This window comes from Eucalyptus grandis, chromosome 11 (assembly GCF_016545825.1).
Source record: "Eucalyptus grandis isolate ANBG69807.140 chromosome 11, ASM1654582v1, whole genome shotgun sequence".
Lineage (NCBI taxonomy): Eukaryota > Viridiplantae > Streptophyta > Magnoliopsida > Myrtales > Myrtaceae > Eucalyptus > Eucalyptus grandis.
The window spans coordinates 32,897,463-32,969,551 of NC_052622.1; the positions used below are offsets into that span (position 1 = coordinate 32,897,463).

The window sequence follows — 72,089 nt, forward strand, 5'->3', positions numbered from 1 at the left end:
ATGAAGTTAAAGGAGATAAGAAAGACAAATAATGGGAGAGAATGAATCTAAAAACGGTTGAGTTTATCCAGCAATAGATTGATGATGGTGTGTTTTATCATGTTGCTAAAAAAACAAAGGTGGACACTTTGTGAAAGAAATTACAAGATCTCTATGAGAGGGGAACTCCACAAAATAAAGCTCTTTTAGTTAAATAACTTGTGAATTTGAGATACAAGGGAGGAATAACATGTTGGAACACTTAAATTTTTTTCAAGATATTGTAAATCAATTGACAAATATTGAGATTCACCTTGATGATGAATTGCAATAATGTTTATTGCTCGGTATTCTTCCCAATAGTCCAGACACCTTGGTTGTGGCATTAAACAAATAAGTGGGTGTATAAGTTGAAGATGGAAGAGAGTAGTTTGTAATTACGATATAAGGCTCAGCTTGTTGTGAAGAGCTTTCATCAAAAGAAGGGGATTGACTTTGAAGATATTTTTTTTTTACTAATTGTGAAGATGTCTTCTATTCGAGTTGTTTTTGGGTTCGCCGCTAGTTTGAATTTAGAAATTGAATAATTTGATGTAAAGACAGCTTTTATTCATGGAGACCTAAAATAAGAAATATATATGGAGTAATTGGAGGGTTTTGAAGTTGAAGACAAGGATCACCTTGTACGTAGATTAAGGAAAAACTTATACGGTCTCAAGCAAGCGCCAAGGTAATGGTACATGAAGTTTGAATCATTCATGGAAGGACATGGATTTGGTAACTAATTCCGATTCTTGTGTCTTTATGAAAAGATTTTCGGATAATGATTTTTTTATTCTCCTATTTATATGAATATGTCAATTGTTGGGTATGGTGCTAAGAAAATCAAGAGCTTGAAAAATGAGTTCAGTAAAACTTTTGCAATGAAAGACCTAGGTCCGGCTAAGCAAATTCTAGGGATGAGAATTACTCATGATAGGAAGAAGAAGAAACTTCGGCTATCTCAAGAGAGGTACATTGAAAAGATGCTTGAAAGATTCAACATGAATACATATAAATCGATAAGTACTTAACTTGTAGGCAATTCAAAGTTGAGTAGTAATGAGTGTCCTTTAAGTGAGAAAGAGAAGGAAGAGATGATGGATACCTTATACATCGGTCGTGGATAGTTTGATGTATGCCATGGTTTATATAAGACCTAATATTAGTCATGCAATTGGTGTTGTGAGTAGGTTTCTCTCAAATCTAGATAAGAAGTATTGGACCGCTTATGTTATAGGCACTTCTACACTTTGCTTATGTTATGGAAATGCGAAGTCTGAGTTGAGTGGCTATTTGGATGCGGACTATGCCGAAATCGGGTTATATGATGAGCTTTGCAGGGGGAGTTGTTTCATGGTAATCGAGATGGCAAAAATATATTGCTTTGTCTATAACTGAAGTGGAGTACACTACCATTACCGAAGGAGGTAAAGAATGCATTGTTGGGCTTGAAGTAAGAGAAGTTTGTTCTATATTGTGATAACATGAGTGCTATCTATCTTAGTAAAAATCTGGTGTTGCAGTTAAGATCAAAGCATGAAGTATCATTAAATCTGAAAGAAGTTAGAAGAGTAGCTCTTCCTACTTGAGAAAGTCCACACAACCAAGGTGTTACCCATGATAAAACTCGATTCTTGTAGAAGGAAAACGAGCATGATGGATCTTCCCACAAGAGGTGGAGGGGGAGATTTGTTAGCTGGGCCCACCTATTGTGGGGCCTAGACGACATTAAACAAAAGAACAAAAATGAAGAAAAGTAAAAGAAAAAGGTAGGCTTCGTGCGAGATGTGTGCCCAAGAGAGGAGTAAAAAATTGAGTCCCTCTCACCCGAGAGTATTAAAGAAATAAGGGAGAAAGAAGAAGCGGGCTGCAATTTTGTGGTCCTCATTCAAAGTCCAAACATTGACGGAATCGGCTCAAATTTAAGTATATTGTTAATGAGACCAAGGGCTGTGAATTAATGATTTTCTCTTGTTGAGAACTGCCTCCGAATTCTCTGATTGTGGTTAGGGGTTTTCTAGCATCATTTATGTTTATCCACCTTTATGGTCAGAAAATGAGTTTGTATTATTGATATTGAGCCTCTAGTGTGTGACTAGAGAAGACTACTTTGTGTATTCTATTATTCTTAGTGATTAGTAGAAGTTTTTGGGTGGTCCATGCTTTTTCCCGCATTGGGTTTCCGCATTAAATTCTTGGTGTTATTGTTGGCTTTATTTCCACATCAATTTTGCGTTATATTGCTTATTCCGAGGTTATATTAGCTAGTTGTTGTTGGGTTTAAGTTGATCTAGGTCGGTTTAGTTTTGGAGAAGAAATTGATCCTAGATTGGATTTGACTTGTGGTGAATTGTTGTCTCAGATTGCCTCAATAGAATGTATGATGGAATGTTCAGGTGAAAGGGGAAGAGAAAGTCTGTAATGCGTAAGTCTGACGGAAAATATTTATAAATATAGATATCATCTGACTAGGTATTATCTTTCGGAGGCGCAGGTTGTTTGTGCTACCCCACCCAACCAATTATTTTGGTGATTATAATACTCTACATCATGGCCCAAGACGGTGTGGTCTTTCTCCTCTCTCTCTATATATCGCACGGCCAGCGTGACTAGAGTTCACACAGTACAGTTCATCACTGAGGGGTCGAGACATAACTAGGGCATCTTGTGTTGAGCCGTGAAATTCTCAAATATTTCCTTCAGTTGAGCTGCCACCCTTGATTTCCTGAGAAGTAGAGAGAGGGCAATGGCCATTTTCTCGACCGATAATCCCTGGGCTTTTGCTTTTGGCCTCCTAGGTATATAGTTTTAGCTAGACATGATCTAACTTGTAATCTCACTTAGTATCTTCATCAAACTAGAGTCAACATGCGCATTATAAGTTGTGCCACCACTAATCCCCATCTCATCAAGATATTGATTCCCTCGTAAGGCCATGGACTGATTCATTTGTCGTTTTTTTTTTTTTTTTTTAATTCTTTGTTCCAGGTAATCTCATATCTTTCATGGTCTTTTTGGCCCCAGTGTAAGTTCATCCTCTTGATCGTTCATCCTCTTGATCGACTTTTTGTTTAGCTTAACAGAAGGGCCTGGAAGTATGAACATGAACGAATGATTAATAGGTTCTTGCAATCTTTTTTTTTTTTTTTTTTTTTTTTTTTGTTTATGTTGGCAGACCAACATTTTATGGGGTATGCAAGAGGAAGTCTACCGAAGGGTTTCAATCAGTTCCGTACGTGGTTTCTTTGCTCAGCGCCATGCTCTGGCTATACTACGCCTCCATCAACTCTGAATCCAATGATTTCCTTCTCGTCACTGTCAACTCAGTGGGATGTGTCATAGAGACCATCTACGTTGCTCTCTACCTTGCTTATGCTCCTAAAAAAGCTAAGGTACATAGTTACCTATCCGATCACGTACATATGATACCGTCACAATTCATACCCGATCGATATGTAACAGGGTACGCTGTTAAAGAGGGTTTTTTTTTTTTTTTTAATGATAAATGCTTGCATGACTGCATGCAGATTTTTACAGCGAAGCTGATGGTGATGGGCTTTGGAGGGTTTTGTTCCTTTATTCTCTTGTCCCGCTTCTTAACAGAGGGATCAACCAGGGTCCAACTTCTTGGGTGGCTTTGTGTTGGATTCTCCGTCATCGTTTTTGCAGCTCCTTTAAGTGTTATGGTGAATGATTGGAGTAACTCTTGATTTCTTAATTTATACTTTTCCCTAGTTATACTTTTCATCATGCACAATTCCACCGAGTTATGTGAGACAAGTTTTGCATGATGCTTATTTTCGACGAATATTGTGCAGAGAATGGTGATACGAACCAAAAGCGTAGAGTTCATGCCCTTCTCTCTCTCATTTTTCCTCACTCTTAGTGCTGTAACTTGGCTCCTCTACGGTATATTCCTCAAGGACATCCACATTGCGGTATGCACCGACTTTCAGCAAATACTAAAATTTATGCTAAAAAGAGTTTTCTATTGTCCAAAGAAAAAAGTTTGTTGCGGAGACTATGGTTTAGGTATCACTTTATTTTCTGATACACATTCAATAACGTAAGTGTGATCATTTATGTAGGTTCCAAACGTATTGGGGTTTATCCTTGGCGTGCTTCAGATGGGACTGTATTTGATATACAGGAAGAGGAATATAATGGTTTTGGAAAAACCCGATTATTTAGGTGGTGCAAAGCCGATTGCCAATACTCAAAGTTGCAGTATCGCCTCTAACGACAACGTCATCCATGTTGATGAGGTCAAAGAGAGGAAAGAGGATGTACACGAGGGTGAGAAAAGCTCTGAAGCTTCTGACAATGAACAAGTGGCGAATAGTTCATGTGAAGTTTGACACGGGTTAAGTCGCCACAAATGCCTCCACTGTCCTCTTTTGAGTAGCTAGTTAAGCTAATTTAGTTCTTTCTTGTTCATTGTAAATGCACGCGTCGTAACTTTATACGCAATTGGTGATTAAGAGCGCGTGCATAAGTGCTCCGGATTTGCAATGTTTCGTCTAGCAATAAAAATCATTCTGGTCTCGTTCCTCTCGTGAATGAACTCATTCTACTATCTCTTTGATCCATATTTTGGAAAACGAAATATATCTAGGTCGCTCTGTCGATGGTAAGTTTGCCTTGATCCACCTATGAGATCATGATTCGCAACTTGAATCAAAACCAGCTATCAAAGATGCGGGAAATGATTGCATGACGGTCTTTAATTTCTGTTACTTTAAGGAAAAGTACCAAAAAAGTTATAAGCCTATATTGCATTGACACCAATTTAATCCTAAACTTTTTAATTGAACTAATTCAGTCATAAACCTTTTCATATTGGTATCAATTTAGTTTATCCATATGACTGACCGACACTAATGTGGATACCAGCCAGTAGCCAGATACTAACCTGATATTTTTAAAATAAATCTTTTGATTTTTTATTAATTTTTCTCTTTCCTTTTTCTTTTCTTTTTTCTTCTTCTTCCTCCTTGGACTTTCCTTGTAGTGGCTGGCGAGCCTTCGACAAGGCTTGCAAGGCTCGCCAACCATTGGGCGAGAATCGCGAAGTCTTCATTGGCCAATGGCAAGGGTCGAGACTATCATCGAATGCTTGTCGGCCACTGCAAGGAAAGTCCAAGGAGGAAGAAGAGAGAAAAGAAAAGGAAAAAGAAAAAAATTAATAAAAAATTTGAAAAAAAAAGATTAAAAAATTGCCATGTTTGTGTCCAGCCACTAGTTGGAGTTCATGATAGCGTTGGCCGGTCAAAATTGATTGGATTGATTGAATTTGTACTAATGCGAAAATATTTAAGATTAAATTGGTCAAATTGAAATGTTTGGGACCAAATTGGTCCAAATGTAATAGATTTATGACTTTTTTGGTACTTTTCTCATAATAATAACAATATATTCTAGACAAAAAATTAAATAATAAATAATTATAAATTATTATGGGGCTCAATTTTTAAAAAATTTGTGACTCATAATAAATTATTATTATCACAAGGGTTAATACCCTAAAAAACCCCAAAGCTGGTATACCCGTGATAAATTTACCTTAAATTATTTTTTGATCACCAAAAACCCCAAACTGGTACATATGTGATAGATCTACCCTCTATTAGCTTCCGTTTGATTTTTCCGTTAATTTTGCTGATGTGGTTGCTGACGTGACAAGCCATGTGGAAATTCATAAGTTTAATACCATTAAAAACCCCAAACTGGTATATTTATGACAAATTTACCCCAAACTAGTATATTTATGACAAATTTACCCCAAGCTGATATATTTACGACAAATTTACTCTAAATTAATTTTTTCGATCATAAAAAACCTAAATTGGTACACTTGCGGCACATTTACTATCTTTCAATTTTCCCAAATTTGACTGAGTTGTAATGTCCAATCAATTTTATTTTCCGGATTACTCTAACATTGCCTCCATATTATTAATACTTGATTTTTTTTATTGGAATCATTAATAGAAAACTATTCAAAGGCTACCAAATGTGCACTTCATTCTTGTGCCGGGAAGATGCCCATTAACTAAAAGAACAGATCGCTTGTGCACATATACAAAAGAATCACACTCAAAGCATACCTGAAATTAGTGACAAACATAAGTGATTTTGGTTCCGGCATTTCAACGAGCATGTGATGTACGAGTCACTCATACCATTCACATGCAAGTTCCATGTTAAAATTTTGACACACTTACGATTCAAGGTAGGAAAGACTACATAACGCTAATAAGGACATGGACTAACACGAATGACCAGCAAAGCAAGAGTAATATGTAAGTGTACAAACAGATTGCGGACAAGTAGTAAACCATGTGGGGCTGAGACATATAAATATAAAGCCAAGTTTGTCACAAACCAAAAACGAGTGAAGCAACCACAATATGTGCACTTCTTTTGTATATGTGTGCAAGCGATCTGTCCATCTTTTAGTTAATGGCCATCCTCTCGGCACAAGAATAAAGTGCACATTTGGTATTCTTTGAATATTTTCTAATAATAATTCCAATAAAAAGAAAAAAATAAGTAGTAATGATATGGAGGCAATGTTAGAGTAATCTGGAAAATAAAATTGATTGGACATCATAACTCAGTCAAATTTGAGAAAATTGAAAGATGGTAAATGTGCCGCACGTGTACCAATTTAGGTTTTTTATGATCGAAAAAATTAATTTAGAGTAAATTTGTCGTAAATATATCAGCCTGGGGTAAATTTGTTATAAATATACTAGTTTGGGGTAAATTTGTCATAAATATACTAGTTTGGGGTTTTTAATGATATTAAACTTATGAATTTTCACATGGCTTGCCACGTCAGTAAAATTAACGGAAAAATCGAACGGAAGTTAACGGAGGGTAGATCTGTCACATATGTACCGGTTTGAGGTTTTTGGTGGTCAAAAAAATAGTTTGGAGTAAATTTGTTATAGGTGTACAAATTTGGGGTTTTTTTAGGTTATTATACTAGCAATAGTCCAAAGATTATTATACTAGCAAAATCTTAAAGATGCCCGTCGTGATCTACCTCCCTTAAAAGCAGAGAAGCCCACTCTTTGGAAGGCTAATAATCAATCATATCATCGTTGGTGTCATTTAGTGAGCAACGTTTCAATAAAAGCGATCTAACGAATTAATTGATGGCATTATTAACTGCCAAGATGGCCTTAAATAACATATCTAGCACCATTTAGTGCACATGAGCCGCCAAAAGTATTTTACGACACCACTTGTGACGATATCTGACTGAAATGGGCGGCATTTCTAAATGATGGGAAAAGATCTTGGAAATGTGTAATTTACTGAAGGAAGTGCTCGACTTGAGCTCGATCGGGTAATAGAGTTTTACCAAGCTCCACTTGAGCTTAAAGAAACTCGATCTTTTAGAGCTTCATAAAGCTTGTCTTCCTTGGATTTTCATATTGTGGATATACTACGTGACCGTGAGCATCTCTATATTTGATTTTATCACAATCATAACTGCAAGCTTGAGCTTGACTCAATAGGAGATTTGAGTAGCTCGAGCTCGATTCTAGATCAAATAAGTTGATTTGATCGAGTAATGTATCATCAAACCAAGGCCGAGCTAAGTACTCATAAGTAACTTGACTCGGTTTATAGTGACGAACACAAGAGGCTTGGGGATGATTGCTTTCTTGCCTGGGCGATAGTTTCTTCCACCCTCAGCAGAGAAAACTTTCTGCAATCAAATTTCTTTTCGGTGGTTTAAGAAGATGGACATTTTGACGAAGTTCGTACGTAGGAAAACCCAGTTTGTATTGAAGTCTTTTCTCATAGAACTAATGCGGAGATTTGCTTCGGAAATGATCCAATTAGCGCACAACAAGAAAGCAACGCATTATCGGCAACTAAAAGGAAAAGGAAAAGACCCAAAACTAAGCAACGCATTATGTTCACGAGGCGAGCAGCAATGAATTTCATTATAAATCAAACAATACAACTGATATTACAACTATACTCGGGTCACTTGAACACTTTTAGTATTTTCCAGGCCCCAAATTACACCCAATGTCTCACACAGCACTTAGTCTCATAATTTCTTGCGAAATAATTTTTTAATCAGACAAAGGAATTAAACATAAATACTTTAATATAATTCAGGAATAAGTTTCGTTGCACGAATGATAAGAAGGCCCACTGCCAAGCACCCTGCACTTATGGACGTTCCTTACTGTTAGACCAACCGTGACATTTAGAAAAAGTAGTGCTTCAAGGACTTTCACATCAACAACGGTGCTTCTTTAAAATTGCCACTACCATATGTTTCTGAAATATGTTTGCAAAGAGATGATGGCCAGTGGCAGAATTCAAAAACAAAAGAAATTTATATGAGATAAAGTCAACTCACGTCTAATACAGACTTTCCACTTCAAATCTTTTTGGGAAAAAGCCACCAAAAACCCCAAACTTTCCCTCGAGTGACAGATTTACCCCGAACTTTATTTTGTGACGCGAAAAATCCCGAAGTTTACTAACTGTGACACATTTACCCCATTAAGGGTATTTTTGTCTTATTCTTTCTGTTTTTTCTTTTTATTTTTTATTTTTTTATCTTTTTCTTCTTCTCTCTTCCCTCCGCCGGCCGGCCATGGCGGAGCGGGCGGAGGAAGTCGGCGTCCGGCAAGGGCTGCCCTCGCTAGCGTCGGGAGAGGGTCGCCCTCGCCGGCGTCGGGCGAGGGTCGCCCTCGCCGGCGTCGGGCGAGGAGGCCCTTGATTGGGTTGGCGAGGGCCTCCCTCGCCCGACGTCGGCAAGGGTGCCCTCGCCGGATCCGGCGAGGGTGTGCTCGGCCGGCGTCGGGCGAGGGTGCCCTCGCCGGATCGGGCGAGGGAGGCCCTCGTCGACGTCAACGAGGGTGCCCTCACTGGACCTCGCCGAGACGCCGACAAGGGCCGCCCTCGCCGGCATCGAGCGAGGGTGCCCTCGCCCGATGTTGACGAGGGCTGCCCTTGCCTGCGTTGAGCGAGGGGTGCCCTCGCCGGTGTCGGGCTCGCACGACGTTGACGAGGGCCGCCCTCGCTTGCGTTGAGCGAGGGTGCCCTCGCCAGATCCGGGAGGGAGGCCCTCGCCCGACGCCGACGAGGTGCCCTCGCCGGCGTCGGGGGCGGGTGCCCTCGCCGGCGTCGGGGAGGGGTGCCTTTGCCGGCGTCGGGCGAGGGGTGCCCTTGCCAGATCGGGCGAGGGAGGCCCTCGCCGGACGCCGGCTTAAGAAGAAGAAGAAAAAAAAAAAAAAAAAAGTTTTTAAAAGTAAAAATACCAAAATGCCCTTATGATTTAGGGTAAATATGTAACACAAATGAAAGTTTAGGATTTTTTGTATCACAAATAAAAGTTTAGGGTAAATGTGTCACGGTTAGCAAACTTCGGAGTTTTTCACGTCACAAAATAAAGTTCGGGATAAATCTGTCACTCGAGGGAAAGTTTGGGGTTTTTGGTGGCTTTTTCCCAATCTTTTTGATTGACTTAAGCTTCGGGAATCTGACGTCAGCAAGAACTAATTTGTTGACCGAGTCCAACCTGAAGAAGGAATATTCCAACCTGAAGAAGGAATAAAATATGCTATTCATCTCCACGCCAATATGGACACAATTTCCGTATTTTGTGTTGCTCGATTTCGGACATTTTTAACATGATAATTCATCTCGGGCCTGCTTGATTCGCGGGCTCAAACTCGAAACATATATATTAATATAAGTAAATAAGGATATGAAAAAATTTGAACTCAAACTTTCTTATTTTGATACTATTTGAAATTTTGTGAGATCATTACTAACTATTCTTAAAACTCAAATTGTAAGACAAATAATGCGATTTAGTATTTAAATATTTTAACATATGGAAATTGATATTAGGTTACTTGATTGATCAAAACTTGGTTTGAGAAAAGTGATCCAACATCCGCTTGATTTTGTGCATCTGATTCAAGATTATCTCGAATTGTTGCAACTCGGCCTTACCACCAAGACCAATGACCCACGAATTAAGCTCATGTGATCATACAAATTCCAAGATCGATCGGGGCACCCATTCAACATTAATCACCTATCCATATATTATCAATTCTCCAAATAATTAGAACGCAATCGCAAAGGTCAGACGATAATGGTGGCCCATTTACGCACTCCATTTCACGGCGTCCCAGCACTTATTTTCGGACCGCACGTCTCTTTTGCTCAAGGAGATGTTTGATATTATATGGGACTTATGCTCTATACTCTCATACCGTTTTCCTATTCAATCGAATATGAATCCCAAGACTCATTAGTTTCCCTCTCTTATCATTTTTCCTTCATTTCTAAGAAGCGCTTTGTTAAAGGCCTATCGCTTTTGACACGGGAGAGTGCATGATTCCAAAGTACAAATGGATGGTCCTTCCCCGAACTTTATTTCATGTCGAATTGCAATGTTTGACCAGCGTTAACTGATAGATAACATCAAGATGTTGTTGTTCTGGAAAAGATGTCCTAGTAATGGATTTGTGGCAAGTGTATTACTCCAATCATTGATGCACCTCGCACCCACGGTTGTTAAAAAATTAAAACACTTTTCCGCAATCGACGACTCCTCCACTAATTTGGACAATGATACAACTCCTAATCAGAACATTCACTCAAGCACCTGCAACCAGGGGAAAATTTTGAGAATAAATTTGGAATAGAATTAAGGAGTGTAAAAAATTTACCTCTTTATTCTTGGGAATGATTTTTGAAGTAAACCAACTCAAATTTCTTTCTTTTCATTTCTCTTCTTGTTTTCTTCTTATTCTTCTTCTTTCATTGTTGCCACCGTTAGCCACCATTGCTGCCATTTGTCACCGCCAGTTGCTGGTGATCGATTAGGTGAGATCTGACGAGCTCACTGGAGGCTTGCCTAGCCATGGGCAAGGCTGAGCTTGGCTAGTGGCCAATTGAGCATCGCCTGGGCCTCCCTTGGCCACCTTGAGCCTCACCTAGCTATTGGTGAGGCTTAGCCCAGAAGGCGTGGCCTCGTCGAGGGCCGGTAACCCTCTAGCAAGGTCATTAGCCCTTGTCTGGCTGGTCGCCAATCATCCCAAGGCGGGCAATTGGCTAAAGGTTGAAGAAGAAGAGAAAAAAGAAGAAGGAAAAACGTAATAAAATTATTAACATATTAAAAGAATATGGTTTGAATTAGAAATTTTGAAAATAGTGCCAAATGCAATTTTATTCCGGAAAGAGAAATTTTGGATAGTTATGAAACGCCTTCAAATACTTAGAAATTATCCATTGGAATAGAATAAAAAATGATCATTCTACTTAGAAATTGTTTCCGAGAATAGAACGGTTACTAAACACATCCTAAAAGATCCTAAATCTATTACACTTTGGTTAGTTCAATTTTAAACATTTAACTTTTACAAATTAAATTCTAAACTTTTTGACAATTTTCTAATCGAGTCTATTTGGCAATTTCAACTAGAAATTGCTAACGTTAATGTCTATCATTTTATATGGTATTGCTAAAACTGATGTGAATTATTTTTATAATTTAAAAATGAATCATTATTTTATTTTCCTTTTTTCTTTGCCTTTTTGTCTTGGTTGGAGAGGTTTACTAGCAACCCTTATCGGTTGTGAAGGCTCTCACGAGATTTGGGTAAGGATCGCCTTGCCTATAGCTTATAGGCTATGAAAGCCCTTGCCCATATATATTGAGGGCCACTTGTAGTCTGCCTAGCTGTAATGGCCTTACCTAGGGCCTTCACAATGCCACCAACAATGGCCCTTGCCTAGTATGGGCAAGGCCTTTGTGGCGACCCTATAGAAAAAGAAGAAGAAAAAAGACAAGACAAAGAGGAAAATAAAAGATATAGTAAAATTCAAAAATTACAAAAGTTGACGTTAATTATTTTTATAATTAAAAAAATGAATTTTATTTTTATTTTCCTTTTTTTTTTGTCTTTTTATCTTTGTTGGAGGGTTTAGTAGCAACCCTTGTCGATTGCGCGCTCTCACCGAATTTGGGCAAGGATTGCCTTGCCTGCGGCCAGTAGTATTGTGAAGGCCCTCACCCACGTTTGGTGAGGGCCACCCTAGTTAGCCTTGTTGCAATGGCCTTACTTAGGGCCTTCACAATGCCACTAGCAAGCCTTTGTGGCGACCCTGTAGGAAAAAAAGAAAAGAAAAAGAAGACAGAGGAAAGGAAAAATATCTAAAAGTAAAATTCAAAATTCATATGCAAGGGCTACAGAACATGATTAACAAAAGTTGTCCACGTCAATATGGCAATGCCAAGTAGGACAACCAAGGTCCATATCAGCGAATTCCAGCCAAAATTGGTCGAATAGATTCAATTGGTAAATTATAAAAAGTTTTAGATTGAATAGACTAGAACATTGGAGAATTACCAAAAAAATCATAAATTTATTGTGATAATGCCAATTCAATCATAAATATATTTTCTTGACTAATTGAGTTCAAACATTTTGTAACTGTACCAACTCAGTCCATTTGACCAAAATTTGATCGGACAGTGCTGAGGTGGACATCAACCAATGCCGACATGGATACCTTTTTAACAATATTTTATTTTTAAAATTTTTTATTAATTTTTTTTTCTCTCTCTCTCTTTTTCCCCTCCATCCTCCTTCCTAAGGCTGAATGTTGACTAGTGGCAAGGCTCACCTCATTGTCGCTAGGCAAGGGTGAACTTCCCCAGCCACTAGCAATGTAAAGTTTTTGCACTAAACCACCTTCAATCTGAAGATACTAAATATTAGTTGAAACTTAAATTGGAGGTCAAGTATCATGTGTACTTGCCTCATCACGAATACGACTTATTAATAGTATATAATAGGACATTCTAGATAATTTTTACTCAAGGGAATGAACTCAGCAGCAGAAATAGTACTCGATGGCACTACTGGTAGCAGAAGAAATAGTCACCAGACACGGATTAGAACTCTAAAGACTTAAGATATATCCAAAGGAAATGCACATCACAGAAAGAAACTATATGACCTCTTTAAGTCACTCCATAAAAAGATGTACATGATACGGTGTGACAATATTACAAATGATGAACAAAATGTCGCAACACAGCAGCATGCTTAGAGAAGTACCACCGCCCTTGCTGTAAATGTAAGAGAGCCCCTCTTCCATTTAGGCAATTGACCCCCCAAACAGCATTGCAGCTAATAGGAACTTACATTAGTAAAGGTTCCAAAAGCACACTATTCAATATGACACTCAGCTGCTGCCTGAAAAGATCTGCTTTTGATGCGTTTCTGGCAAATATAAGGAGTCCGGAGACAAGGTGATCTAGTTGGTGAACAGCATGCATTTTGATATCAAGGAGGACGTAAGAAATCCATAATGTGGATGTGACACCAGATATAGGTCAAAGGAGAGAAAAAAGGGTTAATGATGGGCGTCAAGAATCACAAGGGAACAGAATATGCCCACTCCGATTTCGATAGAGCCAAGAATGCATTATGCATGTGAGCTAGGGGTGCCAGCCCATGCTCTGCCTGAAGGATGCCGACCACAGTGTTTTTACGATAATTACCACGCGGATGCACCTATAAACAAGTTGAAATTTCTATAAACATAGATCCTATAAGGCTAAAAGAGCTAGCCAGGCCAAGCAAGGCTGTAAAAATGTTATTGTCTGAATCTCATCAGTGATTTTAGAGCACTCACGCAAAATCCACACGAAATCGTTCTTTTGTTACACGTTTAAAATGAGGAAAAACATAATTGAATTGTTCCTTGCTAGAATAGATGCCGGCTTACAAACAGTCGCCACATCCGGTTCTTTCTGTAGGATGGAGACACCATGGTTCATCTCAGGAGGCTCATGCCTACAACCTTATCAAGATTAACTAAAATTCAAAGATAAAACTTCTGGAAAAAAACTGAAGAAAGAACAAGAAGCCTGAAGAAACAAGAAGGTAAAGAAAGGGAATCTAGGCAAAAGAAACTGATGCAGCCAAAGGGATATATCATCGATAGATTAGACTCATGAAAAGAAACATTTCATAAAGCTCAAACCAACCTGTGTACAAAGTGGCTTATTTTTTCAGACGGTTTTACAATGTAAGAGACAGGAACTACCCTCCCCTCGACTTGTATCCGTCCACATTCAACAGCACTGATCTACAGGTTATGACTGGGCATGGTTAAAAGTCATGGTCACACGCAGAACTAAACATTCGTTATGCAATGAAGAAAATGCTTACATAATACTCATAAGGTCTGCCTTAGAACTCGTGGGCAAATAAATCCACAATGGTTTTGCCAGCCCAGCGGCTCTTGACCTATAATACATCATAACTGATAACAAGAAAACTAGCCAAATTGAGAGCTCAAGATTGAAGCGAAAAAGGGCCTAACGAAGGTCTTGATCAGATAAAAGTTTGATCACAAGCAAAGTATGCAAACCACTCCACAAGAAAGACGAGATAGTGGCGACTCACATGAGAGATGTGGATGTTCCTTTTTATCGCTTTGAGGTAAGCGGGAGCTACAGTAGCAGGAACAATGCGACATCGTTCCAGCGTTCTGTCCCGTCTGTCCGTCCGACCCTATTCTAATCTGATTTTTGGTCTCCATTTCATGTCGTTTGGTGACTCGCCAACAAACAGAGACCTATCTTCCGAACCAAAAGCAGTCGCATTTCGGTCGTTAGCTTCACCAACTTGCCAAGGTATGACATGTTTCTTTGAGCTACTCCTGCCATTCAATACGTTTAAACTCAACACTATCTTCACTTTCTTTCGCATGCCATATCTTTGATCTCCGTTTCCACGGGTTCATCAAGTCCCGGTTTTACATCTTCCTGCTTGCTTGCTCTCACCATCGGCTCGACTTCCTTTCGCTGATTCAGATGGAATAATCCACTAAGGTTCCTTGTTGAACTGAGGCAAAGCAGGGAGACGGGCACACGGGAGTGATCAAGAAGAAGAAGAAGACGGAAATGCGGGAAGAGGAATTGGTGGAGGTAAATTTCAGATTGTTGGATGGACGGACATAGAGTACTCAACGGTGTCCACCATCGATATGTTGAAGCAGAGAGTTGTCTCCGATTGGCCCGAAGGTGTCCTCCGCCTACTTCCTATGTTCGTTTTAGTATGTGATTTGTGCTGGATAACCTTATAATCCGATATCTTCATCTTGTTCAGATATGGTCTATAAGATTGGTGATATAGTTCAAAACAGCTTAGCAGGGTCATACGTGTTGGCTGTCAAAGTGGCTTCCCAGGATAGGCGTAGCTAGAAAATTGAACATGTAGGAGGAGAATACGAAGATTTGTGTACCTTATTAGGAATCCATCGTTCTTTATGTGGAATGATGATGATCCAACAGTAATCCGAGCCTTTAACGCTGAAGATCTTCTCCTCTATTACCCTCGGTTTCTGGCTCGATGAGACCACCACTCACGATTTGCCTTATGTGAGGTGAGAGAGACTTCATGGAAGAATGAGGGCTAGAGGAGGGACCTTAGCGCTATTTATAGAGTTTTGGATGGGCCCTCTCATCACGGGCTGGGCCCAACTTGGCCCATACAATGCCAGGCCCATATTTGACCATTAAGAAAACCTTATGCCTTACCTTATTAGACCAACGCCGTAAAACGGTAATTACAATCTCAATTAATGTAGCCCATATAAAAAAAAAAAAAACTCTTATATTCTCCCACTTAGGCTATATTAATTGAAACTGTACTATATGTGTGCACCTTTATGTTGGTTTAGTGGCAATTCTTAATAGTTAATCCTATCCCATAAATTTTCCAATACCGAATCATGGTGGTAACTACATGTATTTATACAGAGCCTTTCATGGTCACAAATGCTTTCAACTTTATTGATATGGATTCAATATGGTTGTGTGGCAAACGGATAACACTTCATAAGGAGTAATACCTTATGCGTTATCCCCCTTAAACGGATAACACTTCATAAGGAGTAATACCTTATGCGTTATCCCCCTTGTCGATCACCATTCTCTTACCTTAAGTGTCACAGAAAACCGGATGTGGCACTAAAGAATATCCTTATGGTTCTAATGAACTCGCATATGTCTTATCTTTATGGTTAACATTTCTTTATATGTAATCAAGACATATGTTCAAGGCTAATCACCAGATGCCCCCAGCCTTCACTTAAGGTTTACACAATACCTTGATATTTTCATTACATATAATCAATTCAATACGGTGATCACACATTCATGAACACTTTATTGAATGTGCAACATATATAAGCTTTATTAGAGCAGAATAAAAAACAGCTCCCACTAAATAACAGCATCCAATGATGCTCCTTACCCCATGTTTGCGACATGTTGTTCAAGTACACAAGGGCGAAAATCTTTAATTAATGGGTCTACAACCACATCATTTGTGGAATTATGCTCTACCGTAGTGTCACCATTATGTATTGTTTCTTTATGGTCATAAACCTAACCGTCATAAATCTAGACCCCTCGAGACCCTTATGGTTGTTGACAAACAACACTGAAGAGTTATTGTCTTGATACAGCCGTATGGATCTATTCATAATATCAAATATAATCAACTCCTTAATGAGGTTCCGAAGTCAAATATCTTGAGTAGCAGCTAAAATGTATGTTATAAACTCCATTTATATGGTAGAGAATAACATAAATTTCTGTTTAACACATTTTCATAATACCGCACCTTCTGCTAATACAAAGATATATTACATTATCAACTTCTTGTTATCCTTATAGCTAGTTAAATCTACATTCGAATATCCTACTAGCTTTGGATCCTGAACATATTTGTCAGTATATAGTTTTCTCGTTCTTTTCAGAATCTCAAAACCTCATAGGCAGCATTCCAGTGATCATGTCCTAGACTTGATCGATATCTGCCAAAAAATCTTATCACAAAAGCAATATGTAGTCTAGTGCAGACTTAAGCACGTATGACATTTCTAAGTGCACTAGCATAAAGTGTATCATTCATTTGGATTTTCCCAAAATTTAAACAAGGACAATGCTAGATATTCAATCTATCAGCCCTAACAACAGCAGCAACTCTAGGTTTATTGAATATTTTCAAAATACAATCAACATATGCAATCTAATATAAATCTAATCTGCGCCAAAAATGATCTCTATAGATCTCAATGCCAAGGTCAAAAGGTACTTGACCAGGGTCTTTTAAGTCAAAACTCCTCGATAATATTTATTTTATCTTATGCAGTAATCCATTATTGCTATCGCAAGTAAGTTATCACTTACATGAAATTTGAGAAAACTAAAATTTCTCCCATTGACCTTGTAGTATATACACTGATCTACTTTATTCTCAGCAAAACTGAATGAAGTGATAACACTATGAAACTTCAAGCATCGTCTGATCTATAGACTCTCTTAAGGCCATAAGGATTTTTCAGTTTACACACAAGCTTACCTGAATCATCCGTTGCAAAACCTTTGGGTTATTCCACATAGACTTCTTTATCAAGGTATTCTTTGAGAAACACAACGACAATCATATATCTAATGTAACTCCATATACAAATGAGCCAGCAATACCATTTTCACTCTGAAATGGTCTTTAGAAAAGACTAAACTTCTCTTTGAGTGAAACCTTTTATTAGTAATTTGAGTTGAAACTTCTTAATATTTCCCTCGAAATTTCTCTTAGTCTCATACACCCATTTGCAGCAGATGAGCTTGTGACCCTCAACCAATTCAATAGGCTCCCAAACACTATTACATTTTATAAATTGCATCCCGTCTTTTCATTATGTCTAACCACAGATCAGATTGAGGATAAGAAACAACAGTTGCACATACAAGTCACTAGTTCAACCACGTAATAGATATCCTAATCATGCTCTTACAGATAGACTATATAGTACGGTGATATAACTGAACATCTTTCTGTAACAGATCTTTTGAGTGGAGCTACTATAATTTTATTTAACACTTGAGAGGCTTGAAAAACTTCATCAGGAATCGTATCAATAAAACCTCACAAGCTTAATATATAGTGTAAAAGACTCCACAATTATATATATAGGGAAAGACACAACTAAAGACACAATGGTCCCCACCATACTATTATCTTTAATAATCTAAGAGCAACTATCATCTACATTTTCGTCGAACTCTAGATACTTTACTGTTTGTGATTCCACAATTCTTATACCTCTATTGGGATAATAAAACCCGATATCCATTCAAATGATTTAGAGTGGTTCTAGATTCCAACTTATTTAATGTTGGATTATATAACCAAACTTCTGCAGGATGCTCCAAACCTTAAAATGATTCGAATCAAGTTTACGTCCGATCCAAAACTCAAAAGGGAGCGAATGGAACACCTTTGGTAGTAACACGGTTTAATACATATCGGGTTGTTTTGCCCCATGGAAAAACTGATAAATTAGTCCTAATAATCATACTCATTGTCATGTTCATCATGGTGGAATTACGCATTTCGGCCACACCAATTTATTCCAAGATTTTCAGATATGGTAAACTAAGTCACCATCCCAAAATCTTTCTAAGTATTTGACAAATGGCCCTTTAAGCTATCCAGCATTGCCATAGTCAAAACACTCACCACCACGGTCATATCTGACAATCTTTAACACTCATCCCAACTGTTCCTTAACCTTAATACAAAAGAATTTGAATAAATCCAAAGATTCAGACTTTCTTTAATTAAAAGGAAATAGTCATCAATATTTCTATACAACTTTACCATATGTAGTCACCAATATCAATGTCAATGACCTCTAACAAGTTAGGACTTCAAACTGCAGTTTTCTTTTTCTATCTTAATCATCTTGCTTCTACAATAGTATACTCAAGTCTTTAGGCAATATTTAAGAGTAGACAAAATATCAACATTATCAGTCTTTCTACTATTTCTCTAGACATATAATAAAGACATTCATTCTACAATGCATAAGACTATTCTTCAGGTAAATCTCTATTGGAAACAACATTTTCAATTGTAAAACGACATACATATCATTGGGAGATGAGTGCAATTGATATAATTCATTTGACCCATTACAACATCCAACTTCATTTGATTTGGAAAACATTGAAATAACATTGTTCTTTATCTCAAAAGAATAGTTGTACACTTCTAGACATGATACGAAAATTAGGTTCCGTTTATAGGAAGGTACAAAAAAATGTTTTTCAACGTAAAATGCTAACCAATATCCTTAGTCAAAACAACATCTCCCACTAAAACGACGTTAAAAGTTGTTTTCCGTGATGAGTTGATTCATTATAATTTTGCTTCCTTAGATTTATGAATTCCTTTATGGTAAACAACATTATTTGTTGCACCGCTATTTAGCCACCAAGAACGGGATGAGGCTTTTAATAGGAATTGAATTCATAAATGAATACCAATGAATCATTAACTAGACTCATGCTTGGACAAGCAAGCTTTATAATATCTTTATGTGTCATATTTTCCCACAAAAATAGTGAATGACACAATTTCTCTTAAGGGTGATATTCTAAGATTAGATTGCCAGAATGACCGATGGTTTCATGAATTCCTTCATGAGTATGATTTTGGATTTGAAATCTACCATCTTTAGGACGTAATCCTTAACTTCATAAGAACCATCACACCTTATGTTGAAGAGTCCTTGCATTTATACCAATCTCGGCAATTGACAAGACACAATTTCAAGTCACCAAGGCTTTCATCATCCTTCTAATAATGCAGTCAGTCGGTAAATCATTTTCAAGTGCTCCTAAATGGAACGCCTTATGGATGATGGACAAATTCAATTGCCATTTCCTAAGTAGCGTAGAATACTTTTCTAATTCCATATAACTAATAGAAAATCCTCTTCACTACTTAAAATTTGACCAATAGGAATCTCAATAACAATGGAGTTGTTATTATAAATAATGTAATTTAATAACAAGCAGCATATATAATTAGTACCATGTGAGTATTGTGTAACTTAAAAACCTTATAAATACACATCCCAAGAGTTACACGCATCATCATATAAAACGGTAATTACAAGTGCTTACCTTATTAGACCCATATTCGACCATTAAGAAAACCTTATGCCTTATCTTATTAGACCAACGCCGTAAAACGGTAATTACAATCTCAATTAATGTAGCCCATATATATATATATATATATATAAACTCTTACAATACGTGCATCATAGACTACTTGAACTTTTTCTTGTTTTAAGCCGACTCCAAGTGCTTCTTTCTTGTGGAATGTATTAACTGTCTACTAGCTGAGATCATGTCTAATAATGGGTCTTCTGTTAGTGATGACCCTGCTTTAAACTTATCTGAAATTGCATTATTGCGATTGCAAGTGACCATAAGTTTATGACTATTGGCGCTATCATGAAGAGTTGTGATCGTCTGTTTGCATGCAGGAGCAACTTCCAAGCCCAAGCTCTTTGCCATTAAAAATCATTCGTAAATTCATACAGTGGGTTGGTACTGATAATGCCTGAAAATTTTTCAATCATATATTCTTCACTGTTCATTGCAAATGGCATTCTTCATAAGAGCTCCTGTACATATTCTATGACATCCAGAAATTTCATCCAGCTAATCATTGGCATAGTAGTTTAATCCAGTAGATGAATTTAGGAATCAAGATAATTAAATTATGCTTTGTATGATTAAAATAAATACTTAAGTCTTAGTATAGTACATAATTTGATTCTTAAGACCGGTTGCCTATGTCACCTTTAGGAGACTCTAAATTACATTTTTAGTCCAAAGCTTCTAGAACTCTAAATTACACTTAAGTCGGCAGCCTCTCCCCTTTTCTTCTTCATTTCTTCATTTCTTTCTCATTTTCTCTCATCTCTCTCACCGAACCCTCTCTTCCTCTGACTTTCTCTCTCGGTTTCGCTTTTGCCCGCGAGCTCTCTCCTCTCCTCTCTCGCTTTCATCTCCGGGCTCAAGCACACCAGCAAGCTGGTAGCTTCCTCAAGCTCACAGTGAGCTTAGGAGAAGGAAGCCCAAGCAACAAAACCTCAAGGCATGGAGAAATGATAATTTCCTACTCCCCTTGATCTTCTTAGGACTTGATTTTTGTAGAATAGGGAGTCTTTTGGTTGCTCTTGCTATTTTGGTTGTTGTTATGGTCTTGCATGTTGCTATGATGTTCGGATCATGAAGAAGTGGTATTGTGATAGTGTGTTTTTGGGAGGAGGATGGGTTGCGTGTCAGGTTTAGGAGGTTCGGTGGGCTTGTATATGGTCTTTTATGCTTGTATTAGCTTGTAGAAACTTCACCAGTGACCTATATTCTATGTAGCATGGACACTCTCCAGAAGCCTTCGTGTCGTGTCCGACACTCCGACACGCTCCAACACATCCCGACACGCTTCGACACGCAGTCAACAAGTGTCGAAAAATCCGACACGTGGTCAACTCTTTCCGACACGCGAGTCCAGAATTCCAACACACGATTCCGACATGCACGGGGTCAATTTTAAAAATTTCTAATACTTGAGGGGTCAAAATATAAATATACACGTACGGGGTCAATTTTTTTTTTCAGTTTTATTTTTTTAGAATTTTTTTATTTTTTTAAAGTCTTTTTTACTATGAAATAAGTAATAAAAAATGCTATATATGATAAATAAATAAATTTAAAAATATCATTTCAACATTTTTCTTTAAACAATATTTTTTCCTCTAAGTTTTGTGTATTATTGTAACAAATTAAAATAATGAATGATATTATTTAATATTTTTCATGTAAATTAATTCTAGGCTATTACTATTATTATTATTAGTATTATTTATTTATGTATTTATATATAAAAATATATTTAATATATAACGTGTCGGAACGTGTCAGAATTCTCTATTTTTAATAAATGACATGTCGGCGTGTCGTGTTGCGTGTCGCGTGTCCGTGTCGATGTTACATAGCCTATACTTGACTATATGTCTTGCATGTGTTCTGTGAGGCTGGAATGGGCATGCATGTGAATTTCGGACATGGAAAATGCATGGATTGCAAGTGTTTTGAATTTGCTTATTGTTTTTCCGAAACTGAGATTTCCCGAGCTCTCTGGTTTGTCGATTTTGTGAGGCTCGTTAGGTTGAGATCTGGGTAAAGTTCTCTCCATGAAAGTTGTTCAAGAGATCTAAACTATGACATATAATTTCGGTGGATCTGAAGTAAAATTGCTGGGGTATGGACGTGAGTCTCTACTGGGTCCGTACTGCCCAGAACGACCCGTGTGTGACTCTGCAGTGTTGTAAAATTTCTACCGAGATTTCTAGTACGAATTTGGTCTTGACATTTTCATGGAAGTTGTGACAAATTGTTTGAACTATGACACATATTTTGTTAGATTTTTCTGGATCAATATAGTTGGCACAAATATATTTTAGTGTGCGGTGCTTTTTCTGCAGGAGTGTGAAAATAGAGAACCTGAGTGTGTTATTGAATTCTTAGAAAATTTTTGGAGAAGAATCGGATCATACTTTCTTCTGTGAAATTGTAATATACCTTTGTACATGCAATATATACAAATTTGAGTTTATTTTGTTAAGTTTAGAAGGTCAAAATGTGTTTCTTTTTGTGATTGTGAGTTCTGGTCGACGGTAGAAATCTGGGGTTGACTTGTGTGATTTACTGCTCTCTATACAGGGCTAATAAGGCTTAGTTCCTTCATGAAAAATGTTTGTTTAGGTCTTATTTATAACATACTAAAAATTTAGAATTTTTCGAGTTCATTGTTTTTCAAATTTATCCCTAAAACTATACACTCTTGATTTTGGTTGCCTTTATTCCGAATTTGCTGAAATTTATGTTGAAGGTGAAGGAATCTTGGTTTATGACTTTCTAACGATGGTTTTGGCATTCGGTAAATCATTTGTTTGAATAATTTAACGTGATACTTGTGATGGTCTATACAGTATCTTGTGATGGTCTATACAGTATCGTGTGCCCATCTCATTGTTGTGCATGCCAAGTATGTTACAAAATGCAACGAATGATCGTTGTGGCATTGCATGAGTGTGAAATATATATGATGCACGAGATGGTTTATGATGTCGAAGGCATGTGGTCCTTGGATGCCCGACGATGGCTCTGAGTGGAACGCCGGGGAAGATCCCCGGCTAGTGAACTAGGATGCCCTAGGTTTGAGTGGGGAAGCCTAGGAGGGGACGAACTTGGGGAGTGTCAAACTCGACGATGACCCGGAAGGATGTTGGAGGTGAATTGTCTCGGTAACAAATGCTTTGGTGGCGATTACCCCGGAGTTTGGGATGCTTACGGCTTGGGGCTGTGGATGCCCGACGTAGTAGCCAGGAGTCACTATTTGTGCTACTAGGGATGGGAATAGTTGAAACGGGGTTGAAGCCTGGTGACGTTGTGTTTGTGCTATGTGACGATTAAACGCATGCTGAAATTATTCATGATGTTGGATGAAAGTATCGTTGCAACCAATGCATGCTGTCATCACACGTGGGACTACATGTTATTAAAGGTATGTCATGTGCCCATATTTGTGTGTCGTGTGCTCTGAGTTCACGTCGTAGGAATTGAGAGCTAAGTGCTAACTAGATCGGGCGGTTTATGAGTTTATTGTTTCTCTTGTTGAGTATTAGGGCCCTGTTTGTTTGTGTTTATTTTTTTTGTTCCCTGAAACACAATTTATGTTCTTTTGTTCCGGGAACAAAAGAAGAACAAAAACGTGTTTGTTTACGCTTTTGTTCCCGGAAACAAATTTAGAACAGAAACAAGAAACAAATTATTTCTTGTTAAGAAATAAAAGAACAAAAATGCAAAACTTATTTTTTTCTCCCTTTTCTTATTTTTTTTCTTTTTTCTTTGGCCGGCAACCTCGCTGGAGCGTCACTGGCCCCCAGCGAGATTGGCCTCGCCTAGCCTAGGCGAGGCTTGGCCTCCCCAACTGGCATGAGGCCGGGCCTCGCTGGTGGCTGGCGGTGGTGGTCGACGACTAGCCAAAGAGAAAAAGAAAAAGGAAAAATAAAATAAAAATATTAAAAAATTAAAAGAAATAAAAAAAAAATTATACAAATTTACCAAATGTGTTTCTGTTTTTTTTTTTTTCTATTTCATGAACAAAAATTTTGTGCATTTACCAAATGCGTTTTTATGTTAAAAAATTGTTCTCCGGAACAGAAATAGTTTTTTATAATTCTGTTCCATGGAACAATTTTTGAACAAAAACATTACCAAACGCACCCTAGTTCACCCCTATTTTTTTTTTTTTCATATCAATAATTATGTTGATCCTTCTCGCGACCCCTACCACCTACTATGGAGTGCCCATCTATGTAGCACGGACATTCTTCGGAAGCCTTCGTGTCGTGTCCGACACTCCAACACATGTCCGACACGCTCTGACACGTCTCGACACGCTCCGACACGCTGTCAACAAGTGTTGAAAAATCCGACACGTGGTCAACTCTCTTCGACACGCTCCGACACGCGAGTCCAGAATTCCGACACGCAATTCTGACACACACGGGGTCGATTTTAAAAATTTTTAATACTTGAGGGGTCAAAATATAAATATACACAAAAGAAGTAATAAAAGAAATAATAAAATTGCTATAAATATACACGCATGGGGTCAATTTTTTTTTTTTTTCAGTTTTGTTTTTTTGAATTGTTTTATTTTTTTAAAGTCTTTTACTATGAAAGAAGTAATAAAAAATTATATATACGATAAATAAATAAATTTAAAAATATCATTTCAGCATTTTTCTTTAAACAATGTTTTTTTCCTCTAAGTTTTGTGCATTATTGTAACAAATTAAAATAATAAATGATATTATTTAATATTTTTCGTGTAAATTAATTCTAGGTTGTTTTTATTATTATTTATTTATGTATTTATATACAAAAATATATTTAATTTATAACGTGTCGGAACGTGTCGAAATTCTCTATTTTTAAGAAATGATATGTCAGCATGTCGTGTCGTGTCGCGTGTCACGTGTCCGTGTCGATGCTACGTAAGTGCCCATAGTACTAGAAAGCGATCATCAAGAGTTCTGTGACTCGAATTTTTTCGGGCACTGCCTTTGTTCATTTCATAACTGTGTTGCAAGTGGACATAGGACAGCCCGACATGATCACCTATCATTTTATCGCTATTTTTGTGAAAGTGGATGACTGCATGATGGGACCCATTCTGTACCCGATGGCCCTTGGTCTAGGCGGCGGCGGAGGAAATCGTGAGGAGAACTAGGCGTGGATATAGGACAAACTCGGAGGGATCATGCTAACTTCGACACGGTGGGAACTTTTTGGGCGAGGTGCCGTGTAGACTGGTAGGTTGGAAGGAGGACATAGGCATGGACAAGCTCATATTGGTCCTCCCCTTTTGTTGTATAGTCCACTTCTTGCTGTAAATATAGTTATGGTAATGATAATAGCATGATCGCCTTTTTCATTGTGTTGAGACATGCATTATAATTCATATGATACATGCTAACCTATAGAAAACACTTCCGTTTGTGTGATAACTCAAAGTAATTAAGAGACGGGATTAGTGAATGGTGGATTGGGACGCCACATATTCCCCTAACCAAATGTTGTTGTTGAAAGAAAAATTTGTTACCTCATAGAAGTTACTCCCTTAAATGTTAGGCTTCTATTTCATAAATTTTCTAGGAGAACTGTGTGGTTATGGTAGTATACTTAATCAATCGAATCCATCTCAAGTCCACCCCACCCCATTTGAATTACTTTTTGGGAAAAGTCCAAACATTCTATTCCATAAATGTTCTAGGAGAACTGTGTGGTCATGGTAGTATACTTAGTCAATCGAATCTGTCTCAAGTCCACCCCATTTGAATTGCTTTTTGGGAAAGGTCCAAACATTCGCCATCTTTGTGTCTTTGATTGTTTATGCTATATGTCTACTGTGGGCCCTTAGAACAAATCGTATCTTTGTGCTGTTAAATGCATATTCATGGGATATCCTACTCTTTGGAAGAGATATTTGGTTAGTGACTCACTCATTGAGCATTTCTTTGCCAGTAGAGATTATCTTTATGAAGATGATTTCCCTTTTCAAGACCATTTATCTATATGGCTCCTAGTATTCTAGAGGAAGTCACATCAGAGTTCCCTACAACTTCCCAATCACCTACTTCTTCGGGTGAATCTCTTTTGGATCACATGGGATTATTCCATCCATTGCACAAGCTCCTCCTTGATGTTCCGGTCGTACTATGTGACCACCCACATGGACAATATATCATATTTATCCTACCTTGGAGTCATCTAGTACACAATATCCCGTCTCATCATATGTTAATTTTGCTTGTCTTTCACCTTACACATGTGTTGCATTAGTAGAATATTTGAAGGACTGGAACAATCTTCATATGAAGCTACAAAAGACCATCATTGGTAGCAAGTGATGATGGATGAGTTGCAAGCCCTAATAGAAAATAAAGATTGGGATATCTTTCCTATACCTCCTCATTAGAAAATCTAGTGGGTATACAAAATCAAATACAAGGCAAATGGTTTCATTGGACCCTATAAGGCAAGACTATTGGCCAGAGGGTTCATATAGCAAGAAGATTTTGATTATACTGAAATAGTCTCTCTAATATTGAAGGAAATCACCATTCATTCCTTCTTTTTCATTGTTGCTTTTCTTGAATGGCTCATTCATCAAATGGATGTTCGTAATACATTCTTCATGGGGATCTTAAAGATGAAATCTACATGGATCTTCCGCCGGGTTTACGCAAACAAGGGGAGAATAGAGTATGTCCTCTTCATAAATGACTATATGGACTTAAACAAGTTTCTCATTAATGATATGTTGAATTTGCCATTGCATTTATAGCTGCCAAGTTCTGGCAATCTAGACATGATTATGCCTTATTCACATTGAGTCAAGGAACATCATCAATTTACTTGCTTATATATATATTGATGATATACTCATCATAGGAAATAATGAAAATGTCGTGAAGAGATTCAAAGAGTATCCACTTTCCAAGTTTCATATTAAGGATTTTTGCCTCAATCAATGCAAATTTGTCCTGGAAATCATATAAGAAGCAAGACCATCAGGATCCAAATCAACTATTATTCCAACTGAACAGAATGTTCAGTTAACAACTATTGAGTATGACAAAGGATTATCACACCTGCATGATAACCCTTTGCTTGGAGACCCTTCCTCTTATCAGAGACTTGTCGGGAAACTCATATATCTAAACATGACTAGACCCAATATATATTATGTCGTTCAGATTCTTAGCTAGTTCATGCATAATTAGAAGCAGTCCCACGTGAATGATGCACTAAAGGTTGTGAAGTACTTAAAGGGATTTTCAGGTATGGAATACCACTCTCTCGGGAAAGCAACAAGGAGATGATAGCGTATAGTGATACATATTATGCTATTTTCTCTATAAGTAGGAAATCTATTACCAGATTTTCATTGAATTTGGCAATTAATTACTCTTCGAAAACAAAGAAACAATCGACCATTTCTTTATCGTCCGTCAAAATGAAATATCAGGCAATGGGCAAGACTAGCTTTGAGATAGTTTGGATTAGAGGATTACTTTAAGATCTCGGCGTATGGGTAAAAAAACCACCCATCCTATCCTGTGATAATGATGCTACCTTTAAACTTGTAGTAAATATGGTTTTCCATGAAATGATAAAATATATAGAAGTTGATTGTCATTTCATCAGAGACAAAATTCAAGATAGAATAGTCAAAACAAGAGAGATAAGAATGACGAAACAACCCACAGACATTTTCAGTAAACCCCCATGTTAGAGGCAACATGTGTATCTACTAAGCAAGTTAGGCATCCTTGATTTGTATAGACCGCTAGCCTGAAGGGGAATGTTGAAGATACTATTGCCTAGACTAATTGATCTCAATCTCGATATTGATTATAATTGATGATGATTAGTTCATTGATGGGAGACTAGAATATTGTGTATTAGGATATCGATTTTTTCCTTTGTTCTACATATCTTTTTTTTCCCTAATTAGCGTGATCCTATGTACTATAAATAGGACTTTCATTGTACAATATTGATGTGAGAAAGCAATATATAATATTGATGTGAGAAAGCAATATACAACTTTCCAATTCCTGATCCCTTTTTATCAGCCAATTTTTTGACAATTTTTTTGAACGAAATAATTAGGCGTCATTGTTAATTATCTATTTGTACTTTTAAGTCCATCAATACATCTGGAGATGATGAAAAATGTTAATATCTAAATTAAGTAATTCTATGACACTAGTGTGAATTCGGGTCTCTTTGGTTCAACTAGGACCCTAGTTCTCGAAACCAGAGCTAGCTTGTTCTCCCCGAAATGCGTTGAGGTGCAGCAGTTGACTTGACATCTAGGGGTAAAGCACTATTTTGGTGTAGGCCACGAGAGCGGTACCAAATCGAGGCAAACACTGAATACTAGATATGACCTCCAAATAATAGGGGTCAAGGTTGGCTAGTGAGACAATGGGGGATAAGCTTCATCGTCGAGAGGGAAACAGCCCATCGGTCCACAGTAGAAGATTCAGTAGCTACCATAGCCCCTGCTTCTTCAGGAGGAACTCTAGGTTGAGGAGTTACTCGGAATGCCTCTTGGATGGGGAACTACTCCTTTGATGGGTGTCGCAATGGCTCTATTTGCAGTATTCCTATCTATTATTTTAGAAATTTATAATTCTTCTATTTTACTGGACGTAACTGAATTGATCCTAGTTACTCTTCGGGACGGAGTGGAAGAAGGGAGGAGATTCTCGAACGAGGAAAATGACCCAATGACTTCTAAAGAATTGAACGAGGAGTTGTATCAAATTGATGGTAATGGAAAAAACAGGGGCATACAATGATTCTTTTGCCGTCTAGGGAGTTAATTTACCTACTAAAACATTGCCCGCCTCTACCCAAGATCCCAGCATCACAATTCCATTTTTGTCTAAATTGCGGAGTAAATGGGCTTCTAGATGCGGTATTTTGTTAGTGATCCTTTCCTTTTGATGACCTATGTTGTGTTGAAGGGATATCTATATGATCCGATCGATTGCGTAAAGCCCGCGGTAGCAAAGGATTGGATCAAATAGATATCCCTTCAACACAACATAGGTCATCGAAAAGATCTTGGAGACCCACCAAAGCATGAAAGCTAGGATCTTTCAAAAAATGGATTCCTATTCGAAGAGTGCATAACCGCATGGATAAGCTCACACTAACCCATCAATTTGGAATCCAATTTATCTTATTGAGAAACTCATGTTTTACTCCATAAGTTTTAAGGAACAAAACAAGAGAACAATAGCCTGATGTTGTAAGGTCATAGAAATTCCATTATTGCTAAATCAATCTGGCGTTGTAAGGTTAAGTTAAATGGCTGCGGAACTATCAATTTTAGTTCCACAACATTGGATCTCAATTTGACATGTCTTTGATGTAGGAAAGGACTTATTCAGGTTATCTATTTTTTTTTCCATCTAGTTAGATAGATAGTTTGACATGTCTTTGATATAGGAAAGGACTTATTAAGGTAAACCTTGCAATTTTTTATACTTAAAATTGGTCCTATCTAAGACCATATGCATCCATGCTCATCGTCTCATGACATGTGGTATGTCTTAAAAAAATAGAATTAGCGATACCCATTATTTCCTAACATGGTATATATAAAAATAGAAAGTTAGCTCCAGCTGGTCTATGTTATACATGAAGAACTGTTAGGTGTGCCCGTATTATCTATTAAAATCAATGTGGACTGTCACAATGGTGAAATCCATATGGTCATAAGAAACCAACTTTTTGAAAATTTCCAAAATCCACTTAGTATATATAGAGCATTTACCTAATGATTTCTACTATGTGAAGAATTAGTTTCGCATGTTACTATTTCAAAAATCGAGTATCTTAACAGAGAGACTTTAGAAAGTTTTCTTGACGTGTATATATGTTGTAGAAATACTTACACGATTCAAAGAACATGACATGTGTCGAAAATGGTTAGAACAAGAATGATGATTAAGACAGGGCATAAATCTAACTTAACCACGAGGCAAAATTTAGCCATAATCTAATCTAGGAGAGGTGAGATATAAATGTTTTATTGGAATATCATAGACATCGGAACAATATATAATAATTGACACATATTGCAAGGTTAAATGGTGTATTGAAAATTGCAATACCTCCTTATGATAACTTAGCAAGTGTCCTTGGAGTACATTTCAACAAAATACAAAATACCGCATTCAAAGTTGCATCACAATAATTCATATATATTGATAATTTATCAAACTTGAGAGATATTTACCCTCGCACTTTATACGCAAACAACATATTCACTACTAGAAACGAAATCTTATGTATTGGAAAAACTAAGTGGCACAAGAATTATTAAATACATTTGGCAAATTATCAAATCGACTGGAATTGGCCAGGCCTCATTGATGGTTGGTTGTGAGGCCGACAACCTCCGCCTTTGCTAGGCTGTTGCCTGCCCGAGCGAGGGTGAGGGCTCACCAAGCTAGGTCTAAGCTTTCCTTGCTCGAGGCCAACGAGGGCTGACAACCTTTGTTCACCATTGATGAGGCCTGACAAAGGTAAATAGGGAAACAAAAGAGAAAAATAACAGGAAAAATATTAAAATATTATTAAAAATTATTCATACTAGTATCGGTCGTGCCATATAAGACAGCCAATGTCCATGTCATCAGTTTCTAGCCAAAATTGATTAGATGAATTCAATTGGCAAAATTACAATACGTTTAAGAATTTTTGGACAATTTTTTCATAAGAAATGTGTATAGGACATGGTAACGAACATAATTTTTACCAGCTTAAGGTGAATAGAATAACGGTTTGGTGTTAAAACTATCACACCATGACAACTACAACACATTTTTTTTTTCATTAAACACTTGTTTGTTTTTCAACTTAATGTAAGTGTTATCTAACAAATGTATAAGTAATGGACATATTCAACGGGTTCAGACCTGGTTTGACGCAACTTTCACGTGACAATTTTTGCTGGGAAAAAGAGGCTGCAACTTTTAAAGATATTTGACAAAAAAACTATAGTAGCTAGCAGATTTCAGAAAGCTGCCTCATCCAACTATTAGATACTACAATTTTAAGATGTAAATTTTCAAATATGAATCGCAATTTCCAAATATGAATCGCAACACTTTACAGTACAACCATATCGAACAATAGAGCTACAATTCAGTCATAACTATAGCAAATGGGATCTAAATAGTAACCACCATGCTGAACCATTACAAAAGATAGCCGGATTTTGATAGAATTGGTCGATTTGGTTCAATGGATTATCGTCACTAATTTACCATAAAATCTATTTCAAACCTAAAAACTGAAAATTTTGACGGGGAAGATTAAAGTGTGACCGAAGTTTACTGGTAAACGACAAAAAGTTTTTTATCGGAGTAGTGAGCAGGTTCAATCGCTTTACTTCCTTCCCTCGGTTGGTTCAAAAGGTCGAGAGGTTTTCCTAAATGCTGAGTCCTCAGGACAATAACACATCCTAGGATTGCCCACGCATGCATTATAAAAAATTAGAAATCACCTGAGCTACAGCAAATATCTTCCAGAGAGAAGTACTGCGTGCTAATGTTAATGAGATCTTAAATGCACAAAATACTATAAGAGATCTGCTGAGCTAATCATAGCATTCGCGTCACTAAAGTCCAAAGCACTTAGAAAAAGCAAATCTTGTCACTTCAGGTGGTCATATGCATTCAAAGATTCCCTACCACTTTAAGATCTCTGGGGCTTTTAATAACCTGCTGTATAAAGAGGGTTGAATTATGAAGAGCCAGCGCATTTTCTCTATTCGGTTTTACAACGAAGCGAACTCTAAACACAAAACCTTAAAGTGACATGAGGTCAAGTGATGGATCCGGGAAAAAACCTTTTAATATATGCTCTTCCACAAGAGTTCGATACGTATAATTATCACGAGATCAAACGTCGCCACTTCTCCCAATACAGGAAAAAAAGATGTTGCATTCATCCTATGCACGCGTGACGGTCAAAAAAGCTGTTGCAGATGGAGCGCAAAACCGTCGAGTTCTTTAACATTGGATTTATTAAGCCGAAAAGTTTTGCCATTCCTAGTTCAAGGGACGTGCGCATTTTGATCAGAAGCCACCTGTCGTCCATTCATGTACTAGGCACAGAACACTTGTGCCGTGACTGTTCGCCAAGCAGGTGGATTCACATCACCCTCTCGACCTCTGCGCATGCCACAACTGATTAAGAGAGGGAGTCTTGAACGACAAACGTCTAGAAACCTACGGAAAAGATTTGAAAGCCTTTTTGTCAGAAACTAAAGAAATTGGAAGAATTTTGTTGTATTGTATTCCGTATTTAATGTACATGTACACGTATCAATTTATAGTACAATGAAGAAAGATAAAATTAGGGGAAAAAAAATAAAGGATCTCAATTTTTTATTCTACAAAATCAATTATGGATTGACTAAATCAATAAGTTCATAATCTAATTACAATGAATACCCTCTAAATCTTCAATTATATCTCCAATACCCCCCTCAAGCTGGCGCTCCATATATGTCAAAGACCCCTACCTACAGAGATATGAATGTTGTCTTTGACATAGTAGTTTGGTGAAAATATTTGTAGGCCCTTCCTTAGTTCCAATTCCTCCGTTGATAAGTATTCATTCTATGATTTTACTTTAAATGAAATGACAATCATCTTCTATATGCTTCGTTCTTTCATAAAGATTGGATTTGTTGCTAGTTTGAGTGCAACATCATTATTGCAAACTATTTCGTAGACAGTTTTCGCCATGGCTCGATACCCTGAGTTTGCTGAGGATAAAGAGACAATTGATTGTTTCTATGTCTTCCATGAAATTAATGAATTTCCTATTTTGTTGCAAAAACCAATAATAGGTCTACTGGTCATCAGACAGGTGGCATAATCCATATTGCAATAGGTTGTCAGTTTTATATTATAATCTTGAGATAAAAATATACCAAGCCCTAGACACCTTCAAGTATTTTACGACTTTTAGTGTTGCATTGATGTGAGACTCTTTGGGTTATGCATGAATTGACTAAGAATCTACACTATATAGCATATATCAAACCTTGTCACGGTGTGATATATTAGTTTCTAGCAAGCTGCTGATATCCTCACGGATCTTTAAGTAGTGGGTCTTCTTTAGATGATAGACCTTTGGCATCATACTCATGTGTCGTCAACTTAACATTCTACTCAATTGGTATGACGGTTTACACTTGACAATCTTGCTTTCGAGACACTCTTCGAAACAAATTTCCATTGGCAAAGACATATTCCCTTTTTAGATCGAGCTATCTCAATCCCGATAAAATATTAAGGAGGTCCCAAATCCTTGATGTGAAAAGTAGAATGCAGATACTTTTTGAATTTATCAATGTCAAATTCATCATTTCCCATAATAAGTATATCATCAACATATATTTATAAATAAATTGATGATGTACCCTTAGTCTAAGTAAATAGAGCATAGTCATATTTGGAATGGTGGAAGCCTGCATTTGTAAGCACCTAGTAAATTTGGCATACCACTGTCGAGATGCTTATTTAAACCCATAGAGGGACTTACGAAGATGACATATTCGAGACTCCCTGTCTTCGAAAATTCCCTATGGAAGTTCCATACATATTTCTTCATCAAGATCCCAATATAGGAAAGCATTACAAACATCCATTTGATACAATTGTCAATTGCAAAAAGTAGCAATATTTAGAAAAGAACGAACAGTTACCTCCTTGGTGACTGGAAAAAATGTCTCATAATAATCAAAGCGCTCTCTTTGTGTAAAACCCTTAGCTACTAAATGAGCCCTGTAGCGTTCAATAGTACCATCTGTTATGTTTTTTTTTATTATCATGTATACCTATTTGCAGTGAATCCATTTATGATGTGGAGGCAACAAAACAATATCTCAAGTATGATTTTCCATAAGTGCAAGTAATCCAGTCTCTATAGCATGTTTCTAGCGTGGATCAAGCAATGTTTCTATATAAGAGGATGATTCTTGTTCATTGGAAATATGACTAATACAACATATAAGTTCTAGGGATAGTCGACTAAATAAGACATATGAGGCTACTGGATAGTGTGTACCTAGAGAATCTAATGTAGGGCATACATAATCCTTGGTTCATGTTGGGGGCCGAACTAGATGTCTAGATCGTCGAGGTTGTTCAATGCTCCTGGAGTATGTTAAGCAATCATCTATTTAGATGCTCTTGGAGAAGATCCATTATAGGAGGTAATGACGAAGTCATTGGTGAAGTAGATGGATGATGCTCCTCGAATGACAAATGATTTTCCTCATATGATATCGCTGGAAATCAAAGAGCTTCCTCCAAAGAATCAAGAGCTACAGGCAGAGGTGGCTATGGCGCCAAAAATAAAAATAAAAATTGGGAAGCCAAGGATAAAATAATAAAAAGTAAAAAAGCTCGTTGCTCAAAGATGGGATGGATGATTGGGACGTGGATGTCATCTCCTGGAGTGGATATACATCTTCATGGAAGATTAAATATTGGCTTACAAAGAAGCACTATGAAGATATCTCCATAACCGATAACCTTTCCGTAGAGAGGAATATTCCATGAAAACACATCTGATAGCACGAGGATCCATTTTATCTGGAGGACCTAGAGTTGTGGCATAATATAGACATCCAAAAACTCTTAAATGATCAACTTTAGGTTATTTCCCAAAAAGCATCTCCAAAAGAGTTTGATCTTCAAGTATTCGAGTTGGCATGCAATTAATTAAGTAGGCTGTTGTGCCCACACAATCTCTCCAAAATTTTTAGGAATGGAAGCTTGACATTTGAGAGCTTGAGCTATTTCCAAGAGGTGTCGATGTTTGCATTCAACAACCCCATTTTGTTGAGGAGTGTAGGTGCATGAGCTTTCATGCACTATTCCTTGAGAAGATAGGAAATAATTGCATTCACTAATGAAAAAGTGGAGTCCATTATCAACATGAATTCTCTAGATAGTTTTGTCTAATAATTTTTTAACAAAGGAGAGAAATTTTGACGGGTAAGAAAATGTTTATCCCTTGGATTGCATAAGAAAGACACATGGCATGGGAATAATCATCAACAATAATGAGAAAAAAGGGGATCCATCGTGAGGTGGAGTATGATATAGTCCCCCCCCCCCACCCCCCAAGATATCCATATAAATCAAGGAGAAAGCACTAGTAGCTTGAGATGCACGAATTGGAAATGGTGTTCATGATTATTTAGCTAAAGGGCAAATAGGACATTTTGGATGAGGGAAACAAGCACTGTGACCTAGATGTTAATGAGAAATAAGATTTTTATTGCTAACAGTGGCATTACAAGATATGTTGTCGTTCAACGAATTAAAATCTTTCCAAAAATATAGCCCTTGGGTAACATTATTCAAGCCCATTAGCTTGCTAGGCGAATGGTCCTAAAAAAGGAAATTTTGGGAATTGAATATGGCATGGCAAAAATTACCCACACAGATTTTTGAGACAAAAATAAGATTGAACTCAAAATTAGGAATATAAAGGATGTTCTTGAGAATGATATTTGGAGTAAGATAGACGGTACCAACTTTATTGACACAAGTCGTATTTCCATTCGGAAGATGTGCACCATGGTAGATTGGGATTTTTTGTGAATAAAAAGTTTTTCGTTGCAAATTATATGGTTATTGGCACACGAATCAATTATCTATACATCAACTGAAATTGAATTCCTTTTTGAAAATGTGGTACTTGAAAAATTCCCAATCTTGTCGGTGGTTTTTAATTCACTTTAAGCTTTCATGATGTTGGTACTGATCTTCATTGGTTGTTTGATACATTCTATCACTCCCTTGGGTTAAAACTTGGTAGGCAGAAAATTCTTTCTTTTTTTTATCAGTTGGCTTTCTATGTAATTTCCAATATGTATAAATAGTATGATGTGGCGACTGCAGTAGTCACAAAATTTATCTTATGTTTTGGAATCTTGCCCACCATTCCTTTGTGATGACATAGCACTTTTTGAACCATTGGATGGATTATAAACAGGTGCTGACGTAGCCTGATATTGGCCATTGCATTTGGCTTAATAACAGATTTGATGATGGCAGTTGATTCTTGTCTTCAAATCATGGCCATCCATTCGAGAGAACCCTTTAGGCGTGGTCTCCATCACTTGGATAGAAGCCGCTCAGTGCAGCCCTAGTATGGTGACACTCCGAAGATCCTGACGGTCCCGAGACTCCTCTGCAATCACCCTGTCAGCACTGCGAGGGCAACGCCCTCATTTTTCTTGTGCTTGGCCGCAACTCGACTGCAACCAGTCACTGGCTCTCCTCTTGGACAGCTAGTTGATAAATCCAACCAAGCAACGGCATCGAGTCCATTGCCAAAATTTGTGACCTAAAAGCTGCATATGTTTCATTTAAAATTAGCAAGAATTGGGTCACCTTTTCTCTTTCTTTGATCATTCGGTATTGTCAAAGGGTGGCTTCAAGTCCCTCCAACTGTTCCTTGACTACCTCGAGCACATTCCATAGCACTAAGAGTCTGTTGAAGCAAGCGGTGACCAAGAGGTTCCTTTGCTTCCACTTGGACAAAGCCTAGGGAAGAGTGAAGAGCTTTGCATGATCAAGTCTCTCATACATCTCGTGTATGTTCTCCCACATCACCTTTGAGTCCTTTGTTGGTGGGAGTCCAGCTGCAACGTCGAGAGCTAGGCAATTCCTGATCTAGGTACAAACCAAATGATTACACCTCCTCTAGTGATGTTGAAGTTGGTCATTGATTGGGAGGGAGATAGCTTCATTGAGGAAGCCGTCCTTGTCTTTTGTGGCCAAAGCTTATTGGAAGTCCTGAGTCCACATGATGTAATTATCTAGCCCAATGAGTTGTAGATTGATTAGCTGGAATTTCAGTCCGTCGGTCGGCAATGTGTAGGGGGGGTCTCCGGGCTCTGTGTGACTGCCATTGGCTTCAACATCGAAAGGGAGGAATTCGAGTTGCCAATTGGGTAGGGATTTATCCTTCACCTGATTGACCTAATTTCGTCCATCCGGACCCATGATTCGGGTCGGCTCTAGAAACAAGGGTGGCAACCCTCCTTCTTTGGGCTGATCTCAAAAGCCTGGGCCTCCTTCCTCTCTAGGTGGGCCATAGTGGGCCCATGCTTGACTTGGTTCGCTAGCTCATGGGCCTTGAACCAGAAACTAGTGGCCATCGTGCCTTTAGGCTGGGCTAGAAACCAGTGAACCGATGGCCATTGGACCGAAAGCAGATGTGGAACTATTAAGATGCTGCTGTTAAGGAGGAGATTGCATTTCTTGGATTGGTTCATTCTAATCCGAGGTCTTGTTGCGTGGTGAATTTTCACTTGAGTTCGTTTGTTGATTTTTCTGCATGGTATCGTAAAATATGGATTCCTACTTATGTGCTGAATTGTTTTGCAAATGTTGGGTTGCAACAACTCAGAAGACCAAAGCAGAGGCAATTCCATAAGATTTTTGCAAAAGCTATGCTAGGAAAGTATGCTCTGATACCATGTTAGAAAAGTAAAGATTGGAGGAATTTTGTTGTTTTGTATTTTGCATTCAATGTACATGTACGCATACCAATTTATAGTACAATGAAGAAAGATAAAATTAGGAAAAGAAATATAAAAGATCTCAGTCCCTTATTCTAGAAAATCAATATGGATTGATTAAATCAATCAATCCATAATCTAATTACAATGAATATCCTCCAAATCTTCTATTTTATCTCAACACTTACTTATTAGCAAAAGAACACTCAAAGTGCCAAAACTTAACATAATGGGACACTTAAGTGTCAAAAGTTAGGAAAGTGACACTTAAATACCATTTAAAAAAAAATGAGACACTTGAATACCACCTCCAGTGAACCCTGCCAAAAATCTTACATGACAATTTTTTATTTATTAATTTTGCTCTCCTACGTGGCTAGTTGGAGAGCTGACTCAACAAATAAATGCGAAAACAACGTTGTTTTGATGTAGATTTGAATTTGAATTTGAAAATTAATTAAATTAAATTTAAACCAAATTTATATTAATTAAAAAAGGGGAGAAGATGAATAGTGGTTGACTTTTTTTTAAATGGTTTTAAATTTAATTTAATTAATTTTTATATTACTTATTTACCCATGTCAACAATAGAATGATATCATTTTTGCATTTGTTTAGCCATGTCAGCGTGCAAAACAACGTCGTTTTGCATTTGTCTCGTCGGAAAATCATCACGTCAACATTTTGATTGGATTTTCTCGCCGTTAGCACTTAACTGATCATTTTTGCTTCAATTTTAGCATTTAAGTGTTACTTTTTTAACATTTGGCATATAAGTGTTCCCCTTACGGCACTTTTCGGTGTCCCGGTGTCCTTGTTTATTTAAGAAGCTCGAATGTATGATGGGATGTTCACGTGAAAGGGGAAGAGAAAGTCTTTAATGCGTACGTCTGGCAGAATATATTGATAAATGTAGAAATCATCTGACTAGGTGTTGATCTTTCGGGTGCACAGTCTGTCTTTGCAACACCACCCAACCAATTATTTTGGGTGATCATAATACTCTACCTCAAGGCCCAAGACGGTGTGGTCTTTCTCCTCTCTCTATATATATTGCATGGCCTGCGTGACTAGAGTCCACACGGCACAGCTCATCACTGAGGGCTAGAGACATAACTAGGGCATCTCGTGTTGAGCTGTGAAACCTTTCATTCTCAAATATTTCCTTCAGCTGAGCTGCCACCCTTGATTTCCTGAGAAGTAGAGAGAGGGGCGATGGCCATTTTCTCGACCGATCATCCCTGGGCTTTTGTTTTTGGCCTTCTAGGTATATAGTTTTATATTCTCAACTCGTGGATGAAGAAAGAATAAAGAAGCCAGAAAGGGAATCTAAGTAAAAGAAACTGATGCAGCCAAAGGGATATATCATTGCTAAATTAGGCTATTGAAAAGCAACATTTCATAAAGAGATCATAGCAAGTGCAAAGCTCAAACCAAAAATGTACGAAGTGGCTTATTTAGGTTATGACTAGAAATGAACTACCCTTCCCTCGACTTTTATCCGTCCATATTCAACGGCACTGACATATAGGATATGACTAGACATGGTTAAAAGTCATGGTCACACGCAGAGCTAAACATTGCCACGCAATGAAGAAAATGCTTACATAATACTCATAAGGTCTGCCTTTGAACTCCCCCCACTCCATTTTTTTATGTTCTTAGACATCTTTGTAATGCTGAGGAATGGCCTTAAGCTCCTGTACGTCATTTTTAAAATGATACTTACATTTCAAACCAAAAAAAGGTCAGTCTTTGAACTCATGGGCAAACCAATCCACAACGGTTTTGCCAGCCCAGCGAAAAAGGGCTTAACGAGGGTCTTGATCAGATAAAAGTTTGATCACAAGCAAAGTATGCAAACCACTCCACTCCAGAAGAAAGACAAGATAGCGGCGACTCACATGAGAGATGAACTCGAAGTGGTGGGGTGCGACATAGCACCTCCCTGCATTCTCTTGATAGATCAGTCTTCTTTTCGCTCTCTCTACAGGCAAGAATCTATACAGCAATGTCCCATGAAAGAAAAATACTCTGTTGATAATCACCTTCATGAAAGATGTAATCTTGGCGCACCGGAGGATTCAACGGAGTTTGCCATACAACCTCCCCTCCTCGCTCGCTCGCTCCTCCCCCTCCTCCTCCTCCTCCTCCTCCTCCTCTCCTTCCTTTCTCTTCCTCTTCATTCTCCTGTGACCATCAACCAGCTAGAAATGACATTGTTGGGGAGGAAAATGATACGTCAAAGCAAAAGGCGCTTCCTTTTTTACCACTTGAGGTGAGAGGGAGCCGCAATAGCAGGAACAACGCGACGTCGTTTCCAGCGCTCTGTCCTGTCTGTCCATCCGACGATTTGTAATCTGTTTTTGGTCTTCATTTCCCGTCGTTTGGTGACTCGCCAACAAACAGACACCTATCTTCTGAACCAAAAGCAATCGCATTTCGGTCGTTAGCTTCACCAACTTGCCAAGGTATGACAAGTTTCTTTGCGCTACTCCTTGCCCATCAATACCTATAAACTCAAACACCATCTTCACTTTCTTTCCCATGCCATATCTTTGATTTCCGTTTCCACGAGTTCAACAAGTCCCGGCTTTATGTCTTCCTGCTTGCTTGCTCACACCATCCATTCGACTTCCTTTGGCTGATTCAGATAAAATGATCCAATAAGGTCCCTTGTTGAACTGAGACGAAGCAGAGAGACAGGCACACGGGAGTGATCGAGAAGAAGAAGGAAATACGGGAAGAGGAACTGGTGGATGTAAAGTTCAAATTGTTTGATGGATTGGACATGGGTCCCTTCCAGTGCTCATCAGCATCCACCATCAATATCTTGAAGCAGAGAGTCGTATCCGATTGGCCCAAAGGTTTCCTCCACCTCTCCTTCTATGTTCGTTTCAGTATGTGATTTGTGCTGAATAACCTTTAATCCGATATCTTCATCTTCTTCAGATATGGTCTATAAGATTGGTGATATAGTTTAAAACAGCTTAGCAGGGGCATACGCGCATCCTATACTATATGAACTTTTTCCTGTTTTAAGCCGACTTCAATAGCTGCTTTCCTGTGGAATGTAGGAGCTGTCCAGGAGCTGAGATCATGTCTAATGAGCCTTTCCCTTAAGTTAGTGATGACACTGCTTTGAACTTATCTGAAATTGCATCATTGCAACTGCCAGTGACCACAAGTTTATTGACTCATGGCACTACCATGAATAGTTGTGATCATCTATTTTCGTACACGAGCAACTTCCAAGGCTCAAGTTCTTTCCTATCTTCAAAATTTTTCACCCTTATTGAAAATCATTCATAAATTGTATAGCGGGTTTGCACTGATAATGCCTGAGAATTTTTTACTCATGAATATTCTTCATTGTTTGTTTGCAAATGGCATCCTTCATGAGAGCTCCCGCACATATTCCCCCCAACCAAATGGTGTTGTCTAAAGAAAACATCGTCACCTCCTAGAAGTTGCTTGCTCCCTTAAATGTCATGCTTCTATTTCAGAAATATTATGAGAAGACTGTGTAGTTGTGACATCCTGAATTTTCAATTTTGTTTTCAATAAAAATGAGACGGGCATTTCATCTGTGCGCGTGTAGTTCTTTTCTCTAAATTAGCCACTCACGAGAAGACTAGTCTATCGAGTGAAACTGTTAAGAGATTCTAATGCATCAGACTCGAGAATTTAACTAGGAAGCAACCTTTCGACCGAGTTAATCTATAAGGATCATTACGGCACAGTTAAAAATCGATTAAAGATCAGAAATAAGTCAACTCGACAGAGGCATGTGATCAAGTGTGAGTGATTCCACCAGATCGTACAATTCTTGTCAATCAGCACTGGACCAACTTTTCTGTCGTTTGAGTACCTTGTGTCCGTATTTGAAACCTTGAGATTACCATGACAACCGAGAGTCGCCAATGTGTCAAAGATGTACATTGTGGCTTGAATTGATCAACCGCAGGAGTTCTTCCAATCTATCCGTTGGACATAATCAATTAGGGAGATCTCGAGTTATTTAAGGAATGTGATGATAGCTCACCAATCCTGCTAGCTCATACAATCAGGATCTAGGTTTCCATAAGTAGAACCTTCCAAGTATACTTCATCAATCAATGGATCCAAGTTACCTGAATTAATTTCAAAACGAATAATAGATCTTGAGATGTTATCTCCAACCGTGAGATCTTCTTCAGCCATTCGAATCAAATCCTTAAAGAAATACTCGATTCTAGATAAGTCTTCTTCGATGGTCTAGAAACTGTCAATGAGGGCAGACTTTAAATCTTGAGTCTAGCGGTCTGGCAGTCTTCAGACTTTGATGAAAGAATATGCAAGTCTTCATACTAGACTGATGGAAACGTTTTGTTAGCTTCAAAACAAATAAGAAAGTTTTATCCAACAATCTCCCCCTTTTGATGGTGACAAAACTTTCCTGCAGATTTGGATAATTTTAACCCGCAAGACAATACTCAAGCAAATAAGGATACGTCATAAAAGATAAATAGACTAGGATAAAGATAGTATCGAATTTGCATCCACAGAAAATAAGTTAGTCCTGTAAAAAGAACTATCTTTGCCATGAGAATATCAACGATGCTTAAGATACTGCAAGTATTAAGTGATCAAAACACAGTCCAAACCATTAAAACATAGTCCAAGCTAGTCACAACCAAACAAAAGTAAAGTCAAATAAAAGTCAAATCTACAAATCCACCAACTTCTCCCCCTTTTTGTCAGCATTAAAAAGGTAGAGATGAAATAGATATCGGGATAAAATTAAGATTGTTTTGGAACGCGAACAAGCTGGAAATCTCCCATCGACTTGACAATCTCCTCTAGTTTTTTCAAATCTTCCTTCAGTTGTTCTACTTCCTCACCCTTGGCAGTTGTTTGAACTTGAAGATTAAGGGCCTGAACTTAATTGTGCAATGAAACTGAAGAGGCTTGACTTGCATTTTGTATATTCTGAATTTCGCATCCCAGATCATAAATCTGGCCTCGCATCTCCAAAAGAACATCAAGCAACCTTTGAAAGTCTGCTAAGTTTTCAGTTTGAGTGCTTGCTTCAGCATGGTCGGTTTGTGGAGTATTAGCAAATGATGGCATTTCAGCATGAGCACCCAAATTTGGAGATGAAACCTTATGACATTCTTCTGGAAATTGAGAGGCATATACTTCTTCTGGATCGGTAGGAAAACGACTAACATCATCACTAGTAAAAGCAATTGAAGAAGTACCTCTTTTCTTAGCAGCTCCCCCTGTTTTAGTGCCTTCGAGTGGAGAGAAGTACTCTTCATGCTTTGTCTCATCTTTAGTGACATGATGCTCCCGTTCTCCTCTGTCCTCTTCTTCTGTAGTTCTTTCTCCCTCTATTGCTTTCCTTATCGCTTCCTTTTCTTCACTTCTCTACTCTGTATCTTCTCTGTCTCGATCCTCTCTCTCCTTTGACTCTTGAACAAAACACTGAAGGTTTCTTAAGGCAAGAGCGAAAATGGTAACATCATCCTCATCTTCTTCATCCTCCAAGATGAGTGCTCTTCTTTTCTTGAATGAAGCTATCATGGGCTTCCTGCCTTTTCGTTTTGTAGCCATATAGACTTGATGAGTCTTGACAGGGGTTTTCTCCTTAAATCGCTCTAAAGCCTTGTTTAGCTCCTTCAGACGCATTTTGGAAACCATTTTCAGTCCCACTACCATTTGATCACAAGTTCGAACACACAAAATTTTAGGAGGCTGAATGTTAAAATGTTTAAATAACTGAGTAACAAGTGCTGAATAAGGAAGTTGACCCTTGTCCTTCACCATCGATCTATACATGTGAAACATGATAGTGTGTGACAGAGAACTTTTTGCCAGCATTGATAGCATACATCAGCTTCGCTTCTGAATTGGAGTGTCAGTCTTAGAAGTCGATTTGGGTCTAAGACAATTGATCACAATCTTGTGAAGCAAGACATTTGAGGCATTCATCCTCAAGTATGAAATTCGACCTTCCGCCATTCCATCTCGAACAAGCTCTACAGTTGCACAACCAGTAGACACGCTAATTGATTAGAACACCCCTCTCTCTACTCCAATCACATCAGCCAATGTGTCCATATCAACTACATAGTCCTAGTCTCTAACACTGAAAAAAAAATCTATTCGCATCCAAAAAGTTTAGATTGGAATAGAAATATGCAGTAAGTTCTGGATGAGCCACTGTTGTCTTAGAGAAAAATCGTTCAAGTTGAAGTAAAGTGAATTTCGCTTGCAACTTCATGTTCAGAGAATCAAGAAAATCAAAATCCACACTCTTTGGGTTTATCACCCTTGCTTCAGCAACTTAGAGTAAAGTTGCTCGTGTTCCTCAGAACGAAACAGATCAGTCCTTTTGCTTCGAATATTCATGGCAATACCCATTCTAGACTTAAAAGAGTGAACATCTTTTCATCATCATTTCCATCAGGTTGACTAAGTCCTCCAACACGTGAATTGCTTAGGATATTCATAAAAGCTCTTTCTGTCGAGCCCACAGGAGCAACTCCCAAACGTTCCATCGTTTGCAAAAAGTGGGTTTTATTTATGTATCTTTTTTCTTTAAAAAATTCATCAATAAAGTTCAAGGGAGTACCTCCATCCTTCAAGGTAGAGTAGAGTTTGAAGGTAAAAGCAGGCTTTTGAGTTCTTACAGGTTCTGCATCCTTAATAATTTCTTCCTCCGCTTGCTGTTGAACATTCAGAGGTCTAGCCTGAGGAGAATGACGTAGTTGAGAATGTTGTGGATTCTACTACTATCTTGGAGATTCTTCTTCCTTTGTAAGGTCAAAGTGCATAGGACTCTTACACATATGTTGTGGTCCTCTACTTGCAAGCCTTGAAGACTTTCTTTGGAAAGACATTCTCACAGTCTTTGAGAGATTCCAAACTCGATTCGTGAGAAAGATGAAAACTTTGAGGATTAAACTAGGGAGTAAAAGTAAGAAGGTGATGTTCTGTGCTTCTAGGGTTTGTGAGTAAAACAAAAGAAGACAAACGGTATATAAAGCAATCGAAACAGGGTATACGAATCGCCGTAAAAGGAAAAATAGAAAATACCTTTTAAAAAATAACTACCTTTTTAAAAATAGATAACTGTCAACAAGATAACTTCTTTTTCGAAAAGGAATGATTGTTAAAACTACAAAAAAAAACTTGGAAAGATAACATCAATCAATTGCAGATTAATAGACAATCGTACCTTTTCGAGATTTCATCCAAACGATGAGTTTCTAAAATTGAAATAACTTACTATCGTGATCCTTGATCTTTTGTGTTTGAGCATCTTTAGACTTTTATCTCTGAGTCTGAGCTTCTTTAGACTTTAAGATGTTAAGTCTGGAACGAATAGACTCAAATTGACTTTTCTCCAGAGGTTTTGTAAATATGTCCGCCAGTTAATTCTTTGAGTCAATGAAATGAATCAAGACTTCTCCATTTTGAACATGGTCTCTAATAAAGTTATGTCGAATCTATATATGCTTTGCTCTTGAACGAAGAATTGGATTATTGGTGAGATTGATCGCGCTGGTGTTGTCACATTTAATCTCAGTGCATGAATCTTCGATTCCAAAGTCTCTTAGCTATTGTTTTATCCATAAGATTTGAGAACAACAGCTTTCAAGAGCCACATACTCTGCTTCTGCTGTTGAAAGAGCTACAGTACTTTCCTTCCTTGAAAACCAAGTATATTGTCCTGTTACCAAGCAATTGACGAGTGCCCGAGGTACTCTGTCTATCAACTTTGCATCTTGCTAGATCTGCATCTGAGTATCCAAGGAGAGTAAAGTCTCCTTCTTTAGGATACCAGAGACCCAAAATTAGAGGTTGTTGCAATGTATTTGATGATGCGTTTTGTAGCGCTTAGATGAGATTCCTTGGGATCTGATTGAAATCTGGCACAAATGCAAACATTAAACAAAATGTCAAGTTTAGAAGCAGTAAGATAAAGAAGTGAACCAATGATACTCATGTATAACTTCTGGTCAACTTTCTTTCCTCCTTCATCTTTGTCCAGCTTTGAGGAACTTGATATCGGTATATCAGTCTTTTTGCAATTCTACAAACCGAATTTTTTAACGAGTTCCTTAACATATTTTTTTTAGTGAATGAAAGTTATTTCCTTCAATTGTTTTACTTGTAGTCCGAGAAAGAAGAATAGTCCACTCATCATGCTCATCTCGAATTCATCCTACATAGACTTAGAGAATTTTTTGCACAAATTTTCGTGAAGTGATCCAAAAATAATATCATCAACATAGATTTGAACAAGTAGAAAGTTTTTACTTTCTCTTTTGATAAACAAGGTAGTGTCCAATTTACCTTTAACAAAGCCATTTTGGATTAAAAACTTACTTAACCTATCATACCAAGCTCGAGGTGCTTACTTTAAACCATATAGAGCCTTTTTCAGTATGAATACAGAGTCTGGTTTCCTTGGGTCTTCAAAACCGGGAGGTTGTTCCACATAAACTTCCTATTGGATAAATCCGTTTAGGAATGTGCTTTTGACGTCAATTTGGAATGACTTGAAATTCTTATAACAAGCAAAAGCAAGTAGTAATCTAATTGCTTCTAACCTTGCTACTGGTGCGTAAGTCTCATCATAGTCTATCCATTCTTCTTGCGTATATCATTTGGCCACGAGTCTTGCTTTGTTCCTTATAACTTTTCATTTTTCCTTTATCTTGTTCCTAAAAACCCATCTAACTCCAATAATAGATTTACCTTTTGGTTTAGAAGTCATTTCCCAGACATCGTTATTACTAAACTGCTTGAGTTCTTCTTGCATAGCTTCAATCCAGCTTTCATCAGATAAAGCTTCCTCTATACTTTTGGGTTCTATTTCAGAAATAAGAGCCATAGCACTAGACTCTTCATGCTTTTTGGATCTTGTACAAATCTCTTCATCAATGTCACCAATAATGAGTTCTTTGGGATGATTGAACTTGTGCTTCCAGTTGCTGGTTGGTTTGACAGATTGATCTTTTTCTTTATTTGATTCTTCAACATTCGTTTGTTGTTGATCTTTTGAAGTCTGAGCTGTTTTTGGGAATTTAGACTTTGTAGAGTCTAGAACAAGTTCAGATTTTTCAGATTGAGTCTGGATTGATTGATTTTGTATAAGGTCTTGAAATTTGAACATTCATCGATTCCTCCCAGATTGAGTCTTTTTGTTGTAAACTTTGTAAGCTTTGTTGGTGGTTGAATATCCAATGAAGATGTCTTCGTCTAATTTTTCTTCAAACTTACCAATTCGATTATTTGCATTTTTCAATATAAAATATTTGCAACCAAACATATGAAAATAGGAAACAATTGGCTTCTTTCCTTTGAACAACTCATAGGGATTTTTCTCCATAATAGGCCTTAAGAAGACTATTAATAATATAACATGATGTACAAACTGTTTCAACCCAAAAACAAGAAGAAATGTTGCTTTCAATTAAGAGTGTTCTAGCCATTTCTTGCAATGATCTATTCTTCCTTTCCACAACTCCATTATGTTATGGAGTGTATGGAGAGGAGAACATGTGCTGAAAACCAGATTCATCACAAAATTTAGCAAAGTCTTGATTTTCAAACTCACCTCCATGGTCTGTTCATATGCTTGAAATAATATACCATTTCTTATTCTGTACTTTCTTAGCAAACTTTATGAAATAAGAAAAAGTTTCAGACTTACTTGCTAGAAAATATACCCAAGTAAATCGTGAATAATCATCCAATATTACTAGGCAATATTTCTTTCCACCAATGCTCTAAGTCCTAGTTGGTCCGAAAAGATCCATATGTAGGAGCTGTAGTACACAATTAGTGGAAACTTGATTGATTGGTTTGAAAGAACTTCTAACCCGTTTTCCTAACACACATGGTGCGCATAATTCATATTTTTGGTATGTTAGATTGGGTAGTCCATGAACAAGCTTCTTTGCAGAGATCTTGGCTATTTGCTTCATGTTGACGTGGCCAAGTTTTCTATACCAGAGATTAACTTCCTCTTGAATTGAAATTAGACATTGAGATTTTTCTGATTTGATATCCAAGAGATAGATATTCCCATGTCTTCGCCTCGTGAAAGTCTAAGAGGAGTCTTTACTAATTCCTAAACATATTCCTTCTTGAAAGTTGATTTTGAAACCTGTGTCGCATAGTTAGCTGATACTCAACAAGTTATAGTTGAGTCATTCCACTAAGCAAACGTTGTTGATTGTGAGACTTTCAATCTTTATTGTTCCGCATCCGACAATTCTGCCTTTGCTATTTCCACCAAAAGAAACTTTTTCACTACTAACTTGCATAAACTTTATGAAACAATTTGAGTCTCTTGTCATATGTCTTGAGTATCCATTATCCAAGTACCATTTGACCTTTTTCTTGATAGTGACTTGCATTTAAAAAGGAAGCTCAAGCTTTCTTTGGTACCCATACTTTCTTGGGTCCAATGGAGTTAGTGCAATATTCGGTCTTTGCCCAAACCTTCTTAATAGGTTTCCAAACCATAGGGCATTTTTCTCAAAATGTTCTGAGCTGTTGCACTTAGAACATTTAAGAGCACTACGGCCAATAGGATTTACAAAGACTTTTTGAAAATGATTTCTATAAAAGTCTTTTGTAGGTCTTTGTTTGATCATTTCCTTTACTTTTGGAAAATTAATTAGAGGGATCATTTCAACAGTCATTCCCAAGCCTGATTTGTTGAAGTATTTGTGCAAAAAGAATCTTTTCCAATTTCTCAGATTCTATAGAAAATCTTTTTGAAATGCTTAAAATACCATTTTTCATAAGTGTATTTTCTTTTGAAAGAGAGTCTGCATTTTCTTTCAAAGTAATAAAACTTTTATCTAAATTTTTGAACTTTTCTTTCCAAACAATCTCATGTTGCTTCAGTGCAGAATTTTCCATTTTTAGTTCGGAAATCCTCTTGAGAGAGGTTTTGAGACTAAGACATAGTTCATTAATATATTTAGAGACTTTAGTAGGAATTTTTAAATTACTTACCTCGATTTCACTGTCTAAGTCTGAGTCTGTATTCGTTTTAGAGTATGATTGTGCCATTAGAAAAATATTAGCATAATCATCATCACTCTCTTCGCATTCGGCATCACTCCAAGTTTCTGCTTTGAGAGCATTTTTGTATTTCTCAGCTTTTCCTTTCTTTTTCTTCAGCAAGGGATAGTTGGGTCTGATGTGTCCTTTTTTTTTGCATTCAAAACAAATCATCATCTCATTCATCATCCTCAGTTGATTTATTTTGAAACTTTTGAGAGCCTTGTTTCTTCCAATTGAATATTCTTCCCTTTTTGTTAAGTTTTTTGAACCTTCTTATCATGAGAGCAAGCTCTTCATCGTCCACATCATCTTCAGAATTTGTAATATCATAATCATCATTAGATTTTAAAGTAATGAATTTTTTGTCTTTGGGATCTTCATCTTCATAAGACTAAAGAGTACCAACCAATTCGTCAACGGAGAGTGGCATGATCATTTGTGTTTTTCTTATTGAGGTCTTTACATGATTCCAAACTTTGGAAAGTCCACGCAACAATTTGTTAACCTTCATGGGTCCTGAGATTAGTTGACCTTGATACTCAAAACCATTCACGATTTCTGTAAAAACGACTAAATATGTCAGTGATAGATTCTCCTGGTTCCATCTTGAAGGCTTCATATTGACCGAGTAGAATATTGATTCTGGTTTCTTTCACTCAATCGGTTCCTTCATAGGTGATGTGCAGCCTATCCTAGACTTCTTTAACTGTTTCACAAGAAGATATTATATTATATTCATAGGAATAATGCACAATATAAAGAATAAATTGCTTTTGCATCAAGAGCTTGTCTCTTGGTTATCTCTTCTTGAGTCATTTTCGCTAGCCTCAAAAGCTTCTTTTCCCCTTTTTGAGACTATTGTAGTTTTAGGAATGATTTCTTTGTCTACCACATCCCATTCCAGAGGATCTTTGGATCTTAGGAAAACTTTCATCTTTTTTTTTCCATATACTGTATTTTTTTTCCATCGAAATAAGGTGGTTCAGTGTTGCTTTGCCCTTCAACCAAACCTAGAGCCAACATACTAGCCATGGATCTTTAACTCTGAAGTAAAAACACTTCAATTTAAATGAGTACACAGGTTCTGATACCAATTGAGATAGCTAGTATAAGCACCTAAAGGGGGGTGAATAGGTGCACAAACAACTTTTGCAGAATATATTATAAAACTTTACTTTTAACCTAAGTCTGTTTAACAGTAGACTTTGAAAAACAAATTAGACTCTAACAATCAAATAGAATTACGAACAAAGTAAAAGAGTTCAGGGAAGAGAATAAGAACACAAGGTTTATAGTGGTTTTACTTAATTCAAGCTTACGTCCACTCTCTCGCACTGACAGTCTACCGGTTGGATTTCACTATGAATCAAAAGAGTTGTTACAATATCACATCCTTGATTCCATAGTGTAGAGATTCTGCTATACTTCCTCAAGGTCTCACAAGAATCTAAATTCTCTTTTGAGTATAAATTTACGCTCAACAATTGAATCAGCAAAGAATAAGGAGCTTCAGACTTTGGAATTTTTCTATCGCACACACACTCGAATAACCAGAGCGTCTTCCTTATATACTCCTTCACGCCTTCATAACCGTTGGCACATTCCAAAGGAGTTCTTCCAATCTACCCGTTGGACAAAATCAATTAGGGAGATCTCGAGTTATTTAAGGAATGTGATGATAGCTCACCAATCTTGCTCGCCCATATAATCAGGATTTAGGTTTCCATAAGTAGAACCTTCCAAGTATACTTCACCAATCAACGGATCCAAGTTACTCGAATTAATTTCAAAATGAATAATAGATCTTGAGATGCTATCTCTAGCCGTGAGATCTTCTTCAGCCGTTCGAATCAAATCCTTAAAGAAATACCTGATTCTAGATAAATCTTCTTCAACGGTCTAGAAACTGTCAATGAGGACAGACTTTAAATCTTAAGTCTGGCGGTCTTCAGACTTTGACGAAAGAATCTGCAAGTCTTCAAACTAGATTGATGGAAATATTTTGTCAGCTTCAAAACAAATAAGGAAGTTTTCTCCAACACATGGTGGGGCCAAAGTGGAGAAGAATTGGACAAGTGGCAAAAGCCCATTGGCCTTCAAAAAGTGGGGTTTTCCCTTCACCCATCACCATCATCTTTTTCCTTGGGTTTTGTTTTTGAAATTTGGAGGAGAGAGAGAGGAAGTGCAACCGGACCAGCAGCCCGATGCCCCCTTCGCCGCTCGCTCGTCGTCGTCACACATGGAGTCGTCACCGTCGCCGCTCTTTTGCGTGCGCGCCTCGCCCACTCGCCGCTCCAGCCATTGTTCTACTGTTGTACTGCGTCCTCTGGCCATTTACCTCGCTATTCATTAGCCACCGAGCCGCCTGGAAGCCAGCTGAGCAGCCCCTTGCCGTGCGAGCACCACACGCCCTCCGGTTCCCTATTGCTAGCTAGCAGCTCGCCCATACGCCTGTTGCCGTCGTCCCCTGTTGCTTCGCCTTCGTTCGATCTCCAGCACCGTCATCTGGAGACACTAGCAGTTGCTTGCCGTCGCCATCACCGCTGTGAGCCACCACTAGTCACCGCCCAAGCTGCCGCCGTCCGTCTCCGCCTGTTCCACGCCCAATCGGTGACCGGCGCACCATCGTTCGGCCTTGGACAACAGCTGGAAGTTCCAGCCCTAGTTGGACCTTCAAGGCCCGTTTTAGATGCCTTCTAGTCTTCTTTTGGTGCCGCCCTAAGGAGGTTTTCCGACCACCTCACCATTGTTTTCGTCGGGGACTCATCGGAAAGCGATTCCGGTGAGTTTAGTTTACTAAGCCTCGATTAGAGGGTTAATGATGCTTTAGGTGTGCTTAGTTTATGTTAAGTGTTATTAGGTGATTAGTTTAATTTATTTAAGGGTAGATTAGATTAAGGTGATGTTTAGTTTAAAGTATGTTTAATTAATGCTAAGTAGGTTTATATTAGAATAAGCCTTGATTTGACTTTAATGAAGTATTTTTGGATTAAATAAATATTTCGAAATTACTAAAATATTATTATTTAATTACTTTTCGGAATAAATTTAATTATTTAATAAATTCCAAAAATTATTTCGAGACCTTAAATTCTCAGAATTTTCGCTAATTTTCTTTGTGTATTCAGATTTTGAAATTGATGGTTGGTTATTATAAATTGAGTGTGGATTGTGAAAAATATGGATTTTATTCATAAAATCCTAGGTGTCAGGTTTTGACACTGAAAGTGGATTTTAAATATTATATTAAATAATGGAGTTTGAAAAAGTAGGGTATGAGTTTTTTGGTTCGAAATTAACGTGCCCCGATACACGTGAATAATTTCTGGAACGTTTTTAATATGAAGAAAAGATACTAGGATTACTATTTCAATTGAAGCCTTGAGTGAAATGCAAAGTGTCTTGGGCTGATTATAAATTTATTGTGTGATGGTTAAGAAGAAATGGTTTTGAGTTGTTGAGTCAGACTTGCCCCTATATGGGATGCAATCACTCAACGGATGCGGATCACAATAGATTCTGGGCCTATGCTCCTTCAGGAACGCCGTCGACGTAATGACGAAGCCGCACTCTAAGGTGGGAAGGCGATGCCTAGCGTTAATGTCAGTAGATAGCCGAACTGTGAGTAGGCTATGCCTGTGTATGGCAATGAATGATAATTGGAACGCATGTTGAGTGTTGTTAACGTGCCAGATTATGGGACGGAATTGTGTGGCATGGTATGAGACATGTTATAACGATTCGGTTTTATAATCATGACCCCTATGGTTGTTGGTTATTTGAAGGTTATTGCGTTCCAGTTGTTTAAGTTCGTATTACTGCATGATTGAGTGATATGAACATGACTGAGTGATTTGAATTGTGCTAACCTGCATGAAGAAATTAAGGTGAGGTAAGTCCTCTATGTAGTGTGGCTAGGCCATCCTGGAGTGTATTTTCTTTCTAATAGGGATTTAGGAGACAAACTTGCTAAGACAATGTTTGACCCTGTTGTGGGCTTACATTTTCAGATCCCTAGTGGACGGAGTGGCCAGTTCATTATGGTTGACCTTGTGGAGTTACATAGGTGAAGTTGAAGGATTGGAGATCATGTTCGGCTTATAGGTCATAGGACGGTCCCTTTTTATAAGCTAGCCTTTTGTATACTTTTAGTTGTAGACCTTCATTTGTAAACTCTGTTGGTTTATGTAAGTATTTGGTTGTGATTGATTGCCTGCTTTCTATCCCAAGTTAATTGTTGTCAGGGGATTTGTTTCGCTTTCGCATGCATAATAAAATAAATGGGTCGGCGACGTATCCTGAGAACGTCGCACATTTGCATGACCATGGTGGGATGTTCGCGCGCTTGGGGTTTAGGACGTTATAGTGTGGTCATGACAGCCTACTTAATCAATTGGATCCATCTCAAGTCCTCAATGGAAGAACCCCCTTTGAATTGCTTTTTCAGAAAAGTCTATACATTCGCCATCTTCTTGTCTTTGATTGTTTATGTTACGTGTCTACTAGGGGCCCTCAGAACAAATTGTATCCTCATGCTGTTAAATGCATATTCATGAGATACCCCACTCTTCGGAAAGGATATTTGGTTTATGACCCATCCACCGAGCGTTTCCTTTTTATTAGAGATATTATCTTTCATGAATATGTTTTCTCTTTCCAAGATTGGTTATCTTATCATCAACAGATTAATATGGCTACTAATCATTGCTCATTTTTTACTGAAGAAGTTTTTTTAATCCCCACAACCAATGATGATTCCTTATATGTCATCTCCCATGCCATCCTCTACTTCTAAATATCATGCAACCTTACATACAATATGACCCCCAGTATTTCATAGGAAGTCACATCAGAGTTCCTTGCAACTTCTCAATCACCTAAATCTCTAGGTGATATCTCTCCTTAATCACATGGGATTATCCCATCTGCCGCACCACCTCTGGCTCGACATTCCAATCGTCTACGTGATGACCAACATGGACAGCATATTATATTTGTCCTACCTTGGAGTCATTTGGTACACAATATCCTCTCTCATCATATGTGAGCTTTGCTCGTCTTTCATTAGACATGTGTTGTATTAGTAGAATATTTGAAGGACATGAACCATCTTCATTTGATGAAGCTACAAAAAACCCTTGTTGGTAGCAAGCAATGGTGAATGAATTACAAGCCCTAATAGAAAATTAAACTTTGGATATCGTTCCTATACCCCCTTATTGGAAAATCTATTGGTTACAAACAGGTATACAAAATCAAATACAAGGCAAATGGTTTCCTTGAACCCTATAAGGCAAGACTAGTACTCAAAAGGTTCACAAAGGCAAGACTAGTACTCAAAAGGTTCACATAACGAGAAAGTTTTGATTATACTAAAACGTTCTCTCCAATAGTGAAGGAATTCACCATCCCTTCTTTTTCATTGCTACTTTTCGTGATTGGCTCATTCATCAAATGGATGTTCATAATACATTTCTTCATGGGGATCTTAAAGATGAAATCTACACGAACGTTTTGCCGAGTTTACACAGATAGGGAGAGAATAGAGTATGCCGAATATGCTATTGGGCTTACAGTTGTGAAATTTCGGCAATCTAGACACGATTATGCCTTATTCACATTGAGTGAAGGTACATTATCAATTTACTTGCTTCTATACGTTGATTATATACTCATTATAGGAAATAATGAAAATGCCGTGAAGAAATTCAAAGAGTATCCGCACTTTATGTTTCATATTAAGGATTTAGAACCTCCCAAATACTTTCTTGATATAGAGATCACATGATTAGATAAGAAAATTTGTCTTAATCAATGCAAAATTTCCTAGAAACCATATCAGAAAGAGGACTATCGGCATCCAAACCAACCATTATTCCAATTGAATAGAATGTCAAGTTAACAACTGCTGAGCATTACAAAGGACTATCACACATGATTGATGACCCTTTGCTTACTTCTTATTAGAGACTTGTCGGGAAAATAATATATCTAGACATGACTAGATCCAATATTTGCTATGCTATGTAGATTCTCAACTAGTTTGTGCATAATTCGAAGCAGTCCCATATGAATGATGCATTATAGGTTGTGAAGTACTTAAAGGATTTCAAGGTTTGGGAGTACTACTCTCTTGGGAAAGTAACATGGGGATGACAACGTATAGTGATACAGATTATGCTACTTGCCCTATGAGTAGAAAATCTGTCACTAGATTCTACATCAAATTGGGGAACTCATTACTCTCTTGGAAAATAAAGAAACAATCAACCGTTTCTTTATTGTCCGTTGAAGCGGAATATTGAGCAATGGGCAAGACTAGCTTTGAGATAGTTTGGATTAGAGGATTACTTCAAGTTCTCAATGCATGGGTAAAAGAACCAACCATCCTTTTCTATTTTATGATAATGATGCTGCACTTAAACTTGTAGTAAATCTAGTTTTCCATAAAAGGATTAAACATATAGAAATTAATTGTCCTTTCAAGAGAGACAAAATTCAAGATGGACTAGTCAAAACAAGAGAGATAAGAATGATGAAACAGCCCGTAGACATCTTCAATAAACCCCTATGCCAAAGGCAATATGCATATATGTAAGCAAGCTAACCAAACGGATAAAGGAGCTTTGAAGGAATTGGTGAGGAATGTAAACACACAAAAGAGAGAATATAGTACCCAAAATGCCTTGCAAGAACCTTAGGTCAGGGAGAGGGCCTCATGCCACACGCAGGCAGAGAACCTTAGGCCAGAAAGGAAGCCACCAAGTGCAAAGGTAAGCGTTAGGGAAGCCACTTTAAAAGCATTTAGAGAGAGAGAGAGAGTTTTAAGCTTAGCCTAGACTGATTCATCTCGATCCAAATACTGTTTCCAAATGGTGCTAATTAGCTCATTGATGGGAACTAGAATATTGTGTGTTAGGTAATTGATTTTTATCTTTGTTCTACATATCTCTTTTTCCTTAATTAGATTTATCCTATGCACTATAAATAGGACTATAATTATACAATACTGATATGAGTAGCAATATACATTTTTTGAATTCCTGATCGCTTTCTATCACCCAATTCTCTAACAATTTCATTGAACAAAATGATTAGGCATCGTTGTTAATTATCTATCTTCTACTTTTAAGTCCATCAATACATCTAGAGATGATAAATGATGTTATCTTTAAAATTTGGTGTTGTAAGGTCATAAGTTAAATGGCTACGGAACTATCAATTTTAGTTTCTATGCCATTGGATCTCAATTTGACATGTCTTTCGTATAGGAAAGGACTTACTAAGGTTATCCTTTTTTTTCATCTAGTTAGATAGATAGTTTGACTATGCAAACATAAGTTTGACCGAGAAATTTTCTATACCTAAAAAGGTCCTATCTAAGATCATGTACCTAAAAAGGTCCTATCTCATGACATGTGGTATGTCTCAAAAATTAGAATTAGCAATACCCATTATTTCCTAACATGTTATATATAAAAAGAGGGAGTCAGATACAGCTGGACTATGTACGTGAAGAATTGTTAGGTGTGCTCGTATTATCTATTAAAATCAATGTGAACTGTCACATTGGCGAAATCCGCATGGTCATAATAAACCAACCTTTCGAAAATTTCCAAAATCCTTCTAGAATATATAGAGCATTCACCTAATAATTTCTACTACGTGAAGAATTAGTTTTGCATGTTACTATTCCAGTAACTTAACAAGAGAGACCTTAGAAAGTTTTCTTAACAGGTATATATGTGGTCGAAATACTTAAACGATTCAAAGAATGCTTTAGATGATTGAAATTTCAAAGACGATCACATGATGCACGACATCATTTTCAAATTCATAAACTTGTAATGTCAAAAAAAATGACATATCCAGAATTGTTAGAGTAAGAATGATGATTAAGACAGGGCATAAATCTAATTTAACCACTAGGCAAAATTTTGCCATAATCTAATCCAGGAGTGGTAAGATATAAATGTTTTAATGCAAATATAAAAAACATTGGAATAACATATAATGATGAACGTATGCTATGAGGTTAATTAGTGTATTGAAAATGGCAATACCTCCTTGTGATAACTTAGCAAGTGTCCTTGGAGCACTTTTCAACAAAATACAAAATACTGCATTCAAAGTAGAGGTGTTAAATGGGTTGTGCAACCCATTTAAGCATAAATGGGTCGTTAATGGGTCAGGCCTTAAGAAATAAGGTACCCTTATGGGTTTTAAAACTAAAAGAACTAAAATAAATGGGTCTTAAATGGGTACCCATTTAAGACCCATTACAAACCCATTAAAGTCTAAAGATGGGTTGTGCAATCTATTTATTTTTCTTTTATTTTTTATTTTTTCTTTCTTCTTTTTTTCTTTCCTCTTCCTCCGGTCGCCGGCACGGCGATGGCCGCGACCGGGCAAGCGACCTCGAGGCTTGCCGGATCAGCGAGGCTCGAGCCTCGCCCGACGCCCGGCGAGCCTCCGCTCCTTGGATCTAGCGAGGCGGAGGCCTCGCCGACGCCGGCGAACCTCGAGCTCGCCGGATTTGGGAGGCGGAGGCCTTGCCGGCGTCTGGCGAGACTCGAGCTTGCCGGCGTCGGGCGAGCTCGAGGCTCACCGGATCTGGAGAGCTCGAGCTCGCCCGACGCCGGTGAGCTCAAGTCTTGCCGGATCGGCGAGGCGACGGCCTCGCCGACGTCCGTGAGGCTCGAGCTCGCCGGCGTCGGCGAGCCGAGCGAGCTCAAGGCTTGCCCGTGGCCGGCCGCCGGCCAAAGAAAAAGAAGAAGAAGAAGAAGAAGAAGAAGAAAGAAAAAGAAAATTTATATTTTAAAAATTAAAATAATTAAAATTTTATTTTAAAAAAATAATTAAAATTCCATTTTTAAAATAATTATTTTAAAAATTAAAAAATTATCCATTAAATTGTGTTGTATAAAATTAGTTTAGCAATATCATTTTTAAAATATATATATATAGATATATATAATAAATTAAGTTTAATTAAATGGGTCGGGTATGGGTTGGGTATGGGTCGGGTATGGGTCGGGTCGGGTATGGGTCAAAATTTTTGCATTGCAATAAATGGGTCATAAACGGGTTAAATGGGTCGATTTGGGTCGGACCATTTATGACTTGACCCAAACCCGACCCGACCCACCCGTTTAACGGGTCTAATTCAAAATAGCATCACAATAATTCATATATTGGATAATTTACCAAATTTGAGAGATATTTACCCCCGCACTTAACAGGCAAACTACATGTTCACTGCTAGAAATGAAAGCTTATGTATGGGAAAAACTAACCTGAATTAGCACAAGAATTATTAAATACATTTGGCAATTTATCAAATCGACTAGAATTGACCAACCTCAAATTTCAAAAGCAAGTACCATTTTTACCAGAGAAAATTGATAATTACTAATCCATTGAAAATTTACTAACATAGAGTAGTGCGTTAACTGCAAATATATTTGCTTACGAAATGTACTAGACAGTTATATCTACCTCATATGCAATTTAAAAATCAATTGAAAAGGTTAGTAGCTTAAAGTAGTATGATGGAGGAAGAAAGAGTGGTACACAGTCCAATAAGCGGATTCATAAGAAATGGGAAAATTAGTCCAAAAAAATAAACCTTTCAATTTTGCTAATTTTCAGGATTTACTAATTAAATCAATCTAGTTAATTTTGGCAAGAAATCGCTGATGTGAACAGTTTTTAATCATATTTTCATATTTTTTAATTTACCTTTTTTCTTTTCTTCTCTTTTCCTTTTTTCTTCTTTTCATTTCTCCTTTTCCTCTCTGCCAACCATTGCCACGCCTCATTGATGGTCGTAGAGGTCATCGGCCTTAGGTAAGGGCCGTGAGGCCGGCAACCTTCGCCTTTGCCAGGCTGTTGCCCGCCAAGGTGAGGGCGAGGGCTCGTGAACCCAAGCCCAAGCTTCCCTTGCTAGAGGCCCGCAAGGGCTGGACTTGGGTGGCCCTCGCTTTAGGCTAACGACCTTATTGACCACCGACGAGACTTGACGAAGGGAAAAAGGGAAACTAAAAAGAAAAAGAATAAAAGGAAAAATATTAAAATATTATTAGAAATTATCCACGTTAGTATCGGTCGTGTCATGTAGGACAGGTGATGCCCACGTCAGCAGTTTCTGGCCAAATTGATCGGATGGCAAAACGTAAAAAGGATTAGGACTTAATTGACAAAATTGAAAGAATTATGACTAAATTGACAAAACAACAATAGGTTGAAGAATTTTTCAGACAATTTTTCCATAAGAAATGTGTATAGGACATGGTAACGAAAATAATTTTTCCTGCTTAAGGTGAACATAATAACGGTTTGGTGTTAAATCTATCACATCATGACAATTGCAACACTTTTTTTTTTGGTTGAACGCTTGTTTGTTTTTCAACTTAATGTAAGTGTTATCTAACAAATGTATAAATATTGCACATATTCAACGGGTTAGGACGTGGTTTGATGCAACTTACACATAACAATTTTAGCTGTGAAAAAGAGGCTGCAACTTTTAAAGAGGTTCGACAAGCACCTCAAGCGCAACGTCTCCCCAACTATAGTAGCTTGTAGCAGATTTCAGAAAGCTGCCTCACCCTACTTTTAGATGCCGCAATTTTAAGATGTAAATTTCCAAATATATGAATCACAACACTTCATGTGCAACTATATAGGGCAATAGAGCTACCATTCAGTCATAACTATAGCAAATGGGATCTAAATAGTACCAACCATGGTGAACCAATGCATAAGATAGCCGGATTTTGATAGAATTGGTCGATTTGGTCAGGCAACAGACCACCATGAAGAACGACAGTTTTTATGGATTATCCTCACTAATTTACCATACAATCTATTTCAAACCTAAAAACTGAAAATTTTGACGGGGAAGATTAAAGTGTGATCGAAGTTTACTGGTAAACGACATAAAAGTTTTTGGTCGGAAAAGTGAGCAGGTTCAATCGCTCCACTTCCTTCCCTCGGTTGGTTCAAAAGGTGTCACGCCCCGAACCTCGAGCGCGCCAACATCCCACCACGATCATGTAAATGCAACATTCCCAGGTAGTGTCGCCGACCCCATTCATTTACTATTGCGCAAGCGGAACGTATTATAAAACCCATGACAATGAAATACAGGATAGAAAAGCAAGAAGCAAAACCACAACATAACACTTTCATAATTCAACAGAATTACAACAGAGGTCTACGGCCAAAAGTCTACAAAAGACCGGCTCTTAAAAAGGAATTGTCCTACGACCTACAAGTCGGACACGTTCTCCAATCCTTATGACTTCACATCTGCAACTCCTTAAGGCCAACCAAAGTTATATGCCCGCTCCGTCCACCAAGGACCTGAAATTTTAATCTCACAACCGGGATGAGACATTGTCTCAGCAAGTTCAACCCTCCTAAACCCTTATTAGAAAGTAAATACGCCCCAGAGTGGCCTGACCACAACATCAAGAAGACTTACCTCGCATTAGTCTTCATCTGCAGGTTAGCACAGTTTATATAATTCAAGCACGTGCAATTATGATAATCAAACAACTGTGGCACAATCACATTATCAAAACAATTCAACCACTTAGATTGTCTCAGCGATCAATCAACTTGGCCGATTACATGTCATTCTAGCGAATCAATCGTTGCTTCCAATCACGACCCTATATGAAGGTTTAACAACCAGTGGCAATCACGGCCCCACTCGGCACGACCTTTAATTAAGTGGTAGATCTCGGCCCGATGGGCACAACCTCTAATAGGTGGTCAATCACAGCCTTATTGGGCACGACCTCTAATAGGTGGTTAATCACGGCCCCACTGGGCACAACCTTTAATAGGTGGTCAATTATAGCCCTATTGGGCATGACCTCTAATAGGTGGTCAATCACAGTCGTTCTTCCATCAAATTTTAACACTTGGGATTTTATAAAAAGAATCCCTATTTATCGCAATCACACTCTATTTGCCACAATCAATCATAAAATTCAAATTCCAAGTACACAACAGCGATTGGCACGAAATTCTAAGGGGGTGCATGACAATCCAAAATTTATGTTCCGGAAATAGTTTTTACATTCCGGACTTGTTTCGGAAGAGAAATCCGTTTGATAAACCTATTCAAATTTTTCTATTTCTGGAATAGATTTCTATTCCAGAAATAAGTTTGGAAGAGAAATCAGAAGTTAAAATTTTCTACTTTTGATTTCTGGAAAAGAAATCAGAAATAATTTCTCTCACTAAACCCTAATTTCGGTGAGTCCTCCCTCATCTCCTCTACGTCTTTGCCTCCTCCTCTTCCTCCGCCTCTCCTCATTTTATTAAAAATAAAAATAAATAAATATAAATATATTCATTTTATTCATTTAAAAATAAAAATAAAATTATTAAAATAAATAAATTATTTTTATTTATCATTTTATTTTTAGTTTATTAAAAAAATTATTTATGATAAATAAAAATAAATTATTTATACTAAAAATAAATTTATTATTATTTGCCTTGAGTGTTTTGCCAAATCAATTTTTTTATTCATTTTAAAATAAATTTATTCATAAAATAAAATAAAATAGAATAAATAAAATAAAATTTATTTTTATATTTTAATTTTATAATAAAATAAAATGATATTTTTATTTTATTTTTTATGATTTATTTTATTTTATTTTATTCATTATTTTTTTGTTACTAAATCATTTTTATTTTTATTTTTTATATTAAAGGTCGTTGGTCGTCGCCACCGCCGTCCAGAAAAGAAGAAATTTTGTGTCGTTATCAAACGAATTTCTATTTTTAAAGTATAAATTTTGTGTCATTATTAAACGGTTATTTCGCTTAGAAACTCTTCTAGAAATAGAAATAGAAAAATCATTTGTTTCGGAAATAATTTCTAGAACAAGAATGGTTGTCATGCACGCCCTAAGCAACCGTGGTCAAAAATATTTTTTTTTTTCAGTTTTTTTAAATAATATTATTTTAATAATTTCGTAATATAATATATTATTAAAAATTCAAGAATTTCGAAACATTTAAGTAAATAAAAAATAAAACCCTATTATGTCCCATCAAGGTTTATTATTAAATAAGCTTTCTTAGCCTTTAATTAAACATGCTTTAAATTAAACAAACATCTTAATCTAAATCACAATTAAATAAACTAAACTAATCACCTAAGCTTACTTAACTTAAACTAAGCACACTTAGGGTATCATTACTGTCTAATCAAGATTTAGTGAGCTAAATTCACCTGATTGACGAACCAAGCGGACCAAAACGACGAGGACGCTAAGGGGAACAACTTTCCTCAAAGCGGGCCGAGCATCCGAGCTCGGGAAGGCGGCCAAAACAGGCCAAGACTGAGCTGCCATACCCATTTTTGCAGCTGCTGTCTTAGGCTGAAGGAGGGCGGATCCGAGCTCAATCGGACAGAGGAACGACAGGGGAGAGACGGCAGCAGCTTGGGGCGGTGGAAGCGGCAACTTCGGCGGCCAGGTGGGACCTCCAGTGGTGGCTGGCGACCAAGGATAGAGGTGAATGACGGAGCTGGAGGGTCCTGGTCGCGCGAGCAACGGCTGAGTCGAGTGCTAGTCGGCCGGTCGTGCAAGCGGAGGAGAAGCGGCACCGGCGGCGAGCTGGCTTTGGCTGGCTCACGGTGGCTCTCTGGCGAGCTGGACGACCAAGAACAGCGGCTAACGAAGATGATGGAAGCTCAGGGGCGCTCGGGCTGCGGCGGAACGGCGAGCTAGCCGGCGAGGCACATGCGGACGGGCGACGACCGCGATGGCGACGGCTCCGGCGACAAGCGGCGGCGTCGAGCGGGTGAAGGAGGCGGACGAAGGGGGCGTCGGGGCTGCTGGTCCAACCAATTGAGCTCCTCTCTCTCTCTCCTCTTTTTCCCCAAAATCCAATAAGCTCCCTTGATTCAAGGAAGAAGATGATGGTGATAGCCCACCTTTCCAAGAGCAAATCCTCACTCTTCACTTGTCAACATCCTAGCCACTCTTGCCCCACACCATGACATCACTTGATGTCATGCTCCACTAACTCAATTCTCCACAACCTCTTCCGATGGGTGCAAATTTCATTTTCCGCTGGGGCATAAAATCTTGCACATTAATGTATTCCATTCAATTTTCTTCCAATTGAGTTCAATCGAAGTCCATAAAATTAATCCAATGTCACCACACTTCAATTCACATCTTCACTTATCTGTAGAACCAACTTAAGCCCCAAAAGTGTGACCAAAGGCTTACATGAAAAATCTTGCTAATTTCTCGAGCCAAATTAGCCATTTTCTGATTATTTTGCTGAAAAACTCGGCTTACATGAAAAATCTTCCGAATATGAATCAATGATCCTAAAATGATTTGTGCCACACCAGAACTTTCAATTTCTGAATTTGATCTCAATTTCACGGTTAATTTCACTTCAGCGCGATACTAGCGCGTCTTGATCTGCCGAGCAACTTTTAGAAATTTGCATGCATTTGACCTGTGGTTGATCAATTCAAGCCACAATGTACATATTTGATATATTTGCGACTTTCGGTTGTTGGGGTAATCTCATGGTTTCAAACACGGACACAGGGTACCCAAACAACAGAAAAATCGGTCCAGTGCCGATCGATAAGAATTGTGCGATCTGGTGGAATCACCCACACTCAATTACATGCCTCTGTCGAGTCGACCTATCTCCGGTCTCTAATCGATTTTTAACTGTGTCGTAATGACTTTTGCAGATTAGCTCAGTCGAAAGGTCGTTTCTCGGTCAAATTATCGAGTTTGATGTATTAGAATTTCTTAACGGTTTCACCTGATAGACTAGTTATCCCATGAGTGATCAGTTTAGGGAAAAGAACTATATGCGTGCCAATGAAATGCCCGTCTCAATTTATTGAAAATAGAATTGGAAAATCGGGATGTCATAAAAGGTCGAAACATTTTCCTAAATGATGAGTCCTCAGGACAATAATACATCCTAGGACTGCACACGCATGCATCGTAGAAATCACCTGAGTCACAGCAAATATCTAGCCGAAGAGAAGTACTGATTGCTAATGTTAATGAGATCTTTTAAGTACACAAAATATCTTAAGAGTTCCTCGTAAGCCATCGCGTCACTAGAGTTCAGAGCACTCAGAAAAAGCAAATCTTATCACTTCAGGTGGTCATATATATATTCCAAGATCCACTACTGCTTTAAGATCTCGAGGACTTTTAATAACCTACGGAATTAAGAGGGGTGAATTATGGAGAGCTAGCGCAGTTTTTCTATTCAGTTTTATAACGAGGCGTACTCCAAACACAAAAACTCAAAGTGACGTGATATCAAATGATGGATCCGGGGCAAACACTTATAATATATGTTCTTCCACAAGAGTTAGATACATATAATTGTCACGAGATCACACGTTGCCACTTGTCCCAGTACAGGAAAATGGATGTTACATTCATCCTATGCACGCGAGACAGTCAAAAAAGCTGTTGCAGATGGAGCGCAATACCCTCGAGTTCTTTTAACATTGGATTTATTAAGCCGAAAAGATTTGTCATTCATAGTTCAAGGGACATGCGAATCTTGATCGGGAGCCACCTGTCGTCCATTAATGTAGGAGGCACAGAACATTTGTGCCGTGATAGGTCGCTAAGCGGATGGATTCACATCACCCTCTCGACGTCTGATAAAGAAAGGGAGTCTTAAACGACAAACGTCTAAAAACCTACAGAAAAGATATGAAAACCTAATTTATTTAAGAAGCCCGAATGCATGGTGGGATGTTCAGGTGAAAGGGGAAGAAAAGTCTAATAAGTAAGTTTGGCAGAAAATATTGATAGATGAAGAAATCATCTGATTAGGTGTTGATCTTTCGGGTGCACATTCTGTCTGTGCTACGCCACCCAACCAATTATTTTGGGTGATTATAATACTCTACATCAAGGCCCAAGATGGTGTGGTCTTTCTCCTCTATATATATTGCATGGCCTGCGTGACAAGAGTTCACACAGCACAGCTCGTCACTGAGGGCTAGAGACATAACTAGGGCATCCTGTGTTGAGCTGCGAAATCTTTCATTCTCAAATATTTCCTTCAGTTGAGCTGCCACCCTTGATTTCCTGAGAATTAGAGAGAGGGGTAATGGCCATTTTCTCGACCGATAATCCCTGGGCTTTTGCTTTTGGCCTCCTAGGTATATAGTTTTAGCTTGACATGATCTGACTTGAAATCTCACTTAGTATCTTCATCAAACTAGGGTTAACATGCATATTATACTTGTGCCATCACTAACCCCTATCTCATCGAGATATTGATTTCCTCGTAAGGCCATGGACTGATTCATTTGTCATCTTTTTTAAATAATTCTTTGTCCCAGGTAATCTCATATCTTTCGTGGTCTTTTTGGCCCCAGTGTAAGTTCATCCTCTTGATCAACTTTTTGTTTAGCTTAACAGAAGCGTCTGGAAGTATGAACATGAACGAGTGGCTAATAGGATTCTTGCAATCCCTTTCTCGCTTATGTTGGCAGACCAACATTTTATAGGGTATGCAAGAGGAAGTCGACCGAAGGGTTTCAATCAGTTCCGTACGTGGTTTCTTTGCTCAGCGCCATGCTCTGGCTATACTACGCCTCCATCAACTCTGAGTCCAATGATTTCCTTCTCTTCACTGTCAACTCAGTGGGATGTGTCATAGAGACCATCTACGTTGCTCTCTACCTTGCTTATGCTCCTAAAAAAGCCAAGGTACGAACTTACCTATCCAATCACATATAAATGATATAGTCATAATTCATACCTGGTTGATATGTAACGACATAAGTTGTTAAAGAAGGCATTTTAATGATAAATGCTTGCATGCACGCATTCATGCAGATATTTACAGTGAAGCTGATGGTGACGGGCTTTGGAGGGTTTTGTTCGTTTCTACTCTTGTCCCGCTTCTTAACAAAGGGATCAACCAGGGTCCAACTTCTTGGGTGGCTTTGTGTTGGATTCTCCATCATCGTTTTCGGAGCTCCTTTAAGTGTTATGGTGAATCATTGGAGTAATTCTTGATTTTTTTTTTTTTAATTTTCCCTATTTATACTTTTCTTCATGCACAATGCTACTAAGTTAGGTGAGACAAGTTTTGCATGACATTTATTTTTGACAAATATTGTGCAGAGAATGGTGATCCGAGCCAAAAGCGTAGAGTTCATGCCCTTCTCTCTCTCATTTTCCCTCACTCTCAGCGCTGTAACTTGGCTTCTCTACGGTCTATTCCTCAAGGACATCCACATTGTGGTATACATCGACTTTCAGCAAATACTAATGCTAAAGAGTTTTCTATAACCCAAAGAAAAAATTTTGTCGGGGAGACTACAGTTTAGATATCGCTTTATTTTTGGATATACATTCATTAACACAAGTATGATCATTCATATAGGTTCCAAACGTACTAGGTTTTATCCTTGGAGTGCTTCAGATGGGACTGTATCTGATATACAGGAAGAGGAATGTGATGGTCTTGGAGGAGCCCCATTATTTAGGTGGTGCGAAGCCAATTACCGATACTCAAAGTTGCAATGTCGCCTCTGATGATGTCACCATCGATGTTGATGAGGTCAAGGAGAGGAAAGATGATGTATACGAGGGTGAGAAAAGCTTTGAAGTTTCCGATAATGGACCAGTGGTGAATATTTCATGTGAAGTTTAACAATGGTTAAGTCGCTGCATATGTCTCTGCTGTTGTCTTTACAGTAGCTAGTTAAGCTAATTTACTTCTTTCTTCTTTGTTGTTAATGTACGCATCGTTACTTGTATATGCAAGTGGTGATTAAGAGCGCATGCATAAGTGCTCTGGAGTTGCAATGTTTCATCTAGCATTTAAAATCATTCTGGTCTCGTTCCTCTTGTTAATGAACTCATTCTACTGTCTTTTTAATCCGTTTTGAAAAAGAAAAATTATCTAGTTTGCTTTATCTCGAATTAGAAATGGTAACTTTGCCTCGATTCACCCATGAAGATCATGATTCGTGACTACAATCGAAATTGGCCGTCAAAGATGCCTGTCATGATCTTCCTCCTTTAAAAGGAGAGAGTCCCACTCTTTGGAAGACTAATAATCAAACATATCATCGAAAAGTCATTTAGTGAGCAACGTTTCAACAAAAGCGATTTAACGACTTAATTGATGGCATTAATAACTGCCTATGTGGCAATAAATAACATATCTAGCACCATTTAGTGCACATAAACCACCAAAAGTATTTCCGACACCACTTCTGACAATATTTGAGTGAAATGGGCGGCATTTCTTAATGTTGTGAAAAGATCTTGGAAATGTGTAACTTTTTGAAGGGCAGGTAAGTCGGTGCTCGAAACAAGACTTGAGCTCGATCGGATATTTCAGTTTTACCAAGCTCGACTTGAGCTCAAAGAAACTCGATTTTTCGGAGCTTCGCAAAGCTCGAATATCTTGGATTTTCATTTATGTTTGAATATTGTATAACCGTAAAGGATCTTTATGTTTGATTTTATCACAATTACAATTGCAAGCTTGAGCATGACTCAATATAAGATTCGAGTAGCTGGAGCTCGACTCTAGATCAAACAAGTTGATTTGATCGAGTAATATATCCTCGAACAACCGAGGATAAGCTATATACTCATGAGTAACTTGACTCAGTTTACAGTGACGAACACAAGAGGCTTGGGGATGATTACTATCGTGCCCAGGCAATATTTTCTTCCACCCTCGGCGGAGAAAACTTTCTTCAATTTAACTTCTTATCGGTTGTTTACCAAGATGGACATTTTGACGAAGTTCGTAAGTAGGAAAACCCAGTTTGTAATGAAGTCTTTTTCTCATAGAACTAACTCGGAGATTTGCTTCGGAAATGATGCATTCAACGCAACAAGAAAGCAACGCATTATCGGCAGCTAAAAGGAAAAAGGAAAAAGAAAAGACCCAAAACTAAGCACATTGGTGGGCCGCTCGTTGTCTTGATCTTCGTTATACATGAAGGTTGGACACGAGGATTCACGTACGGAGACGGCCGTTCGATACAAAGGTAGGCACGAATTAAAAATTGACATGAATTTTAGTAATCCGGCAAATTAGACGCAAATATAATCGACGAAGACGTGGCCTTAGTCCGATTAAGATCCACTGCCTAACTACATCCGCTTTTGGAGGTCTCTATCATCTACTTAGATTTTTTGTCTGCCTTGGGGCCTTATCGTGAATCATTGAATTATCTCCTTGCTCTTGAAACTCAGTTTGATTAAGACACTTAAGGAAAAACGTGTGTGTACATTAGCCATATTATGAGATCTTCTTGAGTATGAATATCTCTCATAATCACGTATATATCTCATTCAATAATGCATATCCTTAATTAATATGTTATCTTCAATAGTTATCTCATAAGACCTACAAATAGGCTAATGTATCTCATTATGAATATATTGAAATTTACTAAAATTTCTCAATTCTATGAAAAGAAAATAGAGAAGAAAACAAATGAGAATTTTTATGTGGAAAACCCTTTCTAAAAAATTAGGAAAAAGAGAAAAATCACGATGCCACACTAAACAATCTTTCATTACAAAGATCAGAATTACAAGCTCTAAGGTTAGAAGCTTCAATGTTACAACTATAAAAGATATTGCCCCTATATATAGCAGGAGTTTAGGACAAATATAATTAATATGAAAAATTACATGTATGCGATTAGCAGCAATAAAAGCTTTATTGACTAATTTAACAATATAGAATTGGTAATTGCCTAAAATAAATTTCTTCTATGCTTGAAAATTATTTTCCTCTATCAGACTTCATAATTCCATCATTTTCTGCATTCTTATTTCCAATTGTGTAGTTGATAAAGTCCTTTGTCAGAGTTGGACAAAAGCTTATATTTGAATTTTCTAATCCCCCTCTTGTAGAGTGGAAATATGCAATTGGGGAAGTAAATGTTGGAGATACTATTGCTCCCAATTGATATGATGAAGATATCTTTGGCACTGATTGATATCATATATTCAATATGATTCCCTTGATTGATACTATATATTGTGGAATCATTTTTTTTCATTTATGTATATTCATACCTAGATTATCTAGGCTCTATGGGCCATAAATAGAGGCTGTACACATACATCTTTGATATGAGAAAGCAATACACCTTTCTACCCTTTTCTTCCTCCATCTAGATTTCCATCAATTTTATTTTGTGACATGATATCAAAGCCTCTCACTCTAAACTAGCCTCATGTCATTCTTTACCTTGCAAGGAAAATGCCTAAAAATCATAATATCATTCCTGGCGCATCACATAACCCAAATGACCCACCTTTGGATCCACACATCAATATACCAGCGTGACTGAAGAGAACCAGACAAAGGAAGGGCAATACTGGCAGCTGCATTAGGTTTACCAAGTATGGGTGAGCATGGTCTAGGTTGGGCCGATATACACCCCCTAACTTTAGGACCAACCTGCATAGAATTAGTCCTTAATTTTTTGGACCAATAAACAATCCTATTGAGTCTGGAACCAAAAACTAGACCGGCTTAATGGGTTCAATTTAGTTCTAGGTTCAACCCAAAACCAACCAAAAAGGTCTACATCTCACTACTAAGCCCAATCCAGTTCTTGGACCGGGTTGACATTTTTTGAATCAAACTGGTTTGGGTCCGCAGGGTTTTAGGGCAAACCCAGCTCTAGTTTTTAGCCCTAGTTTTTTTTTTTCCTTTTATAGGGACTGACATCGGTTAGTCGGAACCCAACAACCCTCTTTATACCTATGCTGTCAATAGCTTAGAACCCCGTCTAATCTCCTTATAACTCTCGAGATGAGAGAACCATTCTGTTTGGTCTTGAGAGCTCCGGCAAGCATGTCATGAAGGAAAAGAATGGTTTTATTGATGGCACCATATCAATGCCGTCTGATGAGCAGCTTGCACGACATTAAAGGAAGTGCAACCAACTCATTTGGACTGGGTCGACAACTGCATTAGTCCCAAGGTGGCCGTTGGTTTTTCTTAGATCGAAGATGCAAGACAGATATGGGAGAACATTTGAGAGAAGTACGATAAACTCAATAAAGCCAAAAAAATTATACCTAACTCGGGCCCTATTAGAGCTCAAACAGGGCAACCTTTCGATAGCCTTCGTTTTCAACCGGTTGTCAGTGATTTGAAATTAACTAGAGATGACCGAAGAAAAGCTAAAAGGCCCCGAAGTAACCCTAGCACAATTTCGAGAAATCAAAGAACGGGAGTATGTAACGAGGTTTTTGCTCATATTAAATGAAACGTACTCATCTTTTGAAGCCAGGATCCAATTTCCCCGCTCAGGAAAATTTATCAGCTCACTATGCAAGAGGAATCCCAGCGATCGCTTCGGCAGAGTATTTGAAGGCCAACAACTGTGTTGTTCTTGCAGCAAAGGTGACGCTGGAGCAGCGTAGCGCTGTAGCCAAGTCTGGCAATGGAGGCTTCACTCGCTTTGGCACGAAGCGAGGGTTCCCAAGTGAGGAAGACGATGGCTCATTTTTTAGAATGAATGGCCACGATTTAATCGTGCAGTTTCAATGTGATGGTCCAGGATGCACGAGATCTTTAGTTCAGATGAGCGGCCATGATTCAAACGTGGGATTAGATGGTCCAGGAATTGCATCGCGATCTGATGACTCCTCTTTCATCCTAGCCGCACCTAAATCGGATGGCGCATCTCACAACACGTCAGCCTTTGCGTGGAAAACATCCAAGGGCTGAGATTCCGCCACGTTGTCCAAATTAAATGGCCAAAATTCCAACAAAAGCAAAGGTAAATTTTTTGATTATAATAAATGCCCTTATCATACAAAGGAAAATTGTTGGAAATTACACCGAAAGCAACATAAAAGGAAAGGAGGGAACACAATATTTCATTTGCAACAAATGCTAAGGTCAATTAGCCTATTAATTAGAATCAATTTGGACAATTATGAGAATTTTGAATCAACTAGGAATCCAAGACAAGTTAGCTAGCCATGTGGGTGTATCCTATTGCCTAATGAACTCTATTTCAACTAAGGCATGAATTATTGATTCAAATGCTAATGATCACATAGTTTGCGATGCATGTTTTCTCTTCCATTTTCGTATACTCACTCATAATTAGGAGTGTTAGAATTGAACTAAAACCGAAATTGATACCAAACCAAATCGAATCGTTATTTCATGTAATTTCAATTTAGTTCAGATAACCAAAATGTAAACCTTCTTTTCTTCAATCTGGTTCGGTTTTCAGTTCAGTTTGATAAACCAAATCAAACTGAAATTCTCACAAAACTTAAACCCCAACTTAAAATCTCTCTTCTTTCTCACCATTTATTTAGTTCAATTTCAATAAGCAAGGCAAAAATAGGAAAACTAAAAAACCGAATCGATAAATTGGTTCAGTTCGTATTCAGTTCAGGTCGAATTTGGTTCGGTTCAAGTTTTCAAGAAAACCAAACTGTTGACACCCATACTCATAAATACTTCAATTTGCCTTCCAGATGGAAGTGACACAATCATTACTAAGATCGGAAATATCCAACTCAATCCATCCATATTTTAAAAAAAAATGTCCTCCTCATCCTTGATTTTCAATTCAATCTCATTTCGATTTTCAAATTCAATGAAGATAATTCCTATAAAATCACTTTTTTTTTTTTTTTTTTTAATTTTGATCTATGTTTCTTTCAAGCTTTTTTTTTTATTAGGAGGTTGATGGGTTTCGGTAAAAATCGTGATGGGTTTTATTTTTGGGCCACAAATATTGATTCTTTTTTATTTTTGAATAAGGCCACCCCCATGTAATGCAAATATCAAAAATAATATTTTATTGCCCCATCAACAATTTGGACATAGTGCTTGTTTTCCTCACCCCAGGTGCTTTATATGTCCATTGACCATATAATCATGACTACCTTTCCCTCAAAGCACATTACGTACAAATGATGCATTTCTCTCTTGCACATAGATACTTGAGGACCATATCAAACACCACATCATGATGGGTCTTTTTTTTTTTGGGTCATAATTGTAGATGATTATTGTCACGCCCCAATCCTCGGGCACGCACCCATCCCTCACCTTGGTCGATTAAATAGCGACGTCCTAGGATGCATCGCCGGCTCTGTCTTTTTAATACGCATGTGAAAGCATATAAACAATCCACAGACAATAAAATAATGAGATAGGAAAGTAGAACTCCAAATTTTCACACTTTAAAAGCAACCACACTTACATACATTGCAAATCATAGTGCAAATATATACAAGGCGAATTGTTAAGTCAGGTTTT

General features: G+C 37.8%; 2 protein-coding genes and 1 pseudogene across 2 annotated transcripts; 2 read left to right on the forward strand and 1 right to left on the reverse strand.

Annotated features, from left to right (window-relative positions):
- The first annotated feature begins 2,767 nt into the window (after positions 1–2,767).
- Positions 2,768–4,379, forward strand: LOC104427778 (bidirectional sugar transporter SWEET12). Its single transcript, XM_010040819.1, has 6 exons — positions 2,768–2,819; positions 3,010–3,046; positions 3,197–3,413; positions 3,549–3,707; positions 3,840–3,959; positions 4,110–4,379. The coding sequence occupies exons 1-6, from the start codon at positions 2,768–2,770 to the stop codon at positions 4,377–4,379; spliced, it is 855 nt and encodes a 284-aa protein (XP_010039121.1).
- Positions 4,380–10,669: 6,290 nt separating this feature from the next.
- LOC108956023 lies at positions 10,670–40,231 on the reverse strand (annotated as a pseudogene).
- Positions 40,232–64,773: 24,542 nt separating this feature from the next.
- On the forward strand, positions 64,774–66,667 carry LOC104426112 (bidirectional sugar transporter SWEET12). Its single transcript, XM_010039060.3, has 6 exons — positions 64,774–64,959; positions 65,143–65,179; positions 65,296–65,512; positions 65,642–65,800; positions 65,933–66,052; positions 66,195–66,667. The coding sequence occupies exons 1-6, from the start codon at positions 64,908–64,910 to the stop codon at positions 66,462–66,464; spliced, it is 855 nt and encodes a 284-aa protein (XP_010037362.2). The 5' UTR covers positions 64,774–64,907; the 3' UTR covers positions 66,465–66,667.
- Positions 66,668–72,089: the final 5,422 nt, after the last annotated feature.

Bases quoted from the DNA above. Each gene is read 5' to 3' on its own strand.
- LOC104426112 (XM_010039060.3), top strand. From the start codon at position 64,908: ATGGCCATTTTCTCGACCGATAATCCCTGGGCTTTTGCTTTTGGCCTC. The intron at 65,513-65,641 runs GTACGAACTTAC...GCATTCATGCAG, and splicing joins ATGCTCCTAAAAAAGCCAAG to ATATTTACAGTGAAGCTGAT. The intron at 66,053-66,194 runs GTATACATCGAC...TCATTCATATAG, and splicing joins TCAAGGACATCCACATTGTG to GTTCCAAACGTACTAGGTTT.
- LOC104427778 (XM_010040819.1), top strand. From the start codon at position 2,768: ATGGCCATTTTCTCGACCGATAATCCCTGGGCTTTTGCTTTTGGCCTC. The intron at 2,820-3,009 runs GTATATAGTTTT...TCTTTGTTCCAG, and splicing joins TTTTGCTTTTGGCCTCCTAG to GTAATCTCATATCTTTCATG. The intron at 3,708-3,839 runs GTGAATGATTGG...AATATTGTGCAG, and splicing joins CAGCTCCTTTAAGTGTTATG to AGAATGGTGATACGAACCAA.